The sequence below is a fragment of the Euphorbia lathyris genome, chromosome 2 (genome assembly GCF_963576675.1).
Source record: "Euphorbia lathyris chromosome 2, ddEupLath1.1, whole genome shotgun sequence".
Taxonomy (NCBI): domain Eukaryota; kingdom Viridiplantae; phylum Streptophyta; class Magnoliopsida; order Malpighiales; family Euphorbiaceae; genus Euphorbia; species Euphorbia lathyris.
Window position 1 is genome coordinate 98,585,583 of NC_088911.1, and position 72,089 is coordinate 98,657,671.

Below are 72,089 nucleotides of genomic sequence, written 5' to 3' on the forward strand. Positions count from 1 at the left end.
CATTTCTTAATCCATTAGGTTCTTACTTAACAGTTTATGTTGATTTACAGGAGCAAGTCCAACTCCAAAATTTCTAAGGGCTAACAGAATCACTTTTTTCAAGGTGTAAAAGGAAATTATTGATGAAAATATAAAATTGGGTGCTTTTTTATTTTTTGTATTAGAGCCATGGTAAATCAAGTATCCATTGTCATTGATATGTTTATTCTACATCATAAAAAAGTAAAATTCACATTTTATTTTGTTTGGATGAATGTATGACTTTTTTTACAGGATTTGGTTCTTCTCATTTAAAAGAGTTCTCAAGTTCTGGAAATTGACCTTTTTCCCAATAAGTTGTTGATCCTTCTTATGTACTTTAACACTTTTGTTTAGGATAACATTGAATTAGGGGTCCAATGGTTGTAAAGTGCAATTTATCTAGAAATGTATTTTAGTTATCAACTCAATTTTCAAGTGGTAAATCTTAACAAATTACTCTAATTTTTACAAATTTCAATATGTTAAAATTTGTGAACTTGAAAACTAAATTGATTCTAAAATTTAATTTGGACTAAATTGATATTGATCACTAACTTTAACTGTCAATTTGACCCCATCTGTAAAGCATATTATTAACCCGATTTTCAAGTTGATAAATCTTGATAAATTAATCTAATTTTTTTTTTATAAATTTAAGATATTAAAACTGATGGTGTTTAGATTAATATGTCAAAATTTGTGAACTTAAGAGCTAAATTGGTATCTAAAATTCGTTTTGGACTAAATTAATATTAACCACTAACTTTAACGGTTATTTTGACATCTATACTATATACTAAATGAGTAGAAAGAATGTTGATGTGTCATTTGTTAAGGATGTCTATAGCTGATGTGTTATCTTCTTATAATATCTAACTCATCCTCTTCCTTGCAATTACTTTACTCCTGATACGGTTTGTTTTGGTTTTCCATAATCACGGTGGTAACTGTTTCTAAAAAACTACCCACATTCTCAAACTACCCACACTCTTAAACTACACACACTTCTTTCACTTTTCTTTCTCTGATCTATTTGTCTCCAGATTTTCAAATTCTTCTAGCACTTTTCTTTCACTTTTCTTTCTCGATCGATTCTCTCTCCGGATTCTCAAATTCTTCTAGCACTTTTCTTTCACTTTTCTTTCTGTCTCTGGATTCTCAAATTCTTCTAGCACTTTTCTTTCACTTTTCTTTCTTGATATATTCGCCAGATTCAGAAATGCATTAGTTGAAGACTATTACCTCTGGTCGAACTTCCGTCTCCTCTGATCATGTAAGTTTAAATTATATTCTTCCTTTTATTTTTGTTGGGGCAGATTGGTTTCATCATTGTGAGATTTCCTTTTCTCTATGTAATGGATAATCAAATGTTTTTGGTAATGGATTTCCTTTGTTTTCATCTTCTTTAAGTAACTGTTTGTGGAAATGAGTCTACTTTTTATCCGATTCTCTCATCAGTTACTTTACTAACTACATTCCCCAATTTGGTCTTCAATTTAGATTTCCCTTTACTTTCTTCTTCTTTAATTGAAAATGGAATGCATCAATCAACCAAACTATCCCCAAATGAGTTCCAGTTTTTGAACCATTTCTGAGGACAGTTATTGAGGTAAGATCGTTTCTTTTTCTAAACTTATTTCTTCTCTCGCAACTGTTTACTCTATTTTTGAGTCAATTTTTTGTGCGAATTTTTTTATCCCAAACTGGACTATAAACTGTTTGTGGAAATTCCCCGGTTAGAGTTTTCTGTAGGCAAAAATGAGAGATTTTCCTTTTTGCTTTGGTGAAAACAGAGTGCAAGTTGCTGATTCTTTATCTTCAATTGCAATTTCAATTTGTCACCATGGGAACACAACTTCTATGGTTTTCACTTCAATCTCTATGTGAGCCCCGAGTAGTTATGCTACTGAAAGATGATTTTTAAATTATAAATCTTTTTCATGTTTAATTCGAGGTATTGCTAAGTTTTTTTATAATTGTAAGCATAGTTGTATCTTTAATGTGTCAGAAGTTTGATGTAAGAATGCCCATTTACATTTGACGAATTCTGAATGTAAAAGAAAAGGTAGAGCCAAACATCATACTGGTTTTAATGAACTATTAGAATTTATGTGAAGCATATGTGCCAAATATGATGAGACAAAAGAAAGATGTTGCTATTAAGAATTTTGGAAATTCATTTGAATACATGATTGGTGGTAAGAGAACACTTTGAGATACAATTTATCAATTTACGGTTGCGATCATTGCATTTGATTATGTTAACAAACTGATTCTATTTTAAGGAATTGATTAAATTGTTCATGGTGGGTACAATAGGCTATTTTAGCATGCTAAAGGAGTTGTGGGTTGATGATAGTTCTACTTAGTCGATTTTATTGGAATCATATTGTTTGATATTTTTTTTACCCCTTCAATGGAAACCCACAAGGCTAAAATTAGTTCTACTTATCAAACCATTTTTTTATTGCCTTTATGAAACCCACAAAGCTCTAAGCTAAATTTTTTTTTCTATTAATGTTCATAGATGTTAAATAGTTATCCTCATGAAATGAGTTTTTTCAATTTAATTCTTTTGAGAATGGATTTACCTGTAAAAATAAATTTCAATTGGATATTCCTGTAATAATTTCAAAACCTAAATACATTATAAATTTTTTAAAACAATTTAGCGGTCATTGAATGTTAATTTTTGTTATTTCACATTATTATAAAAGGATATAGTATTTACTATTTATTGTAACAACGAGATGATATCTAATTGTAGGTTTATAAAAAATTTAGGATAGTTTTGTGGGTTTATTTGATATAAGGGAATATCTGTTTTTTCGTAATAATAAAAGGGCAAATATGTATATTAACCCAATAATCAATTAAAAAAACTAACATCAATTGTGTGAACCAAAAATGTCCTCTATTTGATAGGGAGCCCCTTGTTAGACCTTCCCCGGAAAAAATGGTCCATTTGATTGGTTGGAATAGGCCTGAAGAAGGGATTGTGAAGCTGAATACGGATGGCTCCTGCCTTAGTGATGGTAGAATTGCTGCTGGAGGAGTTCTTCGGGATGCTAGTGGCGCTTGGCTGGCTGGGTTTACTCATAACTTGGGGATGGGCTCGTCCTTTTCTGCAGAGCTCTGGGGTATTCTGTCAGGAATTAAACTGGCCACTCGCATGGGTATTAAGAGGCTTTTGGTGGAATATGATAATTTGGTGGCTATCAATAGGATCTCTGATTGCCAGGCCCTTTGCATGAGCAGCCGGAATCTTATCAAAGCTATTTTGAGGCTCCGTCCTGCCTTTGATGTTCTTAGTTTCTCCCATATTTACAGGGAGCAAAACTGCGTGGCGGATCGCTTAGCTGCTGCTGGGCATGGGGGGATGTTAGGTGTTTCTACCCTTTCTGTTCCTCCTTCTTTTCTTTTGTCTACTCTTCTTGAGGATAGGGTTGGGGTCAGCCTTCCTAGACTGATCCCGGGTTAGGTTTCTTGTTTTGTTTTGTTTTCCTTTCCCTTCCTATCAAAAAAAAAGTTATTGCACTCTTTAATTAGTATCTTTTTGGTACTTTTTTACTCTGTTTTAAAAGTTATTAATTTTATTATTTCATTTAAGTAGTATAATTAATAAACAAAAACAAAAAATTGTATATATTGTGCTGTACGGGTTTCATACTAATTATATACATAATCACTTAATTTTGCAACTTCAATTAATAATGCCTTCTATGGTTACTTTGTTTTTAACAAAGTAAAATTTACTTTGTGTGTTTTCACCATTAATCCAATGTTGAAAACACACAAAGTAAATTTTACTTTGTTAAAAACAAAGTAACCATAGCCTTTACCTCAATTAATTATTGGTTTCCAAAATGAAATATCATTTACTAATTAATTTAGTGGGTTACTAAACCCAGCCCCAAATTTATACTTATAGCCCCTGGAATAGACCATACTACCCTTTGCACTAAATTTCAAAAAACCCAAAACCTCTCAAGAACCCTATACGATTTTTGCTCAAATCCGGACAAATTACTGAACCGAATCATGGATGGTGACAGAATTCGTAAAGGAAAAGATAAAATGGTAAGATTTACCACTTTATTTCGTTGATTTGTAGCTCGAAATGAATCTGTTGGTTTATTGAAAAAAATCGCCGAAATCGCAATCGGGCGTATGAACATCACACCCGATCTGCGGTTCGGGCGTATGAGTATCACGCCCGACCAGTGGTGCGGGCGTGATAGCCACATGCCCGAACCAGTGGTAGGGCGTGATACTCATACGCCCGAACCACTGATAGGGCGTGATGCTCATACGCCCGCCCAGTGGTTCGGGCGTGATTCCCTTACGCCCCACGCTGTTTTTTTATAAAAAAAATATTATTTAAAATTTTAGTATTAATTTAGTAGTATTTATTTTAGTATAATGTATTATAATTTTATTAATTTAGTGTAATTTATTATTATAATTAGTATTAATTTAGTATAATTTTATATAAATTGAGTATAACTTTAGTATAATTTAGTATAAATTGAGTACAATTTTAGTATAATTTATTATAATTTTATTAATTTAGTGTAATTTATTATTATCATTTGTATTAATTTAGTAGTATTTTAGCATAATTTTATAGATTTAGTATAATTTACATTATTTACAATTTTATTAATTTAGTGTAATTTTTTTTTTGTAGACGGAGCGGCCTACTAGGGGTGGGAAATCCATCCCGTCATCTGCTCATCGTCTAGATATGGACGACGAGGATGATATACCACGGCATACGAGATTGCGTGGTATAGATATATCTGGTCGTAGACGGAGAGGGGCTGCGACGAAGCAGGTGAGGAGGGGGCCGATTGCGGATCAGCCCGATATTCATGGATCAGAGGGGGCGACTGATTTTGAGGACAGAGAGCCTGATGGCGATTCTTTTCAGGACTACCTGGATGTGGCAGCCCGGGCAGTGCGACAGTCTACAGTTGCACATGATCGCGAGGTTGAGGAGAGCGATGAGCAGCCGACCCCGGGGAGACAGCCGACCCAGCGCGTAGGAGGTCGTTTTGCGAGTACATGTATTTTTTATAATTTTAGTTATATTTATAACTTTAGTAATTTTAGTATATTTATAATTTTAGTATATTTATAATTTTAGTATAACTTTAGTATATTTATAATTTTAGTATAATTTTAGTATATTTATAATTTTAGTATAACTTTAGTATATTTATAACTTTAGTATAATTTTAGTATAACTTTAGTAATTTATAATTTTAGTATATTTATAATTTTAGTATAATTTTAGTATATTTATAATTTTAGTATAATTTTAGTATATTTATAACTTAGTATAATTTTAGTATAACTTTATTATATTTATAACTTTAGTATAACTTTAGTAATTTTAGTATATTTATAACTTTAGTATAACTTTAGTATATTTATAATTTTAGTATAATTATAATTTTAGTATAACTTTAGTATTACTTTAGTAATTTATAATTTTAGTATATTTATAATTTTAGTATAATTTATAATTTTAGTATAATTTTAGTATATTTTAGTACAACTTTAGTATATTTATAGTATATTTAGTATAATTTATAATTTTAGTATAATTTATAATTTTAGTATATTTAGTATATTTTAGTATAATTTTGGTATATTTAGTATAATTTATAATTTATAATTTTAATATAATTTTATAATTTTCAGGGACAAGCAAACGTCCCAAAGCTAGTGAGGACGAGAGCTGGGTAGTTACTGCACCGGTTGATGGTGGTCCCGTTGATGGTTCCGTGATTCCTAGTTTTCTAGGACATGTTGCCTCACGGATGTTGGGAGGAGAGATTCAGTCGTTTCTTACATGCTATAATAGATCAGCAGCATGCAAAGATTTGTGTCAGTGGTTTTCTGATGCGTCACCCGAGGTAAGCATAATATAGTGTGTCAACATTTATTGTAATTTGTATTTTTAACTATAAACATAAAAAATATTCAGTAATTGTATAAATTGTATATGTGTCATTTTACAGCTGAGGGAGATGATCGAGAGGACTGTTTTGTCTCACCTTCCACATGCCATGTTCAAGAACCTCGACACTCCGTTGTTGACTGCGTTCGTGGAGCGGTGTCAGCCTGATACGAACTCCTTCCACATGCCGTTCGGGGAGATGACTATCCAGCTGCATGATGTGTGGCAGATTCTTCGGATCCTGATCGACGGTCCGATGGTGTCCGAGCCTCCCCCTACTGACGGGCTTCATGCCATGTGCATGATGATGTTTGGGGTGAGTCAGACTGAGCTTCTGTTGCCGACCCGACGTTTATGGGGTGGTGGAGGTGTATTTGTTGGGGCTATATAGGGGCTTCTGACCGAGGGTAGGGATGACGCTACTCGGGCCACAGCATGGATGTGGCTTATGCTTGGATCCACTCTTTTTGTTGACAAGAGTGGAGATAGGATTAGGCCGGCCCATCTTGCTGAGGTTTACAGCGGTGTCAGCGGGGCAGCTGGACTATCATGGGGGTCTGCTACACTAGCCATATTGTACCGGCAGCTGGGGATAGCGAGCAGGGGAGACTGTTCAGGTATATGCGGATGTTTGACTCTACTGCAGGCATGGATATACGAGTATTTTCCGGTGTTCCGGCCGCATAGAGGAGCTCACTTGATCCCAGCTGACCATGCCCGTGCACTGAGATGGGAGGTCGGGGTACCAGGCAAGACGACCGCCCGACTAGATACCTTTCGCGGGCAGCTGGATCGTATGACGGCGGCAGAGGTATTTTATAAAATTTTAGAATTTATTTAAGTATTATTTATAGTATATTATTATTTTTTTATTGAGTATTACTTTTTTTCAGGTGACGTGGTTGCCTTGTGGTCCTGTCGCCGATGATGATCGGCTTCGAGTGTCCTACGCCGGTTGGATACGGCGTAGAGACATCGTCGAGCCGTATATGCCCGATCGAGCGCTGCGACAGGTCGGATATATTCAGCCTATCCCAGCTGAGCGTATTAGACCTGATAAAGCAGTACGACCATGGAGATCTATCGCGTATAAGCTCACGCATTCCTTAGTCACAGTTGAGGATACGTGGCAGAGATTTCCATCGGCTCGGGGCATTGATCGGAGGAGATGCCGACCCGTTGGATACGATCCCACTGTTTGTGAGCCTGATTATATGGACTCGTATAGGCGACATTCGCATCCCCATCTCCTTCATGCACCACACGCTGCACCGGTACAACATGCTCGCGCCAACAGCGAATTTGTAAGTTTATTATTATTTAATATTATTATTTAGTATTAGTTTATATGTGTTTAATTGTTAATATTTATTAAGTTTTTTTTTTTTTTTTTGCAGTGGGTTAGCTGGTTGTGGCGTGTCACCCAACTATCGGCTACCCACCGATCTGACGAGGATGTTCCACGCATTAAGAGGGAGATGGATGAGTTTATGGATGCGTGGCGTCGGGCGAGCTGAATTTTTGTTGTAGAAATTCATACATTTTAACACTTTTTGTTGTATATATTATATTTAACTATTTACGTTTATAAGTGTTTATGTTTATTAATATTTATTTTAATTTTTAAGTTTTCTATTTTTATTTGTTACGTACAATTCTGTAGTTACGGGCTTAACGACCTATTTACGGGTTTCACGATCTATTTACGGGTTTAACGAACTATTTACGGGGTTAAAAAGCTATTTTTTCTGCCAATCCGACATGCGGGCGTGTGGATATCACGCCTCACCGCGTGGTCGGATGTGATATACACACGCCTCACCGCGTGGTCGGACGTGATAGCCCCACGTCCGACCTTGCGGTGAAGCGTGGGCTATCACGTCCGACCACGCGGTGAGGCGTGTGTATATCACGTCCGACCACGCGGTGAGGCGTGATATCCACACGCCCGCGTGTCGGATTGGCAAAAAAAATTAGAAATTCCCCTCTCAAATTTCATGAAAAGACATTTTCGTCATTTCACGAGGCTAGAGATAGAATTTGGGACTGGATTTAACAACACCCTTAATTTATCGACTTCCATTAACGCATTTTCAGTTTGATTATGGAAATTGATTTCTTGATGTTTGGGTTATTTTTGTACAGTTCTAATTTAACGGTACCAATCAGAAAGAATAAAAGAATAATTAAAAAAGAAAAACACGAACGATGGCGTTTATTAAAAGCTTTTTTCCCTTCACGGACGAAATAAACGACTGTGTACACTTTGATTGAATTCTAGAACTTTGATTTTTCTCATAAATCAGAACCAATCAAAATTAGACACGCAACCAAATTTCCAAAATGAAAATAGTGTGAGATCGCACAACGTGCTCAAAGGGCAAGAGCTTCGCGGCGTCTCTCCTCTCTTACTCTCTCAAAGGGGAAACCCTACCACTTCTTCGTTCATTCTACAGATTCGCTCTGGTCAAAGACTCTCTGTTCGCTCTTTTTAGGTCAAAATGTAATTCTGCATTTCAATCCCTCTTAATTCATATATTCTAATGTCTGTATTATTATATCATACTTTCTTAAACTGATCCTTATCTGTTCTTTGTTTCATTTATTTTTCTTGCGGTTTTTTCTTGATATATTCTGTTTTCTATGTTTGATATCATTTTCACTTTTTGTTTTGATCGTGAAATCAGAGATCGAAGTGATGATGTTGGGAGTTTTAAGGAGAAGAGTTGCTACTGGAGCCTCCTCATCTTCGGTTAGGATTATTTGTTTATTTGCCGTAGATATCTTCTGTTGATTTCGATTTTCTTCTAATTGGATTTTCTATTTCTGCATATTAGATTCTGAAGCAATCGTTACAGACTATTCGACCTGCGGCATCTACGCCTAGAGTTTCTTCTCTTCCTGAGAAGGAGGTGCTTCACTAATCACTACTTATTCCTTTTCCTTCTCTAAATTTAATTTAATTTTTTCATTTATTTTGTCTTTTCAGTGATCAGGTAGTTGTTTTGTCTTTTTCATAAGCGTCATATTATATGCCTTTTTTTCACCCATCATTTTTTTTTCTGGTAGACAAAGTGGTTGTGCTTTCTCTAATTCCAGATTATAAATTGCAAGCTTATAATTTTACAAGCATCTGGACAGATTTTACTTCATCCAAGAGGTTTTGGGCATGTCCGGAACTTTAGCCACGTCATTTCTTCTGGTAATATGAATAAAGATTTGTGGGAATGCTTATTGTATTAGTCTCTCTCTGACTCTAATGAATCATGACATTGAACCATGTTATTATTACAGGTTCCCCCGCCAGCTCAAGGTCCATGAGGTCAGTCACACCATTTTATGTCTGTGATTTTGATAACTCCCCGCGCCCCCCGCCCCCCCTGCTAGTGCATTTAGTCATGATAAGTATAACTGTTAAGGTTTGAGTGGGAGGGCAACCACAACAGAATTCACAGATATACCGAACTAACAATCATTTAATCCGTTTGCATATTTTAATCACAAACCTGCAACAGTGGAGTAAACTCCCATATCTGTGCCCAACCTGTTTCTTCAAAAGGCACTCAGAGAAAAAACAAGGCTCCAGTGAAGAGGAAATTGTTATTAGATTGTAGATACTAGCAGGCATTCAAAGTTAATATTCTTGCTTTGTCACTTCCCCTTACTGGCAGTCTTAATTTATCAATATGAAGAAAGGTGTGAGCAAATGAATCATGAGAGGCCCAGGTTAACTTTAGCCATGTCTTCCTACCAGTCATATGTATCATAATTGTTCTATGAAGAGAACTCGGAGAAGCTAAGCATGCTGTCATACAAACTCAGCAAAGTTGCTGAATGATTGATGGAGAGCAATAATGTCAATTGAGAATTTTGCTCACAGTCTGGTCATATAACCCTTTTTCCTGAATGGTGAATGCTATATCAGGTGGGTTAATATGGGTAGTCTAATCTTCTCAAGATTACAGTGTCTATCCTTTATCATCTCTCCTAGTGAATTTCTAGATTGTAGATTCAGTGTAGGTTTAATTATATTTGAAATAAAGGATATGGAAAAGATATATTAATTAGTATAATTAAAGTACACTTATCTGTTTGTTACCCTGTTGCTCTATGATGTTCCTTCACTTAGCTTTAATTATATGCAGGGCTGTTGCCAGCATTGATCTCATAACCCCTAAGCAATATAGCAGGGCATTTTCTTCAGATAGTGGTATGATACCAACAAATTTCTTCATTTTTTTGCATACACACGAGAAATATAAATATATGGTCTTACTGTTGTGGATAGGTGGGCTTGCATTGTGTATAATATGTTGTGATGATATAGTTAAATAATTCATTATAGTTCTCAGTTTTTGCGTCTGCTTATGATATAGTCAACTAACCAACCATCGATAATTCAATTCATAATTCGTTGATTTGGAGTTTCTTTATGATGAATATTATTGTTGTAGCATCCAGCGGTGTCAATAAGTCGAGTTTAGTCGGTGCTATTAAGTTTGAGCTTGACTTGGCTCAGTAATTCATGAATATTAAAACAAAATTTTTTAAACTAAAACCTGAATGAAACTTGATATCTTTTATCATATATATTTAGGGTAAAATAATAAATAATATGAATTTCTACCTAAGTGCCCTATAATATTAAAATACATGAAATTAAAATATATGAAATCAATTAAAAATACTTAATTAAGCTCTTTAGATACTTGAGTATTCTGAATTTGGCATCCGTTATTTGTGTTCGAGATTGATTGATAAATAATCTTATTGCATTTGGGTATTTTGGGATTCAAGTTTGAGTGGCTCATAAATAGCTTGACTTTCTTACACCCAGTTTTTACTCGCAGGTGCTTCTAGGTTACCTTGAGGGGACATCCTAGATTATTCTAATTTTAGCACAAGAAATTATTTAACTTCTGGGGATGGTTTAAGTTTTCAATCAAGTGGCTGAATCATTTAATTGTGTTATCATGCTTTTAACTTTTTATTATTATCATTTGTCGCCATCACTGCATTACAGTGGTTAGTTACTTTGGCTAAGCCACCTCTTCGTATGATAATTCCTGGATTTGATTGAGACAGATGTTACTTGTAAAACTCTAAAACATAAGTTTTTACCCTTTCAGTAAGGGGGCAGGGTCTAGTTGTTGAATCAATGATGTAGCTCAGAATTTTCTTTCGATGGATACTGCACCTATTTGCTAGAGCAATAGATTTGTCACAACTGATATGTTTTATTTATTATATCTATTACAGGGGATTTGGTTGATGCTGTTGTCCCTTTTATGGGTGAATCCATAACTGATGGCACTTTGGCAAAATTCCTGAAGCGTATGTATCCTAATTACTTGTTTTATGTGTATGTTAAGCTTATTGATATTTTTTTTTATCATGAATTTATCATTGTATGGATGTCTATCTTTGGGGCAGATCCTGGTGATAGGGTAGAAGTTGATGAGGCAATTGCACAAATTGAGACAGATAAGGTGCTTTTCATCCACCATGCTGCTTCTTTTCCATTGAACTTAAATCAGCTATATGTATCTTATAATTGGTCGGTTCTTCGTTTAGGTGACAATTGATGTGGCTAGTCCTGAAGCAGGTGTGATAAAAGAGGTAATGCTTTGCATTTAGTGTTATCTTTTGATTACCCATTATGTGGGGTTTGCTGACTGTTTAAAGATGAGTACCATAAATGTTGATTCTAGGTTCTGTATTTGTTTGTTCACAGCTTGTAGCTAAGGAAGGAGAAACTGTTGAACCGGGTACCAAGGTTGCTATTATTTCAAAATCTGGTGAAGGTGTAGCTCATGTTGCTCCCTCTGAGAAAGTAACAAGTGAAGCTGCTCCCAGTAAGGCATCTGCTCCTCCAGAGAAGAAAGGTGAAGAGAATAAAAAGCCCAAAGTTGAAGCTACACCTGTAGCAGAGAAGCCTAAAACACCAGCATCTCCACCTCCTAAACGCACAGCAACAGAGCCTCAGCTTCCTCCCAAGGAAAGAGAAAGAAGAGTAAGAGTTTTGCAGCTTGTTATATATACTGTTCCTTAAGAGAGATTCATGTGCTGTAACAACAAAGATCAAGTGTTGTAAACAAAGCGTTCATGAATACAGGTTCCTATGACAAGGCTTCGGAAAAGAGTTGCAACCCGACTGAAGGACTCTCAAAACACATTTGCAATGTTAACAACATTCAATGAAGTTGATATGTGAGTTCAATTTTAAATCAACATGACTAGTGACTTTCATAACTTAAATTCATGCTTGGTTTTCTTTCATTGTAATTAAGCCATTTATAATCTATGGTGCATAACATGTTCCTTATTGTAATCTTGGTTTTATGGCTTATTTTTTTTCCTGGTTAAATCTATTTTTGAATGCCTAGTTAGCCTATTTCTCTCTCTCACCCCTCTTCTCCCCTCCCATCACCCCTGGGTGTTGGGTGGCCAGTTATACTGTTTCATCAAACCAGATTTGTCTTCTCATAATGGTTCTGTTAAATGTCATTACCGTTTATTCGCTGTGTTGCAGGACTAACTTGATGAAACTCCGATCTGAATATAAGGATGCTTTTGTTGAAAAGCATGGAGTTAAGTTGGGCCTTATGTCTGGATTTATAAAGGTATGCAATGTCACTGCCAACGTGGAAGAATATTTGCAGAGGCATTTTTTTTTTCTAACATTTGCATTCTCTTTCTTGTTTTCAAAATTCTCCAGGCAGCTGTAAGTGGGCTTCAGAATCAGCCAATTATAAATGCAGTAATTGATGGAGATGATATTATATACAGAGATTACATAGACATCAGTATTGCTGTTGGCACTCCAAAGGTGTTCCTTTTTCTCTTATATTGCTTGATTAATTTTGGTTGTGTGCTGAAGTTGTGGCATTTTGTTCTTGCATCCTTGGAAACTCATCACTGATGCAATCAGTTTTAATCTAAATAACTTCTGCATTTGGCTAGGGCTTTCATGAACATTATTTAGTATCAAACATATTGTCCACAAAGCACAAACAAAATATTAAATCCTACTGCATTTGTCCATGATCATTTCAAATTCATTTCATGTAATGATATTCTCTTTGTTGGAATTCTTGACATAAAACAGATACTCATTCTGATGCAATCAGTTCTATTCATAGTTATTAGACTCGTACAAGTCGCGAGTCGACTCGTACGAGTCGATACGAGTCAGGTGGATTTCGAGTCGACTCTATGGTCTGACTCGAAATCCACCTGAATCGGCCATGACTCGGCCGAATCGTCGGTGACTCGGCCGAGTCACCCGAGTCGGTCGAGTCATGTCATTAGCTTAAAAAAAAAAATTAAATGGAAAATGTAAAGACAGGTGCTGGAAAGTCTAAATATTTAATGCTGTGCAGGAAATAATAAATGGTATTAATGATTGTTTTGTAAATTGTAATCCATTAATGTCTATCTATATGAATTCATTTGTTATTGTTACAAACAATACAACAAATGAGAAAAACGTACAGTACATGTTTATGTTTTAATTGTTAAACATAAAAAAAATCAAATAAAAGGAATAAGTGAAGAGACTCTTCAAATAATTAGGACTCTTCAAATAATTAGGACTCTTCAACTTTTATTAGGATTGTATTAAATTTTAATTTTAATTTTAATTTAAGTATTTAACTTGATCAATATTTCTATTTGGATATTAATATTTCATTTTTAGACTTATATTTAAAGTTAAATATGATTAATATTTTGTTTTTTTATAATATTTTAAAATTGATCCGTATCTTACGATTCGATACGATTCACGAGTCTCGATTCATAAAATGAGATTTCGAGTCACGAGTCGTATCTCGATTTAACAACTATGGTTCTATTCTAAATAACTTCTGCCTTTGGTTAGGGCTTCCATGAGATTTATTCATAACGAATATATTTTCCACAAAGCACAAGTAAAATATTAAATCCTACGGCATCCGTCCATGATTCATTTCAAATGCATTTGATGGAATAGATATTACCTCCCTGTTCTTGAATTCTTTTGACATGAAACAAGTGCTCATTCTTGTTGTTAATGTTATTCAAACTATCACATGATTTAATTTGCTTATTCAACTTAGTGCCAATTTCAAAATGTTATGCTCCTCGCCCAGTTCAGTACTGATATTTATGATTTGTAACTGACTCTGACTTGAGTATGATTGTTCTCCATTGATTACTCCAAAGAAAAAGAAAAGACTAATTCTTTTTCCCCCTTTTTAATTTCAATGAAGTTGCGTTAAAAGGAAACAATGAGCGCAGCTCTAGTCTTGCATTCCATGCTGGATTTGACTTTCAGTTAAATCATAAAGGATATGAAATGAAAATATATGCTTCGACCAGGTTTTTCTCCCCTATAAACTGAATATTCTCATGCTTTTCCAATCCAGGGTCTTGTAGTTCCTGTTATCCGCAATGCTGCTTCGATGAATTTTGCTGATATTGAGAAGGAGATTAATACCCTTGCAAAGAAGGCAAATGATGGGACCATATCAATCGATGAGATGGCTGGAGGTTCATTTACTATATCCAATGGAGGAGTTTATGGAAGCCTGTTGAGTACACCCATCATCAACCCTCCACAGGTCCGTTGAGAGTAGAACTTCGCTTATCACATAAATTACTTTTCTTTTGAAGCTATAATGTCATGACTTAATTACCGTATTAGAACTGTTGTCCAACTATTTGTGTTAACTATGTTCATATCATTTGTTTTACAATCAGATTGTCGTAATAAAATATTTTGTTGACAGTCTGCTATATTGGGGATGCACTCGATAGTGAGCCGCCCTATGGTTGTTGGAGGCAATGTTGTCCCGAGGCCCATGATGTATATTGCTCTAACATATGACCATAGACTGATTGATGGTAGAGAGGCAGTGTTTTTCTTGCGTCGCATCAAAGATGTGGTGGAGGATCCACGCAGGCTGTTGCTCGACATTTGAAGATGAAGCTGGAAGTTGCTAGTAAATTTCATGAAATTTCTGCTACACCTAGAATGGATATATCATCTTCTTGGACACAAAATAATACTTTGATATCGAAGTTTTGTAGATTTTGTTCTTGATTCACCTCTATGGAAGGGGTTAAATTGCGGCTTGTTACAATTTAATTGATTATGAGAGATGTAACATGCTCTTGTTTATACTGGGTTTTTTTTCTTCTAATTGAAGAAATCATACATTATGGCTGTATGGGCATGTAGCATTAGTATTACCAAATAATATATACTCGGGTTCATTTTAATTCAGTGTATTGATCGGTTTTTATTGCATTTAGTTAGGTTATGCAGAAAGATAAGAGGGTTATAATAATGTTGTACATTAGATTTTTGCTTTTTTTCCATTTATTTGTTAATTCTTTAGAGTCCTACTATCTATACATGTCCTGCTGTTCCTCTTTGATATTTTATTGAGTCTGTTGATTATAGGGTAAATTACAACTGTGGTTGGCAGCTGAACTCCACACTTTGTTATGCCTGTGGCCAGTAGCTATTACTGTTGACTGTGCATTATGACCTTTCACTTCTCTTTTTAATTTGTAATTACTTTATTCTCTCTCCTCTTTTTATCTCTTTTTTTCCCTCTTCCTAAGCTTTCTCTTCCATAATTATAAAGTAATTTCTCTTTTCTTCTTGCTGTAAATATAAATTAGTGTGTTAAGCAGTTGAAACTAATTGACCAGTCTTGATCACATGCACTTTAATGAGCATATAGAATTTGCTCATTCACCGTTAGATCTAGGCTTATTAAAATCCTAAGGTGGAGATTCAAAATAGATATAGGCTTAGATTTAATAAGCTTATATCTAACGGTAAATGAGCAAATTCACTTGCTCATTAAGGTGCATGTGAAAATTCATTCCTGCCAATTGAGTTTGGCACGAAGAACGCATTGCATTGTATAAAGGGTAAACTTCAAATAAAACCTCCGTGGTTTCACTAATTTTCGGATAAAGGACTGTGGTTTACTTTTTGTCAAAACGAGGATTGAGGTTTTCAATTTTAGCAAAATAAGGACTTTTTCAATTGATACTATTAAAATCACCCTTGACGACTTCAAAAATGACATATTTTAAGAACTACTAATATTCTAAACAACTTTAATTTTTTCAACTTTTTTATTTGGCTTAATACATCATTTGCCCCCTGAATTTGTCCAAAATGGTTGATTGGCCTCCTGAACTTTTAAAGTGTCTCGATAGCTCCTTAAACTTGCATAAAATATTCAGTTAGCCCCCTGAACTTGCGTAAAATGTAATCAATTAATCATTCGGTTGTAAAAAAGTAAGTCAAATGCGAAAGATATGTTACACGTGCCTTAAAATGTTATTACATACTTCACAAAATAGATTAAAACATGTTAAAAAAGAATTTCTTACTTATTCAACTATAAAACATTTTCTTCTCTAATATTATAATCGCAATACCCCGATCTTGGTCGTTTTACTTTTTTAATATGTGTGCAACATATCTTCCGCATTTAACTTACCTTTTTACAACCGAGTGATTAATTGATTATATTTTACGCAAGTTCAAGGGGCTAAATGAACATTTTATGCAAGTTCAGGGGGCTATTGAGACCCTTTGAAAGTTCAGGGGGCCAATCAACCATTTTGGACAAGTTCAGGGGCAAATAATGTATTAAGCCTTTTTATTTTGAGATTGTTTAGATGATGTTTGGTAAAGAAAGAGAAAGTTAATGTTTAGAGAGAGAAAGTTCTAAAAAAGATGATTTTCGAAAATCGAAAATGTAGTTTCATACAAAATATGACATTGAACAACTTTAATTCTTAAAAATTTTCATTTTCAGGTCGTTAAAGATGGTTTTAATAGCATTAATTCAAGTGCGAAACCTCAGTAAACCACAGTCCTTTATCTGAAAATTAGTGAAACCACTGGGGTTTTATTTGAAATTTACCCTTGTATAAATCACATATTACTTTGCTCATCACTTCTCCTATTGTCTTCCCCTTTCTGTTTTCTGAATGCCCGGGAAATGGATTTGATGAAACTGTAAATTTTTATTTCTTCCTAGAAAAATTCTTTATTCGGTATTATTTTCTGGGTTTTGATTTCTTGCAAGAAAAATGCTTTTTCTGGTTTCCTTTCTCACTTTCTGGATTTTAATTTAATGGAACCAGGATGATGAGCGGTTACAAGGTTGAGATGGTCAATGATGACATGCAAGAGTTCTAAACCCATTTGGATCACCAATCAACTTAAGCGAGATGCTTTTTTCTTTGACAAATTCCATTGTAGCAAGTATCCTTCGAGAATTGGGTATGGCTTCAGGGTATGAAAAATATAGATGGAGAAAGTGATGAAGTTGTGAAAGAAGAAAGACGGAAATGGTAAAATAGGAGGAGAGAAAATTTAAGGTTGAAAAGAGAGTAAAAGGTAAAAATGTGATCAACAGTAATAATAACTACTGGTGTAAAAAATGTGATTTTTACGTTACATTTTAGTGATCATACCTTACAAATGGGCAAGTTCATAATTTACCTTTTGATTATATCTACAAGATATTGCATGAGTGATTCATTTACTATATTTCTAAAACATCTAAGATATTCAAGTGGTGAAATTCATTTGAATGAGAAAATTTCTACAGTTCTTAATAAAACCATTTTAGCTGAGTCTTGACGATATAAAATCTTATTAGCATTGATAAAAAGATTATTATTGGTATAGTAATTTGAAATCAGCATGTTTGAAAAATTTCTCAAGCAAGCAAGGTTAGCTAAGAGGTAAATTACATTTATTGCCAGGGAATTTACACTTTTTAATATTATGAGCATTAAACTTCAATTAAAGTCTTAAAATTACCGTTGGCAATTTCAAAATAAAAAAATTCAAGAAATAATGATATTTTAAGCAAATTTAATTCATGAAAATTTTCGTTTTGAGATGTGCTGTTTGATTAGGAGAGATAAAACTAAAAAAAATTGTGATTTTAAAAAATAAAAAAAAAAGTGGTTTCATGTTAAATATCGTTCTAAGAAATTTTAATTTTTGAATATCTTTAGTTTGAGGGCGTTAATTAAAGTTTAATTTCCACAATATTAAAAATAATATAAAATAGAATGATTTTTATATTACATTTTGAAATTTAGTGGGACTATCGTAATAATGAGTAAAGTTCAGTGACCATGAGTGTAGTTTACTCATTAGCCATCCAACCTTTCATTATTTAATCTCCATTCAAGCATTACTCATGTATATAATCAGGACCTTCTTTCACTTTCAGCCAAATAGACCCATTTCCTTCTCATTTTGTTAATTTTCTGTTTGGTCCTTTCTTGTTTTTCTTTATGCTTAAAGTCTCTTAATCATCCTTTATTATTTTGACTTATAGGAGTATAAATTCATGTCTTTCAACTTGTTAGTTAACTTTTATCGATCAAATGAATTTTCAAATTTCTCTTTTAAGAACTAGGGACACATCCGAAATTGTGGATTTTTAATCCCTTCCAAGCCAATTTTTAATCCCTTCCAAGTTTACTATATTACATAATAAAAAAAAGGTTAATTACAAATAACTACCCTGTGGTTTGGCCGATTTGCGATGTGGTACCTATGATATTTTTTTTTTACAAACACAATCCTATGGTTGCAAAATTTTACATGTTTTTTTTACTTTGCTAAATTTGTCCGATAACGACTTCGAAATTAAAAAATTCAAGAGCTAAATGATATTTTAAACAACTTTAATTCTTCAACTTTTTAGGTTTAAGGTCATTTAGGTGTTGTTTTTGATGAGAGATAAAGATAATGTTTAGAGAGAGAAAACTCCAAAAATGATGATTTTGAAAAATTAAGAATATGGTTCCATTGTAAATATGATACCAAACAAGTTTAATTCTTGAAAATTTTCATTTCGAAGTCGTTATCTGTCAAATTTGGCAAAGTAAAAAAAACATGTAAAATTTTACAGCCATAGGATTGTGTTTGCAAAAAAAAAAAAATACCACAGGTACCACATCGCAAATTGCCCAAACCACATGGTAGTTATTTGTAATTAATCATAAAAAAAAGTTATTCACAATTTTTTTTTTTGTCAAACTTTCTAAAAAAATTACCATGTTATTAATATAGTTACAAAAAAAACCAACAAACAATATACGAAACTGTTTCAATTTATCGACAGACTTGTTTAAAGGTCCGAAGTGACAATTAAATAATAATCAAACCAATTTTTTCAAATTTTCTATATCGCATGACTAAAATTGATCTTGCTTGGAAACCTTAGCTTTAAATTTGAACCTTATCTATTTTATTTTGTTCTTCATGCATTTTTAAAGCCGGTATGGTTTTGATTTCAAAATTTAGGGCACAACTTAATTCCACAGTCCGAAAATAATATAATTCTCTAGCATGCTCGCACTTTTACAAAAAAAAAAAAAACAGTGATATTTCATAAAACGTAATCAAACACTATTTCATCTAAGTTTTGGAGTGATAAACTAAGAATATCTACAAAAACTAAAACAAACTCACTTTATTTATAATCAATCGTTGTTATATATCCTAGTTAGGTCCTGTTTCTTTTTTTTTACTGAAATTAAGTAAATTGATCTAAATGTTACTGAACTGATAATATTAGACTTTAAAAATAACAATAATTAAAATAAATAAGTTTATAATAATAATAATAATGATGCTAATAACAATAATATTAATAATGATAAATTACTGAACTGAATTGAAATTACTAATACTAAAATTAAGTTAACAAGACTTAGCCTATTTACCTTTTTTTTTTAATTTACATTTTGTTTCCTAATTAAAAAGAAACAAGGATTCTTCCCCCCCCAACCCCCAAAAAAAAAAAAATTTTTTGTATACATAAAAAAAAAAAGTTAAATGCACAATTGATCATTGTATTTATATGGTTATCTTAAAATGATCACTCAATTTTAATTTGTCTCAATAAAATCACTCAATTTAAATTTGTCTTAATTAGCTCACTTTGACGATTTCAATTATTAAAAAACATCATAATAATGACATATGTGACACGTCAGTATGAGTCAACTCATATCTCAGACTGAACACAACACATGACATCCACATATGCACTACCTACCTATCAAGTGTTGGTTATTTTTATGAAAAGAAAACAAAATTTAGTTTATTTCATAAAAATAACCGAGACATGACTGTCATGTTTCGTCTCGATCAGAGATCTAAGTTGACTCTTGTTGACGTGTCACCCACGTCATTATTTCGATGCTTTTTAACCACTGAAATCGGTAGAGTGATCTAATTGAGACATAATTCAAAGTTTAATTATTTTATTTAGACAAATTAAAATTGAAGGATTATTTTAAGACAACCACGTAATTTGAGTGACCAATAGTGTATTTAACCAAGTGAAAAGAAATGGACTAATTCTGTTTGTATTTTTCAAGAAAAGGAATTGAAGAGCGTACGACGCCGTAGGGAAGGTCGATTTTATGTGGTAGGTTCTACTGTGTAGTTCACCCAGAACAAATAGAGAAAAAGTTGCCGAGTTTTGAATAGAAGCAATGGAGGCGGCGTCATTTGCTTCTTCTTCACCTTGTTCATCTTCTAAACTCTCAACAATCCCATCTTTTTCATCTCCTTTCTTTTCTCTTTCTAGAAATGTTTACAAAAATGACTTCCGCCGATCAAAGTTTAAGCCTTCAAGGAATCTCTCAGTCCGTGCCTCCTCTACCACCGATTCCGGTCATCTTTCTTTCTCAATTTCCTGCTAGCTCTTGCACCCTTTCTATTTTCTTTACTGATGGTGTTTTTCCTTATCCTCGCTTGTTTTGCTTCTTTGCAGTAGTCACTCTACTCGATTATGGCGCTGGAAATGTACGCAGTGTGAGAAATGCAATTCGCCATCTCGGCTTTGAAATCAAAGACGTACGTTTTTTTTTTCTTTCTACGGTCTTAACCACATGACTAAGCTTTTTCCTTCTTAATTTTTGAAAATTATAATATTCAGCAACTCGTACTTGACGCAGGTGCAAACTCCAGCTGACATTCTAAATGCAAGCCGCCTTATTTTCCCTGGTGTGGGAGCTTTTGCTCCTGCCATGGATGTCCTTAGTAAGACAGGGTATTTGTTTTATGTAGTTTTTATACATTTCGCATCAATGTTTATTTGATTCTATTTATACATTAGCAAGAAGTGTTGATGTGTTCGATTGTGATGAAAGTATTACATATAGCAGAAGATTCCTGAGTTGGATAATTCTCAAGAGTTCTAACATGGAAACATTTTGACTTATTGGAGTTTATGTTGGCCTTTTGGTATTAGTTATATTATGTGTCATTTGGAGTTTAGGTTCTCATGCTTTCTTGTGTTCAGGATGGGTGAAGCACTGTGTGACTACATTGAGAAGGATCGTCCATTTTTAGGCATTTGCCTTGGGCTTCAGCTTCTTTTCGAGTCTAGTGAGGAGAATGGTCAAGGTAAGTGTTTCATCATGACTCTATATTAGAAGTGGATGACCTTGAATTATTTTTGTTGTAGGAGCATAGGATGACAGTAATACTTGTTTTCTCTGTTCTTTTATTGCACAAATATCAATTTTTGTTTAGCAGATCCTAAAATTTCTTTTTTGAATTTAAGTTTGCATTGCTTTCTTTCACTTTCATCATGATTCGACATTTCCATGTTCATCGTAGTTAATTTCTGCTGAATCATAGCAGAGCATATTTTTTAGTCTTAGACATGCTATGTAGATTGATTTTATTCTCTTCTCTGCTTTCTTTTCTATTTGTACTTCAATTGTCTAACTAGTAGTTCTACATGTGCCTCAGTGGATGGTCTTGGCTTGATCCCTGGTGTGGTGGGCCGTTTTGACTCATCAAATGGTTTCAGAGTGCCCCATATTGGCTGGAACGCATTGCAAATTGCAAAAGACTCTGAAATTTTGGATGATATTGGAAATCGTCATGTTTACTTTGTTCACTCTTATCGTGCCATGCCAGTGTGTTTTTCATCTCTTCATCTTTTCAACCATATTCTCTTATCTATGTATCTTTGGCTTGCATATGACATACATTCTAACTATATTCTTTCTAGTCTCGTGAAAATGAGGAGTGGATTTCCTCTACCTGTAATTATGGTGACAACTTCATAGCATCTATCAGAAGAGGCAATGTGCATGCAGTTCAGTTCCATCCAGAGAAGAGTGGAGGCAAGTTTTAGCCTTGTGTTTCTGTTTCATGTGTTTGTCAAAAGCATTCCTAAATTAGTCATATGCTAAAGATAATCACAAATATTACATCTGTACTTCATCTTTTCTTGGGGAGATACTGTAAAAAAAGTACTCTCCTTTTTTTTGTCGTTTTAGGATGATCAGTTTGTTAGGTGGCGTTTTGTATTACCAATGCACTTTTGACAATTTTTTTTCTCTAATTTTCCCTTATTCATGGTAAGAGAGAGGTTGAGTGCAAACAATTCTAGTTAAGCCATAATAATTAAGAAGAAAGAGAATTTTTACATAGGAAGTCGACTTTTTGAGAGAAGTATTAAGGGTAAATAAGTCATTTTAATAGCCTCGTTAATATTTTATTGGTCTTGCTGAAAAACCTTAAACTGCATATAAAAAACCCGGAGGGAGTATATAATAATTCTTCTTGGATGAGTCTTATGCCAGATATTTTCATCCCTTTAAATGTGAATTTTATTAATGTGAGGCAAATGCCTGCAGGAAAATATCTCTATTTTGGCTTTCTCCCCTTCTCTCCCACTCTATTTTTCCATGATGCGCACATACATGAGTTCAATTATATAGCAACATGCTGTGATAAATATTGTACCATTTGCTAGTGTTAATGACCAATTGAAATGAATGTCGCAGATGTTGGTCTTTCTGTACTAAGAAGATTTTTGTTTCCAAAGTCAACTTTGACTAAGGTAGTCTTTCTATCATTGAAATCCTTGTGGTTGCTGCCTCGCTTGACTTCTATATCTGACCATCTAATGAGATTAAAACTTCATTTAAAGACAGAAGCCTGCTGAAGGGAAGGCATCAAAGCTTGCAAAAAGGGTAATAGTAGCAAAACCTAAATTTTATACGAGTTATTTTCAACATTACTCTTTTTCAAGCTTTTTGTTTAATAAGTTTTCTTGGCCACATACATCAGTTGACCCGATCTACCTTTATGGTTTAATCATTTTTTTCATCTCATTCAGATTTGATTGTTAAAAGATTCTATATTTTGGAATGTTGCTTCTGCTTAGGTAATTGCTTGTCTTGATGTGAGGACAAATGATAAAGGAGACCTTGTTGTAACCAAAGGAGACCAGTATGACGTAAGAGAACAGACCAAAGAAAATGAGGTGTGGCCAACAATATTTCATGTTTGAGCTGTTATAGATTTTAGCATTTTTATCTACCCGTTTACATACACACGTGCTCCTTTTACTTTAATGTTTACCTTGCCTAAGGTCCAAGAATAGAATTTGAATCTAATTTATCTGCGTAAATTTTCTCTATTCAAGATTGCTGCCCATTTTATTCCCGTATATTGTAAATTCTGGTGCAAGAGTATTGCATGTGCATCTAATAGTGATTGGTGTAAAATTTTGCAGGTTAGAAACCTTGGCAAGCCAGTGGAGCTTGCTGAACAATATTACAAAGATGGGGCTGATGAGGTATGCTTGGTACATTTTAGCTCAATAGGAACGTATCTGCCCAAAGAGCAACATTATAATATTAAGCATCTTGACATTGTATTTCAGGTTAGCTTTCTGAATATTACCGGTTTCCGCGACTTTCCTCTTGGCGATTTGCCAATGTTGCAGGTTGGTCTTATAGGAACTAAAACTATTTGCTAAATGAAAATTAGAAAATTAAGTTCTTGTTAACTTCTAGTGGGATATCTTTATTTTATGTCTAACTCTGTTCCTGCTTGTTTTGCTCTTTTGAAGGTTTTGAGAAGCACTTCAGAAAATGTTTTTGTACCATTGACAGTTGGAGGTGGAATAAGAGATTTTACAGATGCAAATGGCAGGTATACATTGGTGTTACACGTTGGATAATTTTCTTGCTTTTTTAGGTGGATGACCTCTGTAAATTATCCTATTTATATTTGTTTTTTTCAATGTCCAATCTTCTTCTTCATTAGGAAGATCAATAAATTATGTTACTTTATTTTTGTGCTCAGGTACTATTCTAGTCTGGAAGTTGCTGCAGAATATTTTAGGTCCGGGGCTGATAAAATTTCAATAGGAAGTGATGCAGTATATGCTGCTGAAGAGTATTTAAGAACTAAAGTATGCCGAGTACATTATTTATCCGTTTAAACATTTTTCAAAGATGCAAATAGTCTCACATGTATTCTTCTAATTGCTCTTGGACCCTTGTAGGTAAAAGCTGGGAAGAGCAGCATAGAACAGATATCAAGAGTTTATGGGAATCAGGTAACTGCTCTCCTGGCTAGTTACAAATCTATACATCTTCATACTTTTTTCTCCTTCTATATTCTCATATTATATTGAAATATTTGAAAGAAGCTGTTCCATTTATTAAGTGTTTCTGCCTTGGTTTCTAATAAACTGATGTTGTTTAGTTTGGTTTCTCTCTGTTTCCTTCCTTTGCCTTCATCTTTTTTAGATGAGTAAAGAAATAAATCTATAGGGCAGTAGACGCTGCAGAAGGGTAGCCCAAATATGTAAAGGAGAAAAATATTGCTAGATAAGATATTAATAAAATCAATTTTAGTACAGAAGTATAAAAGAATTTGTGAATGTGCAGAATATTTGAAGTTCAGAATTCTATGGAAATTTTGTAAAAAAATCAAGAGTTCTCCACTTTCTTTTTGGATGCCTTTACATTTTGTTTCTTTGAACTAACCAATAAATAGATAGTGAGAGAAACTAAACTCAGAGTTTTCTTCCTTCCAAGTCCCACATCTTACTCCCAAGATTTAGCTATAAGACAGACCCAACTTCATTAGCTGAATAAACAGTTGCTGTTCTCTTTAGGTCACTAGAAAAGTGAAACATATTCCAAATCTGCTTTACTTTTGCATTGAGAGTTCACACCCTGGTAAATTGCTCACTAGTACTGTAAAGATAATCAAGATTCAAATTCTTTCAAATCACAAAGTTAAATAGGAAAAAAATTAGTGGAAAAAAGAAGCTATAGTTATAGGTCCATTTGTCAAGTTCACAGTATCTTCCTTAGAATACTGTACCTGTCTTCTTATTGCCTCTAAAGTGATTCAAGCTTATATTGTTTGAGCATTTCAAATGGAGGTGCTCCAAACAACCTTGAAACAATCTCCTTAGGTCTTTATGTGTATATCTGAAATGCATTCAACGTAATGTTGACAATGATATTTATGATTGCTGTTATTTTCCTTTTTGGTTTTGTTATTTTTTTTCATAGTACAACATAACCTGGGGATTAGAATTGCACATTTTCACACATTTATATGATCATGAAGAGATAGAGCCATTTAATAAAAAATTTGGCACTGTCCTCGCTTATAAAAAATGTCCACAGAACAGGATCGCATTATGTTGAAAATTGTGCTTGCAGAATGTTGTAACCTTTCGAAAGCAGAACCATATTTCTCTAGCTTCCTTAACTAATATTCATTGCAGGCAGTGGTTGTAAGTATTGATCCTCGGAGAGTGTACCTCAAGAATCCAACTCATGTTGAGTTTAAGGCTGTAAGAGTAACAAACCCAGGTAAAGACTTTCTTCTTGACAATTTTTTCCATGCTTAGAAATTAATATTTATTTTTCAAAAAAAAGTTGTATTATCAAATCCTTTCATTAAACAATTAAGAGAATGTGATATACCTTACCTTTTATTCATCCAAAGTAATTACAATGCTTCTATAAACAAGATGCCAAACTTGTTTTGTCATTGACATGTATATTTGTGAATTGAAGTTGGTATTCGTTCTTTTATCTTTTTCTTTTTTTATTTACAATTTTATTTCCTCGAAGAATAAATAAATTAATACATACTTTCGTGCGTTTGCATTCATTTTTTTTGGCTGTGTGTGTGCACGTGTGTAGTGCGTGCGTGCATGCGTCAGTGTCTTTATGTATCAGTGAGAGTGTGCACATAGAAATTCTCTATTACACCCGGATGCTATAAGTTGTGTTTATTGGATTATCAACATTGGTTTCAGGTCCAAATGGAGAAGAATATGCCTGGTATCAGTGTACGGTAAGCCTTATTTTTCTTTGATCCATATTTTCCGGTCAATGTCTATAACCAACTGAGAAGCTTGTGTTCAAAAGGATCAGGCCAAGTCCGATTCAGGCTGGCATTTTTTTGACTAGCCCAACCATGGTTGGATAAAGCAGTTATCCGTTTTACATCATTGTTGAAAAAATGAATTAAAAACCTTATATTGGTTAATGAAAACAAGACGTACATGATTCAAAATTTTAATTGACCTTTAACTTGAAAGAGAGGTGGAGTGGAGTCTATTATACAAAGAAAACAAGGTAACATAGGAGGTGCATTGGCCTAGGGCAGCGAATTAGTAGCAGTTGGGATGTGGAAATTTTGGATGTGGAAATTTTGGATGACAGAAGATAATAGACTCCAATAATAACATAAAAGAAGTAAATTATTCATATAGGAGAAATAAGAATCAAGTTCTGATTTTGTAGCTGACATTTTCGATTAAATTTGTGTCTTATAGTTGCATGTGAAAATACGTAGATTAAAAACTTTTAGGGCCCTAAATTAATTATTACCGCCCCCTCTTGGACATTTCCGTCCTTTTCATTATTTGTATCCAAAAACTCAAAATCCTCTCTCCCTTTCTCTCCCGAGCAAAAAGTTGGAATTTTACGAAAATGGACCCGAGCATTCCGGAAGTGGACGATTTCGAACACGAGGTAATATTACGATCCTACAACTAAAAAAATGACCGAAATCTGTAATTTATTTATTTTTTTCGTTGGTTTTTGTCTGAATGGTTACCGCACGCTGCCTGTCCTATGGGCCGAATGGATAAACCATCCGTTCCGGCCTAGGGTGAAACAGGTGGCATGCCCGTTCCGGTCTAGGGTGAAACGGGTGGCATGCCTGTTCCCCTTTAAATAGGGCCGAAACACCATAAAACGTAAATTTTTTCATTTTTTCCGACTTTTTTTAACAGCTGTTATGCATTTTTGGTATATTCAAGAACCGTTAGAAGATTGATATACCGGCGACATTGATTACAGTCCCCGTTTCATAACGGACACCGTTTTCCCTTCGTGTCAAGATGCTGTTGAATGGGCAAAAAAAGTTATTCAGAATGGGTTTGAGCTAATAATATCTTCGTACAAACAAGGAGGAAAGCAGAAGCTGTTGAGATGTTCACGGGGTGAACGCTATAGAGGAGTTGTGAAAAATCCTGAAAAGACTTTAATAAGAAAAAGTAAAACAAAAGCGTGTCGTTGTAAATTTCAGATTAAAGCCTATCAACATGCAGACCTTTCTGGTTGGGGGATACAGACTAAGTCTGGGTCAACTGGTATGCACAACCATACATTACGTGTTTATGCAGAGGGAAGTCGGCAGATGAGCGTACTCAGTACCACATCTAAAGTAATTGTGCGTGATATAAATTCGGCTCAAGCAAAGCCGTGTGCTATATTAGCAGCAGTTAAAGAAAAGAATCCAGCTGACAACCAAACAATTAAATACGTCTACAATTACAGGGATAAGTTGAGGAAGGATGAGTTCGAAGGTAGAGGCTTGGCTAGTCAATTCTACCATATTGCTGTCGAGAACAGATATGTTAATTATACCCTTGCTGATCCTGATTCTAGCGTGATAACGCATGTGTTTATGGCACATCCACACTCAGTGGATATATTCAGGAACTACTACTGGTATATCAGCATTGATTCAACATACAAAATTAACAAGTACAAAATGCCATTTGTTGAAATTGTTGGGATGACGCCATGCAATAACAACTTTAAGATCGCGTATGCCATAATTAAAGATGAGACTGAAAGGAGCTATCGTTGGGTCCTGCAGAGGCTGAGGATTTTGATGGGGTTTGACCTTAACCCGACTGTTATTGTTAGTGATAGGGAGTTGGGGTTGTTGAAGCCGATCCAAGAGGTTTTTCCACATTCAGCACACTTGTTATGCACTTGGCATATAAATAAGGATGTGGAAGATCAGATCTACATACTTATGGGAGATAAGGTACATGCCGCTAAATTCAAGAATGGAAGATGGAGAACAATAATACAATCTTTAACCATTGCTGAATATGAGATAAATTTGAGCAAGATGAGAGATGCGATGTCTAGGTATCAAAATGTCATCTCTTACATTGAGGAGGCGTGGTTGGTGCATAAGGAGAAGTTTGTTGTTGCTTGGACAAAGGATTTCCTACATTTTGGCAACACAACTTCTTGTAGAGTGGAGAGCGAACATGCGAGTCTAAAGTAATGGCTAAATACCGCCACTGACTCCCTCGCTACGGTATGACAGAAGGTTCACAAACAAATAGAATCTCAAGCTACTAATATCAGGTATTAGCATTTGTTCTACTGCAGTTAAGTAATTTGCATTTATGAATATATTTTATAAATGATAGTATATTTATCTTCTTATCATGTACATGCTTGAGCAGTCAAGGCTTCGTAAAGGAGTCATGTACTCCAGATTCCCACTTAACTATCCGGTCTTTAATGTCTCCCACCACTGTATGCAGTTGCTCAGTGATGAGTTAGAGCGCATGAGAGGTTTGAGTTATGAAGTGAACGTGCGTTGCGGTTGTGTATTGAGAACCTCTCATCAGATCTCATGTGCATGCGAGCTCAAACAAGCTTATGATCTTAACAACCCGATCAATATTGAGAGTGTTCATGTGCTCTGGAGAACACTTTTAATTAATTATGGTCACACTGATGAAAATGTAGGGTGTAATAATCAAACGGAGGATTCGATCAGGTCTTTAAAGGCGACCCAGCCTTTGTGGGGAATATTTCATTATTGATCCATGATCAACTGCACCCGGATCAAACGCACTATACTGAACCAGATGTAAAAATTCACGTGCGAGGACGACCTAAGAGGAATAAATCAACAAAACGTACGTCGAGTGCGTGGGAGTACAATGACACTGGCCGTGGACGTGCTCGTTCTTCTAGTTCGTCTCGGAGTCGTGGTAGAAGTGGTAGAAGAAGTTCTTCATTTTCAGTCCATAATGTTGCCTCAATAGGTAATGTTTATTTGATAAACCCAATTTGAGTTATGTAAAATTACAACCAAAATAAGTCTTGCGAGCTTTACAATATCTTATTTCACTCACTGCAGATGGAAAAAACGTTTGACGTTTGTGATTTTGTACATTATGATAAAATAGTCGGCATAATTAAGCCCTATGTCGAATCATATTTTGACGTCATAGGTGATGACAATTGTGGGTTCCGTGTCGTTGCAACCTATATTTTTGGTAGCGAAGAATCGTGGCATGCAGTTAGGCGTAGCATTAGAAATGAAATAATTGCTAACCGTTTCCTGTATGAAAATGTATATGTCGACGGGGTTGATTCATCAATTAGTAGGATTAGTTGGGACAGTGCAGGTTGTACTCGGGACTATTGGATGCTCGTTTGGGATGACTTGTATCCGATTGCTACATTGTATAATGCTGCTGTCATGTTTTTCGCTTTCGGGGGTGGGCAGACATTGATGTTTTGTGGTACTGTCTTAACATTGTATGTCGCCTCTACTGCTACAAGACCATAACGAGAGATATGTATAGCTCATTTAGGGACTAACTACCCACACTATATTCGTTTAAATTTAGCTACGGGTTTTCCGGTACCCCTATACTGTTATGGTGGTTTGAGTTTCGTGATCGAAGCGTTTTAGGGTGGGAGCGCTTCTATGATGTTCGTAGAGCACTGTGGAACAGATTGGTAAACATTAGGGGCATTTAGTTTTATTGTTATTGTGTATTTTGTAGACTTTGTGTGTTGTTATTGAGTTCTGTGTCATCTTTGGCATCCCATCCTTAATGGAAATTGACTTCAGCACTAGTAGGAAAAGGGTAAATAAGAGGTGGATGCTAAGAAGTGAAGTTGGCACATACCGTATAAAAGTCGAATAGTATAGAAAGAATAAGGAAGAAACTAAGCAACCATGCTAGCTCTTCTCTTTGCTCAGAATCTAATTCACACTTGCTTGCTTGAAGTTAATTGTGTACTTTCCCTCTCTTTTCCTTCCCACTTCCTTTTTGTACTTTCGCGCCCCTCCCTATAATGTAATGAATTGAATGAGCCCAGCGGTCTAAGTAAGAGTTGAGACGGAGAAGTTCTGAGAGGAATATGAATCCTCCCTCTTTGGTAGCATCACATGAGCAGCTGTACAGAACTCAATAACAATACACAGTCTACAAAATACACAATAACAATAAAACTAAATGCCCCTAATGTTTACCAATCTGTTCCACTGTGCTCTCCGAACATCATAGAAGCGCTCTCACCCTTCAACGATTTGATCACGAAACTCAAACCACCATAATAGGGTACCGGAAAACCAGTAGCTAAATTTAAACGGATATAGCGTGGTAGTTAATCCCTAAATGAGCTATACATATCTCACGTTTTGGTCTTGTAGCAGTGGAGGCGACATACAATGTTAAGACAGTACCACAAAACATCAATGTCTGCCCACCCTCGAAACCGAAAAACATGACAGCAGCATTATACAATGTAGCAATCGGATACAAGTCGTCCCAAACAAGCATCCAATAGTCCTTTGTACAATCTGCACCGTCCCAACTAATCCTACTAATTGATAAATCAACCCAGTCAACATATACATTTTCATACAGGAAACAATTAGCAATTATTTCATTTCTAATGCTACGCCTAACTGAATGTCACGATTCTTCGCTACCAAAAATATAGGTTGCAACGACACGGAACCCACAATTGTCATCACCAATGACGTCGAAATATGATTCGACGTAGGGCTTAATTATGCCGACTATTTTATCAGAATTTACAAAATCACAAACGTCAAATGTTTTTCAATATGCGGTGAGTGAAATAAGATATTGTAAAGCTTACAGGATTTATTTTGGTTGTAAATGAACTAGATATTGCAAAACATTTGCAGAACTCAAATTGGGTTTATCAAATAAACATTACCTGTTGAGGCAACATTATGGACCGATGATGAAGAGCTTCTTCTACCACGACTTCGAGACAAACTAGAAGAACGAGCACGTCTATGACCAGTGTCATTGTACTCCCACGCACTCAGCATGCATTTTGTTGATTTACTCCCATTAGGTCGTCCTCGCACGTGAATTTTTACATCTGTTTCAGTATAGTGCGCTTGATCCGGGTGCAGTTGATCATGGATCAGTAATGAAATATTCCGCATAAAGGCTAGGTCGCCTTTAGAGACCTGGTCGACTAAGGATTGAAAGTATCTCTGATCCTCTGTTTGATCATTACACCTTACATTTTCATCAGTGTGACCATAATTAATTAAAAGTGTTTTCCAGAACACATGAACACTCTCAATACTGATGGGGTTGTTAAGATCATAAGCTTGTTTGAGCTCGCATGCACATAAGATCTGATAAGAGGTTCTCAATACACAACCGCAATGCACGTTCACTTCATAACTCAAATCTCTCATGCGCTCTAACTCATCACGGAGCAACTGCATATAGTGGTGGGAGACATTAAAGACCGGGTAGTTAAGTGGGAATCCGGAGTACATGACTCCTTTACGAAGCCTTGACTGCTCAAGCATGTACATGATAAGAAGATAAACATACTATCAGTTATAAAATATATTCATAAATGCAAGCAGTAGAACAAATGCTAATACCTGATATTAGTTGATTGAGATTCTATTTGCTTGTGAACCTTCTGCCATACTGTATCGAGAAAGCTAGTGGCGGTATTTAGCCATTGCTTTAGACTCGCATGTTCGCTCTCCACTGTACAAGAAGTTGTGTTGCCAAAATGTAGGAAATCTTTCGTCCAAGCAACAACGAACTTCTCCTTATGCACCAACTACGTCTCCTCAACGTAAGACATAACATTTTGGTACCTAGACATCGCATCCCTCATCTTGCTCAGATTTATCTCATATTCAGCAATGGTTAAGGATTGTATTATTGTTCTCCATCTTCCATTCTTGAATTTAGCGGCATGTACCTTATCTTCCATAAGTCTGTAGATCCGATCTTCTACATCCTTATTTATATGCCAAGTGCATAGCAAGTGTGCTGAATGTGGAAAAACCTCTTGGATCGGCTTCAACAACGCCAACTCCCTATCACTAACAATAACAGTCGGGTTAAGATCAAACCTCCATCAAAATCCTCAGCCTCTGTAGGACCCAACGATAGCTCCTTTCAGTCTCATCTTTAATTATGGCATACACGATCTTAAAGTTGTTATTGCATGACGTCATGCCAACAATTTCAACAAATGATATTTTGTACTTGTTAATTTTGTACGTTGAATCAATGCCGATATACCAGTAGTAGGTCCAATATATCCTCCGAGTCTGGATGTGCCATAAACACATGCGTTATCACGCCAGAATCAGGATCAGTAAGGGTATAATTAACATACATGTTCTCGACAGCAATATGGTAGAATTGACTAGCCAAGTCTCTACCTTCGAACTCATCCTTCCTCAACTTATTCCTGTAATTGTAGACGTATTTAATTGTTTGGTTGTCAGCTGGATGCTTTTCTTTAACTGCTGCTAATATAGCACACGATTTTGCTTCAGCCGAACTCATATCACGCACAATTACTTTAGATGCGGTACTGAGTCCGCTCATTTGTCGACTTCCCTCTGCATATACACGTAATGTATGGTTGTGCATACCAGTTGACCCAAACTCAGTCTCTGTCCCCCAACCAGAAAGGTCTGCATGTTGACAGGCTTTAATCTGAAATTTACGACACGTTTTTGTTTTACTTATTCTTATTAAAGTCTCTTTAGGATTTTTCACAACTCCTCTATAGCGTTCACCCCGTGAACATTTCAACAGCTTCTTCTTTACCCCATGTTTGTGCGAAGATATTATTAGCTCAAACTCATTCTGAATAGCAACCTTTTTTGCCCATCAAACAGCATCTTGACATGAAGAGAAAACGGTGTCCGTTATGAAACGGGGACTGTAATCAATGCCGTCGGTATACCAATCTTCTAACGGTTCCTGAATATACCAAAAATGCATAACAGTTGTTAAAAAAGTCGGAAAAAATGAAAAAATTTACGTTTGATGGTGTTTCGGCCCTTTTTAAAGGGGAACGGGCATGCCACCCGTTTCACACTAAGCCGGAACGGGCGGAGCATGTTGCTTGTCCCATGAGCGGAACGGGTGGCTCGCGCTGCCCACAGGCGGAACGGGTGGTTCATCCATTCGGCCCGTAGGATGGGCAGTGTGCGGTACCCGTTCAGGCAAAAAACCAACGGGAAAAAAAATTACAGTTTTCGGTCATTTTTTTAGTTGTAGGATCGTAATATTACCTCGTGTTCGAGATCGTCCACTTCCGGAATGCTCGGATTCATTTTCGTAAAATTCCAATTTTTTGCTTGGGAGAGAAAAGATTTTGAGTTTTTGAATACAAATAATGAAAAAGGGCGGAAATGTCCAAGAGGGGACGGTAATAAGTAATGTAGAGGCAATAAGTCATTTAGGGGCGATATTTAGCAAAACCCTATTAAGCCCCTGATTTGGAAGTAAAACCTTTTTGACTACAGAGAGTCATTTCCAGAGAGAGAGCAATTTAAAACTGACAACCATTTCAGAAAATTAGAGAAACCTCTGCAGAAAAAATGAAATAAGATAATAAATTAAATACAAAAGATGCAAAGTAACGGTAAATTTCTTGAAACAATGGAAAACTCTATCATCATATTCATAGGCTTGAAATTACATTTCTACGTTGGATGGTGCTTTTCCGACATTACTTATCAACAACAACAAACAACAACAAAGCCTTAGTCCCGAAATGATTCGGGGTCGGCTAACATGAACCATCATATAAAACCGTGAAATCAAGTCGCGTCAGCGATACAAATTCGCTCCCTCCACTCCGTCCTATCCACTACCATATTTTCCTCAATTCCCAGTAAACTCATATCACTCTCGATCACTCTCCTCCAAGTTTGCTTAGGTCTTCCCCTACCCCTCACCACTACATCCCTTTGCCACTCTTCGGTTCTCCTAACCGACGCATCAAGCGCTCTACGTCTCACATGGCCAAACCACCTTAGTCGGTTTTCTCTCATTTTATTCTCAATAGATGTGACCCCTACTTTTGTCCTAATTATTTCATTACTCACCCGATCCTTTCTCGTATGACCACACATCCATCTCAACATACGCATTTCCGCCACCGACATCTTATGGATGTGGCAGTGTTTCACTGCCCAACACTCCGTACCATATAACAATGATGGTCTAATTGCCGTCCGGTAGAATTTTTCCCTTCAATCTATTAGGCATGCCGGGGTCACAAAGGAAACCCGTAGCACTCTTCCACTTCGACCAACCAGCTTTAATCCTATGAGCAACATCTCCATCTACTTCTCCATCCGTTTGGATAATAGATCCTAAATACCGGAAGCAATCCAAAGCCTGAACAACTCTCCCATCTAGGGTGATTGTCCCTGCCTCCCTACTCCTATGGCCGCTAAACTTACACTCCAAATATTATGTCTTACTTCGGCTCAACTTAAAGCCTCTAGATTCTAGAGTTTGTCTCCATAGTTCCAACTTCCTCTCCACTCCTTTCGTTTCATCAACCAACACAATATCATCTGCAAACAGCATGCACCATGGTATACCATCTTGAAGTGAACTTGTTAGTTTATCCATAATGATGGCAAAAAGAAATGAGTTTAGTGCGGAACCTTGATGCACTCCAATCGTAATAGGAAACTCTTCAGTTTTTCCAACACTAGTATGTACACTCGTGCATGCTCCCTCATACATGTCCTTTATGATGTTAATATATTTCCGCGAAATGCCTTTTCTTATCAAGGCCCAAAGTACTTCCCTTGGTACCTTATCATATGCTTTCTCTAAGTCAATGAAAACCATATGCAAGTCTTTCTTCTTATTTCAATAGTGCTCCATTAATTGTCTCATTAGATGGATGGCTTCCATAGTTGATTGTTCCGGCATAAAGCCAAACTGGTTTTCTGAGATCTTCACCGTCCTCCTTAGCCTTTGTTCGATCACTCGCTCCCAAAGTTTCATAGTGTGACTCATTAATTTGATTCCCCGATAATTGGCACAATCTTGGACATCGCATTTGTTCTTATACAAAGGGATTAAGATACTTTTCCTCCATTCTGATGGCATCTTATTGTTTTTCCAAATTTTGTTGAAGAACGTCGTCAACCATTCGATTCCTCTTTCTCCCAAACATCTCCAAATCTCAATAGTGATGCCATCAGGTCCTACTGCTTTCTTCAATTTCATCTTATTTAATGCCATTTTGACTTCACCCTTTTGAATTCTCCGCAGGCATTCATGATTTATCATATCGTGACGGATACTTATATCTCCAACATCTTGTCTGCGATCTCCAACTAGGACATTTTGGTCCACATCCTTCACACATTTAACTTTTCCGAGATCTCGCGTCTTCCTATCTCTCATCCGAGCAATTCTATATATGTCTCTTTCCCCTTCTTTCGTATCCAATCTTGTATACAGATCCCGATTCACCTTTGCTCTAGCATCTCGTAAGACCTTCTTTACTTCCCTTTTAGCCTCTTTGTATTTTTCGTAATTCTCGTCACTCCTACATTTCCCCAATATTTTATAGGATTCTCGCTTACTCTTTACTGCTTGTCGTACTTCTGTCCACCAAGATGTGTCCTTACCCGGTGGCATGCTACCTTTAGATCCCCCTAGAACTTCCTTCGCTACTTCCCTTATACTATGCTCCATCTTAGTCCATATCGAATCTATATCTAAATTCATATTACAAGTCCAAATATCTTTTTTGGTCATCTCATCCACAAATTTTTGTTGATTTTCCCCTTGCAATTTCCACCACTTAATCTTAGTCTTTACTTGTGGTGTTTGTTTTCTTATACATTTCCTACTTCGAAAATCAAGCACCACTACTCTATGTTGGGTTGTCGTACTCTCACCAGGGATCACCTTACAATCAATATAACTCTTTCTCCAAGCACTCCTTACTAAGAAAAAGTCAATTTGGCTCGCATTACCGCCACTCCGATAAGTCACTAAGTGGGATGTTCTCTTCATAAACCATGTGTTCATGATACTCAAGTCATAGGCTGATGCGAATTCCAAAATATCATTTCCTGTTTCATTCTTATCTCCAAAACCATACCCTCCATGAACACTCTCAAACCCATCTCGCCTAGAACCCACATGTCCATTGAGATCATCCCCTAGTACCATTTTTTCATCCTTAGGAACCTGTTGCACCACTTCCTCTAAGTCCTTCCAAAAAGCTTGTCTTATAGAGACATCTAATCCTATTTGTGGCGCATATGCACTAATGACATTCACAACCTCATCCCCTATCACTAGCTTAACACTCATAATTCTATCGCTCTTCCTAGACACCGCTACTACATCATCAATATACTCCCTATCAATAAGAATACCTACTCTATTTCTACCCTTATCCTTTCCTGAGTACCAAAGCTTATAACCCCAAGGAGCTATCTATCTGGCCTTGGCTCCAACCCACTTGGTTTCTTGTAGACACATTATATTTATTCTCCTCTTCTTCATAACATCTACAATTTCAGCTAATCTTCCTGTCAAAGAACCTATGTTCCATGTCCCAAAGCGTAACCTACTACCCTTACCCCTACCCCTACCATTACCGTATACTAGCTTATTTACCCGCAACCCTTGCATATTTGACACCAACCCCGGGTCCTAGGGTGGCGCGCCGCTTCGGGGCGACGACCTAGCAACCCTTGCACATTTATCACTACACCCGGGTCTAGGAAGTGCAGCGCGTCGCTGAGTAGGGAACGCCCCAACAATATTTATATCATGGTTCATGTCATAAGATGTGGCTAAGTTTTACGCTGGCCGCCACAAACCTACCGCAACCCTCCTCCTTTGTCCGGGCTTGGGACCGGCTGTAAAGGCCACCAAGTGACCCTCACAGGCGGAGTTTTCCGACATTACTTATCATATTAACCATATTTCATGTACTGGTGTGATCAAATAACTTGATAAGAAAGAGGGAAAATTGAAAAAAAAACTCACATAAGTGTTTTCTACTGCCTTAATTCCACTGCTGGTGCTGGATTTCTTTGTGGGTTTTGACATATTAAATAACAGATGACTTTTTTTTTTTTTTTTTTCCCTTTCTGAAGGTTAGTGGTGGACGAGAAGGTCGACCAATTGGAGCCTATGAACTTGCAAAAGCAGTTGAAGAGCTAGGAGCTGGAGAAATATTACTGAACTGCATTGATTGTGATGGTGAGGATTCTTTTCTTTGTAGAATTTTCAATCACGGAACTTGGATTTCTGGCATCTGAACTTCAAAGTTAGTTAATTTAACATTATGGCATTATTTTCTCTTACAAAAATGATGGTATTTAGCTTTGGGATTCAAAGATCTAAAAGTTATAAAATAGGTCACTGTGCTTTAAGGTATTTGATTTACCCATGAATACTAACTTCATATTCTCACGCGGGGCGTAATGATATCTCATATATCAGTCCAGTATATTTTAAGGCAGTATTGTCCTCAAAACTGTTGTTAGAACACTCTTACAACTTGTTTAGTTGTTTTCTAATTTTCAGTTTTCATGATTAATGATTTGTTGTTATTCAGGTCAAGGGAAAGGATTCGACATAGATTTAATAAAGTTGATCTCAGATGCTGTGAGCATACCTGTGATTGCAAGTAGCGGCGCAGGTGCTTCTGAACATTTCACCCAGGTCTTCAGAAAAACAAATGCATCTGCTGCTCTTGCTGCCGGTATTTTCCATAGAAAAGAGGTAACAACCTGTGCTTTTCTTGTCCACTGTTAGATTTTATCAACCATTACGATTTGAACTGTCATTTTCTGCACATGAACAAACTATGAATTTGGCTAATCTTAAGGTTATAACGTTAACTTTATCACTTAGAACCATGAAATGGAGTCTGGAATATTTATTATTTGGTTTTATTATATTATGGGATTGCAGGTTCCAATTCAATCTGTAAAAGAGCACTTGGTGAAAGAAGGCATAGAAGTTAGAATCTAAATGGTTATTGCTCTTAGTTCGTTATTTAAAATTCAAACTTATCTGTAACTTCCTCTCTCTTTGTAAGGGAATAAAATTAAAATTTTGCTGGATCTTTTTTTTTTTTCTTTTTTTTCTAATGGAAATTTTTTGCTGTATCTTTGAATTATTGTTGTAGCATGTAAAACGAAAATTTGGAGATATTAGTAATGCCATGTCATGAATGTGAGTGGCTTCCCTTTATAAAATTTGTCATTATGAAGTTCTGCTAATCTATCTTTTGCATGGAAACTCTGTTCCATTTTCATTAGCGTTTCTGCGTTTCCGTTTCTTTTCCGTTTCCATTACTGTTTCCTAGCAAAATTTTCTTAAAAATAACGTTTCCGGTATCTGTTTCAGTTTGCATTTCCGTTTCTGTGCAATATAGCTGCTAATAGGGTCTTCATTAAGTGGAAATATAACTTTGTTTTGTGGTTGTTCGACCATCTGTTTTTGGGATTCTACAATTTTTAGATCGTCACAAGCGTATTGGGATAAGTTGTGGGAATTTAAAAAGGATATGTCTTCTCGGCTGAATTGTCCTATAGGTTCAGGTTCTCAATTTTGTGCTCGTTGTTGATGAAGTCACTTCTTCTCCACCCAACGAGGGGTGAGAGGTGCCTTTCAAGTTCTTGGGTCAAGGGATAGACTCATGCTGGCCTGTGCCTACTGGTAGTTTTCTTTTTATATGTTGAGGATTTTTTGCAGGTTAGAGAATCTGTCGAGATCTGAAGGTCGTGGAATAAGATTCAAGATTGCACCAAATGTTGGGTCTAACTTAAGTCCTCCATGCTTGACTTAATTTAGAAAGATTGACCTGCGTAAGGGTGGGCCTTAGAGTAAACTCTGAAGAGGAAAGGGTCAATTACATGAATATCATATCATATTTAAGTACAAAATTACAATTAAGTCATATCACCAAACTTAATTCTTAATACGTCATTATTTTCTATATATTATGATTTTACACCTTAATTTAAAAATTCTAGACTTCAATTCATGAATCATAAACCCTAGAAAATATATTCTAAACTCCTAATTTATAAATGGGTCAAATACAGGAATATCATAATTAAGTACAAAATTATAATTAAGTCATATCATCAAATTTAATTCTTAATATGTCATTATTTTCTATATATTATGATTTTACACTATAGTTTAAAAATTCTAGACTCTAATTCATAAATAATAAACCCTAGAAAATATATTCTAGACTTCTAATTTATAAATTCTAATCCTTAAAATATATTAAAAGTACTGATTTTACTAGTTTGACATAATCCAAAATTATGACTTGACATAGTTGTAAATAGTTGTTAAAAAATGAATTTCTGTGTAATTTTCCCATTGGGAAAATTACACAGAAATTCATCTTTGAGAACCTATTTACAACTATGTCAAGCTATAACTTTGGATTATATCAAACTAGTAAAATCAGTACTTTTAATATATTTTAAGGATTGGAATTATAAAGGGTCAAATACATAAATATCATAATTAAGTATAAAATTACAACTAAGTCATATCACCAAACTTAATTCTTAATATGTCATTATTCTCTATATATTATGATTTTATATCATAATTTAAGAAATATAGACTCCAATTCATAAATCATAAACCCTATAAAATATATTCTAAACTTCTAATTTATAAATTATAATCCTTAAAATATGTTAAAAGTACTGATTTTACTAGTTTGACGTAATCTAAAATTATGACCTGATATAGTTGTAAATAGTTTTTAGAATATGAATTTCTGTGTAATTTTCCCAAGAGGAAAGTTTACATCTTAATGAAAGAGAAAGTGAGTTGTCTTTTTTTTATAGGCCGAAAGGATGCCATTGGGTTTGGTGATTCGATGACTGGGTGGTTTAGGCCTTTGGGCCTGATTTTTTGGTGGGCTTTTCAGAATGAAATGGGTAGTAGGATGGGAGAGTTGAGTCTGAAACTTATATTAATTTTGTTTCGGTTTCAAATGAATATTTTTACTAAACATAAAATATCAGAAAATATTGATTCAAACCCAACTTAAAAAATATAAAATAATTGAATCAAATTTACTTCACTGTGTGAGGGATCCAATCGATGGTTTCAGCATACTGGTGATTTTAAGACATTTTGTAAATTTTTTTAGTAAGAATGTTATATCTTTTCAAAAATTTCTGTATCTGTCACTGACACCCAATTAATTAATTGATGTCTTTTATATATATTTATTTTTAACATCAATCATTTCCTATAAAGATAGTATGCATCTATCGTTTTATTGGTTAGATATATTAAGGTTTAATACATCATTTGCCCTTTGAATTTGTCCAAAAAGTTTGATTGGTCCGCTGAACTTTTAAAGTGTTGCGCTAACCCCATCAACTTGCATAAAATGTTCAGTTAGTTTTCTGAACTTGCGCAAAATATAATCAATTGGTTGTAAAAAAAGTAAGTTATGAGGAAGATGTATTGTACGCATCTTAAAAAAGTAAAATGACCATAATCGGGTATACGGTTCTAATATTAGAGAAAGACAAGTTTTATAGTTGAACAAGTAATAACTTCATTTTTAATGTATTTTTTAATTATATAATAACATTATAAGATACGTGGAATACATCTTTCACATTTAACTTACTTTTTAGCAGTCGAGTGATTAATTGATTACATTTTACGCAAGTTCAATGGGCTAACTAAACATTTTATGCAAATTGAGGGAGGTATCGAGACATTTTGAAAGTTCAAGAAGACAATCAATCTTTTTGGACAACTTCATATAGGCAAATGATGTATTAAGCCATATATTAATGTAGTAGTACCATAAAACTGCAAATATATAGACTAGAATTTTGCAGTTTACCTTTGTTTTTTACAAATCATAACATGTGAATCCTTATGACTAACACCTAAAACATGGATAAAAAGTAGTTTCAGCTTTTAGAAATGAACCCTTTTATTAAAGTTTCAATTCCTTTTCATTTCTTTGACTTGCACCGCTTTATTTCCCCAAATTAGAGATATTCTTTGTTTCTTCTACCTTTGGAAAGCATATTAATTATTCTTTAACTAAATTATAAGTCAGGAACACCAAATAAAATAAAAACCATCTTCAATGCATCATCTATTTCCATTTTCACACCCAAGAAAATAAAATCATTGAATTTCCAAAAATGATAAGCATATTATTTTCTGTAGTATTTGCTGAAATGGCCACAATTACAACCTTAGTATTTAACAACCCACTAAGAAAGGTTGTAATAATAGGGCTTGACCAATTGAAGAGAGGAAGGGCTCCATTGGTGGCTAAAACTGTGGCAGTAACATTATTTATAGTGTTTGGTGCTCTTTTATATAGTGTAATGCAAATTCAGAAAAGAGTTATGGAATCTGGGATTGTTAATTCTACTGATGAGGTTCTTGTTGCAGAAAGACTCCTTGAAGCTTCTCTAATGGGTACTTATTTTTTTATTTTTTTTTTATAATAAATGATGTTCAATGTTATCAGGCTCGGACCGGACCGGCCGGTTCGACCAGTCAGACCGGAAACCAGCCAGACATCCGGTCCTCACCCCTCCGGTTTGTTGAACTCTAACAAACCAGAAAGATCCGGATTTAAACTGGGACCCAGCAGTTCAGCCAGGAACCGGTGCAACTCCGGGTACACAGCAGTCTCCAAAGTTAAACGGAGGCCACTAAACTAGACTATGTGCCTCATTAATCTAACTCAGCCCAAGTAAGCGTACATAAAGGTTGGCTGAAGCTCCATATTTATAGCATCCTTTCGTGTTTCTAATCTTATAAACAAACGATGTGGGAATTCATTGTAAACATAAAAACTCTCCTCTCCTCCGTCATTTCTTCCTTTCCATTCCAATCTTCATTATTTCTTTTTTTTACTTCTTTTTGGTATTATTTTTTTTTTTTTTGTTGGCTACTTAAATCTATTAGTTATTTTTTCAACCTTCCTTATTTCATTCTTTTACGTTTTTTAGTATTATATTTTTTTTCTTTTGGCTACTTAAATTTTTTAGTTATTTTTTTTATTATTAAAGCTTTTATACAAGTAATAATGTAGTTCATTAAATTAATTTTTTCAGTAAATATATAAGATACCGAGAGATCTCAATTTAACGATTCTAAATTTTATTTATCCATTATATATTTAAACTTCAAGTTGACAAAAAAAATAACAAACGGAAAGTTATTTATAATTTATTTTGGATATATATATATATATATATAATTTATAAAATTAATTATATATATTTAATATATATAAATATTATTTATTTATTACGTCATCCGGTTCGACCAATCCGAACCATCCGATCCGACCAAGTGACCCGTGACCCATTTATAAATCCGGTTTGATGTCGGGTCCGGTTCTGATAACATTGATGATGTTTATTAAAAGAAATTAATTAAATTAGTTTTAATTTGCAGGGTTTTCTCTATTTCTGGCAACGATGACAGATAGACTGCACTACTATATTAAAGAGATTCATCAATTAAGGAAAATGCTGAAAAGATCAAAACAAGACCATGAAAAAGAATAAAGAAGAGTCAGTCAAAGAGACAGAAGTTGTCTCCAAAAGGAAGGAATTGATTTATGGAATTCTGAGCAGCTACAAATTTAAGAAACTTTTCTCTTTTTTTCTTCTGTCTTATAATTGATTAATTTGCAGGGATTAGATATGTTTGTGTTCTGTTAGAATATATATATTTGTACTTTTAAATTGGAGATGTATGGTATGTCAAAACTAATTTGGACATCTGATTCTGCTGATCTAATCATATGGTTTGGCTTTATTAAATACAAAAGTTCTTCCATATTCACTTCAATTCTGCATAATAAAGGTGGGGTTTTGAATCTAATTGAATCATTCTCTTCAATCCTTTATCCCCCAGTTATAAGAAAAAACATTGAATGTAAATTATCGAGTTCATGTCAGTTTTTGGGTTATTGCCAAATTAGTTAATCCCTAAACCCAACCTAATACGTCCGGAGACCACACGCCCTCTCTAGATCGATTGTGTTTTTCTCACGTCCTTTTTCAGCCGCACACGAGCCTCATGGGCTACGCCCTCAACCAGACCTATCTCCATAGAATGCAGATGGTTAAAGAGCTGAAAAAAGAAAGAAGTTAGACAAAAAATGAAAAAAAAGCTAAAGGAGGAAAAATTCTAAAGCCTACGTACCGCCAAGGTCTTTCTCTTGACATATTTCAGATGGCTAGTAGGCGGATACTTCCCCATGTTCATCTGGACAGTTGGAATCTTACGACGAGTTTCGTCCACATCATTGAGTACAACGTCAGATTCCAAGGTCAAAGACTGACTATAGGCAGCTTGCCAGTATTCACCAAGATTTGGCTTCTCCGACTACAAAAATGGACAAAATGTCAAACATAGAAAATGAAGTTAAAAAAGGAAGTGATAATAAAAACACTTACCAGCTTGTAAGAAGAAGGTGCCAACATAGACACCTTTGAAGGCTTAGGAACCAAATCACCCGCCGGTGAAGAACCGCCCGTACCACTGGAGGGGGGTGGATGATAGGGGCGCTTTCTTCCCAATGAATAAAGCCCCAGGGCTGGACTTTTTGGCAGAAGGAGCAACCTCTACGCTAGCCGCTAGACACTTCACCTCTCTCTTATTAGAGGTTGCATTCTGTTGAAACACCTTTCTATATGATTTTAATTTGACAAAATTATTTAATATAATCCCATGATTAAATAATTAAATTTAAGTGTTTTGATTTAATTGTACTAATATGTTTGTTCAATGTTGACTAAGTTAAGTAATAAGAACAGGAATTGAACAATTATAAAAGAAAGCCAAAAGTCAGCAGACGCAAGTCATACAGGAGAAGCTGAGTAAGAATGCAACTCAGCTACAAGAAAAGAAATGTCTTCTTTAGAAAAGCTTGAAGGCGAAACCACTACGACAAGCTGAGTGGTCCTCAGGTCAGCGTCAATGATCCGTCAACTTGGAAAACAAGGTCTGAGCAAAATTCAGAAGACTCATAAATCTATCGGAAGGACCTTTTCGAGAAGCATGGACCATTTGATAAATTACTAAAAGACAAACCTGGCACAAGAAGACAAACCTGGCTCCTGACGAAAACAGAAGTCAGGATTGGCCTGCAGCATTGACTGCTGACCAAGTGATGACGAATGAAGACCGTTTTCCCACAACGACTATGTCGGGATTCAAATCATTGGCGCCTTAAGATCACTATAAAAGGCCAATTCATCACTTGGATCTAATACGCATACAATCACATAAGACAGACAAGCAAAAATCTTCTTCAAGTCAATTCACTTGTAAAATCCAAAATAGAAGCTGTCTGAAAAAGAAAAAAGCAAGCTCTCATACCAACTCCTATTTTTGTGTGAAAGTCTAGAGTGAATTTAGTCATCTAAAGTGTTCTTCACTTAGTGAGAGCAAATCTTGTATCATCTGTAAAAGGTTAGAGAAGCTGAGTACTCGGTTATAGTACTCAGTGGTAGATAGGATTGAGTAGAGGAATAGAGGACGGCACTCTTGCATACTCAGTTGCTATTGTAAAAGGTTTATGCTCTGCCTTTAAAGAGTTCAGTAGAGGATTGAAAAAGCTCAGAAGGATTCCGGGGACTGGACGTAGACGGAGAGGCCGAACCAGGATAAGTCTGCTGAGTAACTTCTAACCCTTTCTCTTGATATATATATATATATATATATATATATGTATGCGCCGCTTACTTAACATTACTCAGTAAAATAATTTGTACACACTAAAGCTGAGTAATCTGAGTACTGAGTTGGAAACTGACTTAAGTGTTACTTCCCAACTCACGATTGAAACAGCTCTAGTCAGTGTCTGTCTAAAGCTGTCTCACATCATACTCAGCCTTGCTGACCTGAAATTGAGTTAAGTCATACAATCTTAAATTAAGTCAGCATTAATTAAGAAAAAGTTGAATTAGTTTCTAACCCCCCCTTTGGAGCTAATACTATCACGTTACACGGGACCAACAAGTGGTATCAGAGCCTAATAGCTCACTAATCAAGATAAAACTATCTTGAGCTGATCCCTGTAATGGTTGAGAACAACACTCGTTTTCTTTCTGGAAACCAAACAACTCAGATACTCCCTGAGGGATTATCCATATCTAGGCCTCCTCTGTTCTTCAGGGCCAACTATACATTTTGGAAAAACATGATGAAAAATTTCATTCAGGCAACAAATATGAGTGCATGGCTAGCTATAGTCCAAGGCCCTTTTATTCCCTATGAAATCATCGATGGTGTAAAAACTGTCAAAAGCGAGGCTAAGTGGTCAAAAGATGACCTTAAGAAATTACAAAATAATGCTTCGGTTATCAATATGCTTCACTGTGCGTTATATGCTGCAGAATACAATAAGATTTCAGGTTGTGAGTCAGCACAAGAAATCTGGAAGAAGCTGGAGGTTACCTATGAAAGAACCAGTAAGGTCAATGAGTCAAAAGTGAATCAACATATGCGACTGAGATGAATGACAATGAATGCATCTCTGAAATGAATGCAAGATTCACTAATATAATCAACGAGCTCAAAAGACTCAGTAAGAACTTCACTGAGGAAGAACAGGTGAAGAAAATTCCGAGGAGTCTCCCCAAAAGTTGGCAAGCAAAGAAAACATTTGTTGAAGAAGCTCAGGACCTAACCACCTACAAATATGATGAGCTCATTGGATCTCTGCTGACCCATGAGATCTCCATGAAGAACTTTGAGGCCAAAGAAAAGACTGAGGATAAGAAGCAAAAATCTCTTGTCATGAAAGCTGACTCAATCGAAGCTGACTCATCAGATGATGAGGAAATGGCCATGTTCACTAGAAAAATGAAGAAGCTGTTTCGGAAAAATGACAAATACAGCAAAAGGCCATTCAAAAGAAGTGACAAATATAAAGCTGAGTCAAGTGACAGCAGACACAAGAAAGACAGCTCAAAGCCCGTTACTTGCTTTGAATGCCATCAAGCTGGCCACATCAAGTCAAGCCGTCCTACCCTGAAGAAAGACAATAAGGCAATTAGAAAAGCAATGGTGGCAACTTGGAGCGACAGTGATGAGTCAACCTCATCAGAAGCTGATGCCACTGAGTCAGCAAATATCTGTTTCATGGCTGATGAATCTGCTGACCTCTGCCATTCTGAGCAAGCTGACCACTCAGGTCCGTCTGACCATGAGGAACACTCTACAGAGGTAATGTCTCTACCTTTACTCAGAAATGAAATGATAAATGCCCTGAGTGATCTCTATACACTCATCAAAAAGTGTAACAAGAAAATACGAGCACTCAACAGGCGATGTGATGAGATTGAGGAGGTCAAGTTGAGTGATCTCCGACATCTTCTCCAGGACAACACCAGGCAAGATGAAAATTTAAAAATCATGCATAGGTTTGTCTCTGAAGTCCAATCAGATTCTAAGAAACTGAGAAAGGACATCACATCCATACAGAACCAGCTGAGTTCATCAGCAAAGAAAAGGTTCTATCCAAAAGCTGAGTACTCAAGTACTAATCAACGAAAACGGAATACTCAGCAGTCTAGTCAATATGACTATTGTGGAATGAAAGGACACACCACAAAGGTGTGTTGGTATGCTCAGCACCAACGTGCTGACAAAAAATGGAGATACCCGCAAAGGGAAGTATATTGTGACTTTTGTGGGAAAAATAGCCACACTATAAATGTATGCCGTCACAAAATTAAATATGATGCATCACCTGTTGACTCTAACAAACGAGGACCCTGTTGTAGCCTGAACTAAACAATAAATTTGTATAATGTGAGATTAATGTTGAACTTCGGAAGTAAGGCGGTCCTTCCAATCAGGATGATGACGGTCGACGTTCCTCGAGGATTGAACCTCCTTGATGAAGGTTGAACGTCCCTGGATGAAGGTTGAACATCCCTGGACGAAGGTTGAACGTCCCTGGACGAAGGTTGAATGTCTCTGGATGAAGGTTGAACGTTTCTGGATGAAGGTTGAACGTCTCTAGATGAAGGTTGATCTTCCTTGAGGATTAACCTGTTACAGTGTGGGAAGTGGTCTTCCCACAAACGCTCCGATGCTTAAGTCAGATACCGTAAAATATAGTATTCTTTTCTCTCTCCAAAAGCCAACCCCCTCCTCTTCAGCTTTCAACCCATTTATAGGAATCAAGGAGGAAGTTACCTGTGAGCTATCGGTAAAAGATCGTGCTGAACGTGGGTACAATTATCTAGGACGGTAATGGAGTACGTGGGTAGTGGTTATATCAATTGCTCCCCACTGTTATTTTCGGATTATTTTCCAAAATAAGAGTGAGAAAAATAAATATCCATAACCGCTCCAGAAATGATTTTAAAAGTGGCAGCACGAATTTCCCAGTTAGGATTACCAATCTTGTGAGATAAATTAGAATTATAACGAACATCAGAATCCTCTCCATCTGCGATTCTACATGATAATCTAGAGTATTAGTAGGAAGTAAAATCCCCTTCTGTTTTGGATTAGGATATATAGTAATAAATATAAGAATCCTATTCTGTTTCGGGTTAGGATAAATAATAATAATAATAATAAATATAGGAATCCTATTCCGTTTAGGATTCCATAAGACATCCCTAGTATTTAAGGATGTTAGCATATGATTTCTTTTTTTACCTCAAGTGCACCGATTTTCTCTCCTCTGTGCTTAGTCTTGGACTCCTTTGGCTTTGGGAAAACACTCTGTTTTCAGGTTAGCTTCTTCCTCGATTCCGAAGTTTTATATCTGTTGAATGAAAAATTATGTTATATCGGTTAAAGGAATAGGAGAAAAACGTTTAACCAATCTGTAACTTAGATAATTGACTGTGCGTTTTTTTCTTTTTTGCGATGAGACTCCGTTTCTGCGATTTTTCTGTTTTGAATAAGTCCGAACCTATAACGTTTTTTTTTCGACTTTTGTTTTTTCAAACAGTCGAATCCGCAAACATCCCTTTTTTTTATCGAACAACCTCAAACCCCTGACGTTTTCGTGTTTTTGAATGAAAAACGAGCCTCTACCGCTTTTTCGTTTTAAATGAAAACGATCGTCAATGCTTCCAAACGAGACTCGAGCTTCTACCGCTTTTTCATTTTGAAAAACGATCCTTAATCGCCTTTTGCAATTTTAAACAGAACTCGAGCCTTCACCATTTTTTCGTTTTGGGATAAAAACGATCCTCAACCGCTTTTTCGTTTCAATTAAAAAACGATCCTCAACCGCTTTTTCGTAAAAAACGATTCTCAATTTTTTCAAACGACACGCGACTCTAACGTTTTCTCATTTTTTACAAAATTAATTCTCCACGTCTTTTGCGATTTAAAACAGAAACCGACCCTCTAATGGTTTTTCGTTTTTAACGAAATTGACCCTTCGCGATTTTAAACAGAAAACTAACATCTAATGGTTTTTAACCAAATTGACCCTTCACGATTTTAAACAGAAACCGAACCTCTAATGGTTTTTCGTTTCTAGCGAAATTGATCTTCCACGTTTCGACGAAGCTCAAACCTTTAACGTGTTTGTGTTTCTAATTGCTTTTGAGCTTTTTCTTCTACAGGTGGTTTATTTTGTCTGAAGATCTTCATCATGGTTCGTACTAAGAAAACATCAAGATATGTATTTGAAGCCTTGGGGCCACGTTCCTTGGATGTATTAGCCTTGTGTGTTCCTACTTGTCTATCTCAAGATGATGTTCGTATTTTCAAGACAACGTTCTCGTTTCCGTCTGATTGGGAGGTCTGCCTCCCTTTAAACTCGAAGACTTCTTTTGCTTTCGTGCCTTCAGAATTGTTTTCCATTCATGAGGCTCTGTTGGGAATGGGAGTCCGATTTCCTTTACCTTCTTTCTTCATGGAATTTTTGAAAAGCAACAAATTATCTCCGTCTCAGCTTCATCCTCAAGGATAGAGATTGCTTCTGGCGTTTTATGCACTTTACAACGAAAAAGGAGTTGTTCCAGCTGTCAACCTTTTTCATCTTTTCTACCTTCTTAGATCTCTCAAGGATAAATCTGGGCGATTTTCTCTTCAGAGGATCGATATGTGTGAGGAGGGATTATTCATCGGTGATCTTCCTCCCATTGAAAAGTAGGAAGATAGATGGATTGTTGTTTTTCCTCCTGAAAGGACATGGAATATTCCTCTTCCCTAGGGCTGGAGTTGGATTAGGCGAGGCGTCTCACGTCCATCGCATTCCAAGCTTTTAGATAGATATTCATTAGAGATTCTTATTCTTCAGTATGCGAAGAATCCTCTTAGTCACTTTTTAAAGGCTTTTCGTCGTATCACGATTGGTTGGGAGATCGTTCCCTCCTTGACATCTACGAATGAAGGCAAGAGTTTTTGTTCTTCATCGAAAAAGACAACCACGGTCCCTGGTCTTACAGATACGAAATCCGCATCTGATTTTGTTGATAGCCCATCCTTGTTTGAGCAACAATTTGATGTTCCTTTGACGTCTGAATTGTTGAAAGATTCTCCACAGTTCATACCTGAGCTTTGTGAATGATTTAAACAGATTATGTTTAAAGATATGGTTCCTTTGTTAACTCTAAACGCTTTTTTGCTCCTCTCTAGGTATGACTTCCACGGCTGGAAAATTTGCACTTATTGCCCTGAAGACAGGTAACCAAAAGCGAAGTAGAGGAGATGCTCAGGATTCAGTAAATTCAAGAGATGAAACTTCTAAAAAGGTTAAAGCTGCTGATGTGCCTGCCGATATAGATCCTTGTAAGGAAGCTGAAGCAGACTCATCAAAGATGGGAGATCCCAAACCTGCTTTTGAGAGTGGAGTTGAGAAAGATATTCCCAGTTTTCGTGCAAGCACCTTCCACGCTGACAAGAGTAGCCCAGATCTTTCACATCCCAAGACTCCTCGCATTTCGAGGAGGACACTTCGATCAGAGTCCCTAAATGATCTTCGTCCTTCTTTCCCCTTGTTGGACAGACCTAAATCATTCTGGAAGCTATAGCGAGATGATCCTACCATGTCTCGTTCTTTAAATGGCGATGATTTCAGAGTGTATCCTGGGTTGCTTGATACAGATTCTGTTTTTCTTCCTAGGGTAGCTTCGAGGTTAATGTATTCTTCCATTCTACCTCGAGACGAAGAAACTTACTTTAAAGATATCCAACAAAGCATGGATTTAGCCGAGCGTCAGATCGTTGAGGTAATAGGCGTATACCTTTTTTCCTTTCTTAATCAGAAATTTGAAAGCAAAAACATGTTTCTTCATACATTTCCTTATTATTGCAGGGAGCTCAGCGTGCTTCTCTTGCTTTTGGGTTCGCGAGAATATGGAAGAAAAAACTCGACGACTGTCTTGCTCGTAATGAGAAAATGGATCAGACCATTAGGGATCTTCAAGAGCGGAACCACAAGCTAGAGAATTATCTTACTCATCAAGAAAAAATGGAACAGACCATTAGAGATCTTCGAGACCATAACAAAAAGCTACAGTCTGAGTGTGACCGCTTTAAGGAGGATGCTTCCAAATATTCAGCCATGGTTGATGATAATAAGAAGTTGGGAGAGAAAACTTGCAAGCTTCTTAACGACGTCACTTTACGCCAAAACGAGCTGACTGCTGAGCGTGAGACGATTCACAGGCTAACCGGAGAACTTAAATCGATCCCCACTTCCAACGTTCAATCATATAGAGAATCTTTTGATTGCTACCAAAAGAAATGTGTTATAGGGTTCTCATTTAGCAAGACATGCTTTTATCTGGCTCGCTAGATTCTTGAGGAGGAACATGGGCGTGTGTATCCCGAGTTAGTGTTCTCAAAAACTGCGACAGTTTCTGACTCTCGTCCATGGCAAAGTTTCGACCCTGACAAAGAGGATGTCTCTGCTTCTTTTAATAAGGGCTTCTATGATGATTTGGAGAACCTCAGTGGGCCTTGGACCTTTCATGGGATGAATGGGATTGCAGGAGATGAAAAAATAGATGTCTTGCAGAACTTGGATGAGGAGGATCTTAATGATGATGATGATGATGATGTTTCTGCTACCCCCATTCCTTAGAGATAGATTTCCCTTTTATATGTATTCAAGCTTTCCTGCTCCCCAATCACTTGAAATTCAATCTGAATTGAATGTGATTTTGATGAACTTTATTGACATTGCTTTAATAGAAATAACTGCGTGCACTTTGGTGAAAGCATTTAGTTTTTTTTTCTACACCATGCGTCTTAACAGCCTTGATAACTGCGTGCACTGTGGTGAAAGCGTTTATGTTTTTTCTACACCAGGCATCCTAACAACCTTGATAACTGCGTGCACTATGGTAAAAGCGTTTTTGCTTTTTTCTACACCAGGCGTCTTAACAGCCTTGATAACTGCGTGCACCATGGTGAAAGCGTTTTTGCTTTTTTCTACACCAGGCATCTTAAAAGTCTTGATAACTGCGTGCACCATGGTGAAAGCGTTTTTGCTTTTTTCTACACCAGGAATCTTAACAGCCTTGATAACTGCGTGCACCGTGGTGAAAGCGTTTTTGCTTTTTTTTACACCAGGTGTCTTAACAGCCTTGATAACTGCGTGCACTGTGGTGAAAGCGTTTTTGCTTTTTTCTACACCAGGCGTCTTAACAGCCTTGATAACTGCGTGCACCGTGGTGAAAGTGTTTTTTCTTTTTTCTACACCAGGCGTCTTAACAGCGTTGATAACTGCGTGCACCATAGTGAAAGCGCTTTTGCTTTTTTCTACACCATGTGTCTTAATAGCCTTGATAACTGCGTGCACCTTGGTGAAAGCGTTTTTGCTTTTTTCTACACCAGGCGTCTTAACAGCCTTGATAACTGCGTGCACTGTGGTGAAAGCGCTTTTGCTTTTTTCTACACCATATGTCTTAACAGCCTTGATCCGCGTGCATTCATGGTCTCTTACACCCATATGTCTTAACAGTTTTGATAACTACATGCACCAAGGTGAAAGCGTTTCACTTTTTTCTACACCGGGTGTCTTAACAGCCTTGATAACTGCGTGCACCGTGGTGAAAGCATTTATGCTTTTTTCTACACCAGGCATCTTAACAGCCTTGATCCGCGTGCATTCATGGTCTGTTACACCCATATGTCTTAACGGTTTTGATAACTGCGTGCACCAAGGTGAAAGCGTTTCGCTTTTTTCTACACCGGGTGTCTTAATAGCCTTTATCTGCGTGCATTCATGGTCCATTACACCCAAATGTCTTAACGGTTTTGATAACTGCGTGCACCAAGGTGAAAGCGTTTCGCTTTTCCTCCATATTATATATATATAAAAAAAATTCAGGAGTATGTATCATAAATAAGGTAAGATGAGAGGTCAATCGGTGAATTCCTGAAGGAAGGCAGGCCTTCCAATCCGAATAAGGACGAAGGTCGAGTTCCTTGAGGATTGAACCTCCTTGAGGACGGTTGACGTTCCTCTAGGATTGAACATCCTTGATGAAGGTCGAGTTCTTTGAGGGTCAAACCTCTTTGAGCATCGAACCTCCTTGATGATCGAACCTTCTTGATGATCGAACCTTCTTGAGGATTGAACTCCTGAAGGAAGGTGGACCTTCCAACCAGAATGATGACGAAGGTCGAGTTCTTTGAGGATTGAACCTCCTTGAGGATCCAACCTCCTTGATGAAGGTCGAAGGTCCCTTGATGAAGACGAAGGTTCCTCGATGACGGTTGACCTTCCTTTATTCATAATGAGCGTTGTACAATGCAATTGCTTTGAGCTTCAAGTAATTTGCATTCCATGTCTTGTGGATCTTACGCGTTGAACTTCTTTAATGGACGTAGGAGCCTTCATTTCTGAAATGGCTTGGATTTTCTCTAGACTTGCCTCAATTTTCCTTCCAGTTCTCAAGTAACCAAATAAATTTTCTTTCTTGCTTTTGATGATCCTGTCGTCTACGCAAGTTCCTATGGTATTACCCAACAAAGATTTTAAGACTTTGTTAACCATCATCGGATACGTGGCTCTTGCATTTTTAAGCCCACAAGGCATAACTTTGTAGTAGTAGGTTCCTCTTTCAGTGATAAGTACAGTTTTCTCTTCATTGGGAGGGTTCATCTTTACTTGATGATACCCCATGTATGCGTCGATAAAGCTCAACAGCTTATAGCTAGATGTTTCATCCACCATCTTGTAAGTTTGGGGCAACAGATATGAATCTTTCGGACAAGCTTTGTTCAGATCAGTGAAATCTATGCATACTCTCTACTTTCCGTTGGGTTCCTTCACCATCACAATGTTTGCAAACCAATATGGGTAATAAACTTCTCGAATAAAGTTTGCCTTAAGCAACTTGTCAACTTCTTCTTTTAAAGCCTTTTGCCTTTCTTGAGCTATTCTTCTTTTCTTTTGCTTGATTGGCTTGACGCTTGGATCAACATTCAAGTGGTGGGAAGCTACCCTCAAGCTTATACCAGGCATAACCGTAGGAACCCAAGCACACACGTCCGTGTTCCTCTTAAGGCATGCGATTACTTCACCCTTCACTTCTTCTGCCATTTTACTTCCAATATATGTTATTTTTGCTGGATCATTTTCTGTTAGCGGTATCGCTTCAACTTCTTCAACTGGCTTTGGTTTTGGCTTATTGTCAGATTCTTCAGAAATCACCATCGTCTCTGCACTTGCACCATGCTTTTCCTTTAATGGAAGAAACGTAGCGGTTGTGAGCTTTCTTTTGCTCTCTTCTCACTTGCCTTATACTGTTTGGTGTAGGAAACTTCATTAATAAGTCTTCTGGCGATATCATGGCTCCCCTACCAATAATTAATGGTCTTCCTAGTATCACATTGTAGGCTAGAGATACAGATTTTACTACCATAAAATTCACCATCCTTGTAACCTTACAAGGCTCATCGCCCAACGTGATTGGTAATTGGACAGACCCTGCCACTTGGACGGCTTCCCCCGAGAAGCCAAAGAGTGGGGCCAACACCTTCTTCAATCTATCCAGAGATAAATTCATCTTCTTGAAACAATTCCAATAGAGGAGGTTGACTGAACTCCCACTGTCAATGAGAATTCTTTCCACTGGGAACTTCATTATGGTAGCAGAAACCATCATTGCATCATCATGGGGTATCACTACATTTCCTTGATCTGCAGGGGTAAAAGTTATGGACTCTTCTTCTTGGGCTTTCATCACATTGTTGACCATATAAGCTTGTCTAGCATAAGCCTTCTTTGATGAAGAGGATCCATCTGCCGGTTTGTTGTTAAGAGCTGGAGCTTTATCTTTTTTTCTTTTTATCATCTTTTGCTTTCGGGTACCTTCGACCATCACTTTCCTGGTTCTCCATGTACCTTTCTCCTTTTGGGTTTCGTGGTTTTCCTCCTCTCCAACTTTCTGCATAAATGAAATTTTTAGCTTACCTTGTCGTACTAGTGATTTGATTTCATTCATCAATTGCTTGCATCAATCAGTTGAGTGATCTTGAGTCTTATGGAATAGGCGTCTGTAAACTTTTCCCTCACTCTGTCGGCTTTGGGAGGGAATGTAAGAGGCCTTGATCTCTCAATAGCTGCTAGGATGTTAGAATGAGGTTGGAGTAAAGGCATGAAACCCTCGCATCTTGATTTAGGATATGTCTTGATTCATTTCTTCTTCCAACTTCATCTCTTTCTTTTCCTATCTTGATTTTCCTCGCCCCTATGTTCTTCATCACATCCTCGGAAAGGATGAACTTATTAGCCCGGCTGAACAAATCTCCCAAGGTTGAGGGTTGATCATAAGAAAGAGATTTTTGGAGATCTCGCGATCTCGTTCCCTGGAGTATTCCTGCAACTTCCATTCTAGCTTGGAGATCCTGAATCTCCAGAGTTGCAACGCGAAACCTTTTTATGTAGTCCTTCAAACTTTCTTTTTCATCTTGATTTATTGTGAGGAGATACGTCGCATCCTTCTTCCTTCTGGTGTTGATGATGAATGCTTTTATGAATTCTCTTCTCAATTGATCAAAGTTAGAGATGGAGCTTTCCTTTAAGCTATTGAACCACGTGCGAGCATGATCTGATAGAGTGAGGGAGAAAGCTCGACACATTATGGCATCTTCCCATCCATGTAATAGCATTACCACTTCATAACTCTGCATATGATCATAGGGATCACCCTTTCCGGAATAAGTGGCGAGTTGGGGCATCTTGAATTTTTGAGGGAGAGGTTTATTAATGATCTCTCCCGAAAAAGGAATTTTCCTTGCTGCTTGTTCGTCATTGCTCGAAACTAACTTCTTTTGTTCTAGCACCTTTTCAATCATCTTCTTAAGGTCTACTGTCTCTTTCGCATTGAACATAGATTCTTCTCCGGCTTTCTCATGTGCTCTCAAATTTTCTTTGCAAGAACTTTCCATAACTTCATGGATCTTTAAGTTGTTTCCCTTGTGCTTCCCTCCTTCCCATGGTTCTGAGATCTCATCATGTAGTAACTCGACCTCAGGATGTTTTTCGTTGTTTCGAAACTATTTGTCCCGCATCTCTTCTTGGACAAAAAGCATTAATTCTTGGAGTTGATTATTGTTTTCTCCAAATTTTTTCTTCAACTCTTCATAGTCTGCTAAGGGAACGGTGGGTGGATTAACTCTTGATGGGTCGTGTTGGTCTTCAACGTGTTTAACATGTTCTTCTTTGTTGGTTGGATGTGCATCGTGTTCGTCCGGAATATGGGATGCTTGAGAAGGTGGAACTTGAGATTTTTTGGGAGGCATCTTTTTATTATTATGAAAAGTAGATGATGTAGAATAGATGACTTTTTGTTCTTTTCCCACAGACGGCGCCAATTGTTGTAGCCTGAACTAAACAATAAATTTGTATAATGTGAGATTAATGTTGAACTTCAAAAGTAAGGCGGTCCTTCCAATCAGGATGATGACGGTCGACGTTCCTCGAGAATTGAACCTCTTTGATGAAGGTTGAACGTCCCTGGATGAAGGTTTAACGTCCCTGGATGAAGGTTGAACATCCCTGGACGAAGGTTGAACGTCTCTGGATGAAGGTTGAACGTTTCTGGATGAAGGTTGAACATCTCTAGATGAAGGTTGATCTTTCTTGAGGATTAACCTGTTACAGTGTGGGAAGTGGTCTTCCCACAAACGCTCTGATGCTTAAGTCAGATACCGTAAAATATAGTATTCTTTTCTCTCTCCAAAAGCCAACCCCCTCCTATGCAGCTTTCAACCCATTTATAGGAATCAAGGAGGAAGTTACCTGTGAGCTATCGGTAAAAGATCGTGCTGAACGTGGGTACAATTATCTAGGACGGTAATGGAGTACGTGGGTAGTGGTTATATCAGACCCAAAAAGACTTGGGTACCTAAAAACAACTAGTTACATTGCAGGTGAGCCTGAGGTGTGCTGAGAAGTCAAAACTATGGTACATTGACAGTGCATGCTCAAGGCATATGACTGGTGATGAAAGTCAGTTCATCACACTTGTGCATAAACGAGGTGGAAATGTAAGTTTTGGAGACAACAAAAAGGGTAAGATAGTAGGGTCATGTACTGTTGGAGGAAATCATACTATTGAGTCAGTCTCCCTAGTCAGAGGACTTGAATATAACCTACTGAGAGTAGCTCAGCTGTATGACAGCGGTAGAAAGGTTGTATTCGATGCCACTGAGTGTAAAATACTTGAGGGGAAAACAAATAAGTTGATTTTAACTGCACCTCGTGTTGACAACATTTTCATGCCAAACCTAGAGAAGAAGTTTTCAAAGAATATATGCTTAGTGCCAAAGGAAGATAATTCCTGGCTATGGCATAGGAGACTTGGTCATGTAAGCATGAACCTCCTGGCCAAATTAGCAAGAAAGCAATTAGTTGAGGGATTGCCCAAAACTCAGGTTTGAAAAGGATCAATTATGCAATGCTTGTCAGCAAGGAAAACAAACTAAAAAATCTTTTCAAAGTAAAAATGTAGTCTCAACCAAGCGACCATTAGAGTTACTACACTTGGACCTTTTCGGACCAGTCCAGCCGCTGAGCTTGGGTGGTAAGAAATTTTCCCTGGTCATTGTAGATGACTTTTCTCGGTACACTTGGGTCATCCTGCTGAGTAGTAAGGATGAAGCTTTTGAGATGTTCTCAACATTGGTTAGAAAACTTGAAAATGATAAAGACTTAAAATTAGCTCACATCCGAAGTGATAATGGCGAAGAATTCAAAAATCAACAATTTGATGAATTCTGTGAAGTCAGCGGCATTGAGCACAATTTTTCTGCTCCTAGAACTCCTCAACAAAATGGGGTAGTTGAAAGGAAGAACAGAATCTTAGTTGAAATAGCTAGGACAATGTTGAGTGAGAATAGGCTTCCAAAGTATTTCTGGGGTGAAGCTGTCAACACAGCTTGCTATATACTAAATAGGGCTCTAGTCAGACCTATACTTAAGAAAACCCCCTATGAGCTTTGGAAAGGATGAAAACCCAACATTGGATATTTTCGTGCATTTGGTTGCAAATGCTTTATTCTAAATATCAAAGACAACCTTGCTAAGTTTGATTCAAAAGCTCACGAAGCTATATTCTTAGGGTACTTAACGAACAGTAAAGCATATAGGGTGTTCAATAAACGAACTCAGGTCTTAGAAGAATCTGTACATGTTGAGTTCGATGAAACTAACCCTGCAGGGAAGATAAATCAGCCTCCCGAAGATGACACATGCTCAACTTCCACTAACCAAAATAGAGCCGTTGAGTCACTACCTCAAGGGCTGACCAAAGGTAAAAACGAACCTCAAATTATCTTTGCTGACCAATATAATCCTGCAGAGATTGTTGAAACACCTACCCCTGAGGACACTACACTGCCAAAAGAGATCAAGGTTCCAAGAGGACACTCTGAAAGTAGCATTCTAGATGCCGCTGAGAACACCCTGATGACCAGAAATCAACTCATGAGATATCTCAGCAACATAGCTTTCGTGTCAGTTCTTGAACCAAGAAACTTCTCAGAAGCTGAGAACGATGAATTCTGGATAAACACGATGCAAGAGGAACTCGACCAATTCAAAAGAAACGAAGTATGGGATTTAGTGCCTAAACCAAGGAATCAAAAGACCATAGGAACAAAATGGGTATTTCGAAATAAGCTAGATGAACAAGGAAACGTAGTTAGGAACAAAGCCAGACTTGTAGCTCAAGGTTACAGTCAGCAGGAAGGTATTAACTACGGTGAGACCTTTGCCCCTGTAGCTAGATTAGAAGCTATAAGAATATTGTGTGCATATGCTAGCTTTATGAATTTTAAATTGTTCCAAATGGATGTCAAAAGTGCATTTCTTAATGGAGTTATAAATGAAGAGGTTTATGTTAGTCAGCCTCCAGGGTTTGAGGATCCAAAGTTCCCAAACCATGTTTATAAACTCAAAAAGGTTGTTGTACGGCCTGAAGCAAGCACCACGTGCTTGGTATGAAAGGTTGACCAGCTTCCTGCTGACCAGAAACTATGTCAGAGGAAAAGCTGACACAACCTTATTCATTAAGAAAAAGGGTAAATATACCATGCTGGCACAAATATACGTTGACGATATCATTTTTGGTGCTACTAATGAGTCAATGTGCCAGGAATTTAGCAAGCAGATGCAAACTGAGTTTGAGATGTCTATGATGGGAGAACTCAACTTCTTCCTTGGACTTCAAATTAAACAAGGTAAGAATGACATCTTGATAGGGGTCAAAAACCCCTATATTTGGGTACGGTTTTAGGACGGGTTTTAGCATTATTTAGTTAATAAGCGAGCAATTCTCGCATTTAAATGCTTTTGTGTGAGTTAGTTAGAAATTGGAAACGTTTTATTTACTTTTCGTTGTTTAGGCTCGTTTTATGATCAATTTAGGCAAATACGGCCAAAATGGCATGCATATTATAATTCCGTTATTTTTTGAAGCTAATTGATCCGTCAAAAGTCGCACCAAACGAAGCGTTTGCTCAAATAAGCGATTGGCGGGTCAATTTAGCCCTTGGACTAATGTTGTTTGGAGTTTATGTGCGTGTGCAGGTTAAAACATGATCAATTTCAGGCAAAAATCGTGTCTCGGGGACCCCCGGCAGTCGCTCGGCGAATTGAGCATCGGCGCGCAGCCCGAGCGCTGCTCGGCGAGCAGCCCAGGCATCGCCCAGGCACTGCCCAGGCACCGCCCAGGCACCGCCCAGCAGGCCTCTAGTGGCCTGCTCGGCGAGCAGGCATCCTGCTCGCCCGAGCAGGCACAGTGCCTGGGCAGTGCCTGGGCACCGCTCAGGCACCGCCCAGGCACCGTGCCTGCTCGGGCGAGCAGGATGCCTGCTCGCCGAGCAGGCCGCCAGAGGCCTGCTTGCCGAGCAGGGCGCTGCTCGTCGCGAGTATCGCCTGCTCGGCGAGCAGACCTGCGGGAATTGGTCAAAAAGACCAATTCCGCCCCCACGATGCCACGACGGACCCCACGACTTCCTACCTGCATAAAGACACGAAAATAGGTCAAAAAGAGGGCCGAGCCACGTCTATAAATAGAGTTTTTCCAATGTAAATTAGGATCTTTCATTTTAGTAAATTATCTTAGCTTTCCCCTTGTAATTCCTCTCCATCTCCTCCATCTTCTTCAAACTTCCATTGAAGCTCCTTCAAAGCTTTTCTCGAGGAATTATCAAGGTTCGTCCTTAAGATTAGGTCGCCGGATGCAGAGTAAACAGGTTCCCTGAAAGGGATTTTTGTATCTCCTTTTATCTTTCCTTGTTTGTACTCTTTGATACAGTTACCGAACTTAACTTATTGTATCTTGTGACATTTATCTTCGCCTTTAATAATAATTTAGCTCTTGTTTTGTTCTATGATTATTTGTTTAATCTCTGTCTTACGCTTTATTCAATTGGTTTAACTCATTCAAAAGCCCCAAAATCTAGTAGGCACATATTGTGAGCTGAATCTGACCTAGTCAGAGCCTAGGAGATTGACGACCTCTTAGTTGATTAAGCGCCAATTTACTGAGCCTTAGACCTAGTTTCGGCCTTAGGGAATCACGCGCTAGGAACTTCAGGAGGGTAAGTAGGGTTAATCGCCTTGAATACAAGTGACTCAGATTAGGTTTTTATTCAATAGACCTAATAATCTATCTTTATTATTATCGTTCATACCATGTTCCTTCGGATAATTGCATTAGTGAAAGATCAATTAGGAGTAGTTTAACTTAATTAGGGGTAGAGTAACTTAATTAGGCGTAGAATAACTTAGTTAGAATCAGATAACTTAGCTAGGAATAGTATAAATTCAACCTAGGAGTAGATTAACTTAGAAAAACCAACTCAAAACCCCCTAAGCCTAGATAACACCTGAAACCAAGTAACTCGATACTTGCAGAAATAAATCCTATGGACGATAACCTGGACTTAACCAGAAATTTATTACTTGATAACGACGGGGTACACTTATCCCTTAGTGAGTCTTCATCCCAACTTAGGTGAGGGCGCATCAAGTTTTTGGCGCCGTTGCCGGGGATTTATTTCTTCTGCAATATCGAACCAAAGGTCGATTTGTTAGTTTAGGCATTCCTTTGTAAATATCTTTGTTTATATCGTCTATACTTGTTAATATATAATTTCTTTATACTTTTCTATACTTGTTCATATCTGTATACTATTACTTATCAACTTTTGTGCTAGAACTTCACTTTTTCTCAGCATTCTCTGGTCAATGAATTGGCAAGAAAAAGTCGAGTGGCAAGCTCAAAAGTTTACTATCCCATCAAGACAATACATTCATGCCCTGGAGAATGAGGCTCCCAATCCCTCCATGGCCGACTTAAATGAGAAAATGGATATCTTGATGGCGAAACTGAGCCTCAACACTAATGAAAGTGTAAGTTTTGTGGGTAATCACCAAAGGTATAATTCTAACCCCAATTCTTACAGCTTTTATGGTAGTGATTGGAGGAGACCTCAACACTCAAATCTGTCCTACGGGAACCCTAACATGTTGAGGCCTCCAAATAGGTTTGTTAATGAGCACAGGGAAAATGAATTGGGAATGTTCCCTTACGAACAAGCAATCCAAGTTCCTCCACAACCCTCTAGCTCACGAGATGAGGTGCTGTCCCTTTTGAAAGGAATATCAGCCCGACTTACAATCAACGAGGAGGTTTGTAAGGACTTGAGCAACCAATTGGCTCAAATAAACCATGAGATGCAAGAGCAATCCCGAGATGCTCTCCCAGGCATAAAGGAAAACATAGAAATCCCACAAAGGGAATCAGCTCAAGCCATCTCCTTGAGGAATGACAAAAAGGTAGAACCAAGTCCACTATCACATGCATCACTCGAGGTAAGTGAGGAACCGGAAGAGGTAAGCAACCCCGGTTCAAAATCTGAAATTCTAAATCATGTGATAGAAATAAATGATCAAATCGAAGCTTGTGTATATCAACTACCTTTTCCTCAAAAGTTCGAAAAGTTTGGATTTACTCCTTGTTCAGAAGTTTTCATTCTCTTCGACCTACCAAGAGAATCCAAAAGGGAGCAAACCAAACTTTTTCGTAATATGTTTAAATTCGGCCTCCTACTTTCATTAAACTTATTTGAGGCTCTTAATCCGTTTTGCAGGTACAGATTATTTATTCAGGAATTTGAATTCCTAACGCGAATGTCAGCATACACCTAGGCGGGAATTCTATGTCGAGCTCACCGACTATAACGTAGCGCTTCTTGGGAGGCAACCCAAGTTTTAATAAAACTTTTCAGGTTTATTTTATTTAGATTATACATTGATCTTTTAGTTTAGTCTTTTTAGTTTTCTTTTACGTTTTTTTTAAAGTGTTCGTTTAAAAAAAAATAAAAAAAAAATAAAGAAAAAAAATATATAAATAAATTTTTTTTAAGTTGTTTAGTTTTCTTTTATTTTATTTTAGTTTATTTTTATTTTTATTTATTTTTTTTGTGTGTTCAGGTTTAAAATAAAATAAAAAAAAAAAATTTGGCCCCAGGAGGCCCAGCTCGCCGAGCTGGGCACTCCAGCTCGGGCGAGCTGGGCATTGCCGCCCAGCCCGCTGCTTATCCGAGATAAGCAACGGTTCAGGATTTTTTCCCGAACGAAGCTGAAATAAATAAATAAATAATAATAATAAAAAAATAATAATAAAAAAAATAAATAAATGAATTGTCGCGTTGTTTTATTGTAATTTGTTTTATTTTGTTATAATCCCAAGAATTGTACACTCTATCCGAAGTTAAGGTTTCGTTATTTGTCCTTGAGGGCTGAAAATTGGCATCGCAAATCATCAAATTTTTGGCGATTGCGATAAAATCAGTAAGTTGTCTTCTCCACCCTAACTTTTTGCACTTGTACTTTATGGTTTGTAATGCAATGTTGGAATTTATTGCATATTTTTAGTGTGAGGAGGAGGGGTAGACAAACTTACAAAAATTGTATAATTTTTTATTTTTGTTGCGTCGTGTCTAGTTTAGTTTCACGTTTTTCGGGTTTTATTTATGTTTTGCATGTTTAGGACCTAAAACCGTGAACCTCCTTCGAATCTAAACTTCGTTATTTGTCCTTGAGAGCTGAGAACCGAATCTAAGATTGCATGACAACTAGTTTAGGTGTAGGACACAATCCTTGTATCTGTAAAAGCATGAGCTAAAGTTTGCATTTAGACCCTACTTTTGAAGAAATGCTAAAATCATTACTTAGGTAGATAACTTAAGAATTGAAGGCATGTGATGTTAAACTTGAGTTTGGGGAGAACTAGTAAACACAAAATTGAAACCCAAAGAATTGTGATTTGAATTTGAGCCCAAGAGCGAACATCAAGAAGCTCTTTTTCTTGACATTTTTGTGTGAATGCTTTGACTTGTGGAAAGATTACAGATTTTGCACCTAATACTGTGTTGAACCTACATGCAATGATTTGAGATGGTAGACGATGAAATCAGCCTCATTAGAATTAACCCTTTTCTTTACCTTATTTTCTCGTTTTCATCCACTCTAGGAAGCCCCTTTGAGCCTATATTTTTGTAGTTTATAGATTTTTCTTTCGTTCTAACCCAATTTTTGCAAACCATCACTTGGTTTGTTACTTAACCCTAAGTTTTTGCAAAGCTCACATCGAGCCTTTGTTTTCCTCTAGCGCTTTGTCTTTGTTTATGGCATCATAGTAGCAAGCCAAAAGGCTAAGAAGTGATTGAGCATCACTATCCAAAAAGAAAAAAAAAGGAGAAAAATAGAAAAAGAAAAGAAAAGAGACAAACAAAAAGGAGAATTTCATTCCTCAGTTCTTAAAATCAAAATGTCTCAAGAAAAAAAAAGGAAAAAAAAAATAAATAAAAAGCTCAGTCACTTCACATTTGCTAAAGCCATTTTAACTTTGTTTTTCTAGCGCTAGAACTATTAACCCTTGTTGTACCTTTAACCCTTTAACCACATTACAACCCCAATTCGAGACTGTTTTTGATATCATCGGAGTCATATAGCATAGTAGAGGAACTCGGATGAACGTGCAAAATCAACGTAATCCTAAGCAAGAACATAAGCCGAGAGTAAACACTTTAGCCACTAAAATTGTGTGAAATGAGTGAACTACCTATGGTGAGGTGTTTTACTTAGCGACCCCCTCAAGCTCGTTTAATTGAACATGTGTCCTTTTTCTTAAAACATATGACCTATGATAATTGAAATGCGGCTTTTGGATATCGTGTCTCTACTTTGTATTTCCGAATGCATGTAATTACAGATGCTCGAAATTGTGTCAAGCACCTAGTCAAACCGAGAGGTTTTCTAGCTTGCTTGTGATTGCGGGTTTAGTTTTTTTTAGTTTACTTGGGGACAAGTAAAGTTTTAAGTGCGAGGAGGTTTGATAGGGGTCAAAAACCCCTATATTTGGGTACGGTTTTAGGACGGGTTTTAGCGTTATTTAGTTAATAAGCGAGCAATTCTCGCATTTAAATGCTTTTGTGTGAGTTAGTTAGAAATTGGAAACGTTTTATTTACTTTTCGTTGTTTAGGCTCGTTTTATGATCAATTTAGGCAAATACGGCCAAAATGGCATGCATATTATAATTTCGTTATCTTTTGAAGCTAATTGATCCGTCAAAAGTCACACCAAACGAAGCGTTTGCTCAAATAAGCGATTGGCGGGTCAATTTAGCCCTTGGACTAATGTTGTTTGGAGTTTATGTGCGTGTGCAGGTTAAAACATGATCAATTTCAGGCAAAAATCGTGTCTCGGGGACCCCCGGCAGTCGCTCGGCGAATTGAGCATCGGCGCGCAGCCCGGGCGCTGCTCGGCGAGCAGCCCAGGCACTGCCTAGGCACTGTGCCTGCTCGGGCGAGCATGATGCCTACTCGCCGAGCAAGCCGCCAGAGGCCTGCTCGCCGAGCAGGGCGCTGCTCGTCGCGAGTAGCGCCTGCTCGCCGAGCAGCTCGCCCTGCTCGGCGAGCAGACCTGCGGGAATTGGTCAAAAAGACCAATTCCGCCCCCACGATGCCACGACGGACCCCACGACTTCCTACCTGCATAAGGACACGAAAATAGGTCAAAAAGAGGGCCGAGCCACGTCTATAAATAGAGTTTTTCCAATGTAAATTAGGATCTTTCATTTTTGTAAATTATCTTAGCTTTCCCCTTGTAATTCCTCTCCATCTCCTCCATCTTCTTCAAACATCCATTGAAGCTCCTTCAAAGCTTTTCTCGAGGAATTATCAAGGTTCGTCCTTAAGATTAGGTCGCCGGCTGCAGAGTAAACAGGTTCCCTGAAAGGGATTTTTGTATCTCCTTTTATCTTTCCTTGTTTGTACTCTTTGATACAGTTGCCGAACTTAACTTATTGTATCTTGTGACATTTATCTTCGCCTTTAATAATAATTTAGCTCTTGTTTTGTTCTATGATTATTTGTCTAATCTCTATCTTACGCTTTATTCAATTGGTTTAACTCATTCAAAAGCCCCAAAATCTAGTAGGCACATATTGTGAGCTGAATCTGACCTAGTCAGAGCCTAGGAGATTGACGACCTCTTAGTTGATTAAGCGCCAATTTACTGAGCCTTAGACCTAGTTTCGGCCTTAGGGAATCACGCGCTAGGAACTTCAGGAGGGTAAGTAGGGTTAATCGCCTTGAATACAAGTGACTCAGATTAGGTTTTTATTCAATAGACCTAATAATCTATCTTTATTATTATCGTTCATACCATGTTCCTTCGGATAATTGCATTAGTGAAAGATCAATTAGGAGTAGTTTAACTTAATTAGGGGTAGAGTAACTTAATTAGGCGTAGAATAACTTAGTTAGAATCAGATAACTTAGCTAGGAATAGTATAAATTCAACCTAGGAGTAGATTAACTTAGAAAAACCAACTCAAAACCCCCTAAGCCTAGATAACACCTGAAACCAAGTAACTCGATACTTGCAGAAATAAATCCTGTGGACGATAACCTGGACTTAACCAGAAATTTATTACTTGATAATGACGGGGTACACTTATCCCTTAGTGAGTCTTCATCCCAACTTAGGTGAGGGCGCATCACATCTTTATCAGCCAGACTAAGTATGCCAAGGAGATATTGAAGAAATTTGATATGGAAAACTGTAAGCCAATATCTACTCCAATGGGTACTGACACTGTACTTTGTGCTGACGAAAAAGGTAAGTCAGTAGACAATAAGTTGTATCGAGGTATGATAGGCTCTCTACTCTATCTAACGGCAAGTAGGCCAAATATACAATATTCAGTATGTTATTGTGCAAGATATCAAGCTGACCCTAAGGAATCTCACTACATAGCTGTAAAAAGAATCCTTAGATATTTGCAAAGCTCAGTGAATGCAGGTTTATGGTATCCTAATACAAATGATTTCACACTCATTGGATATACTGATGCTGACTATGGACGAGACAAGATTGAACGGAAAAGCACTTCTGGAGGATGTCATTTTCTTGGAAGCAGTCTAGTGTCTTGGTTCAGTAAGAAGCAGTCGTCACTTGCCCTGTCAACAACTGAAGCTGAGTACATTGTTGCTGGAAGCTGTGTTGCCCAAGTCCTATGGATCAAGCAACAACTGGATGATTATGGAGTTCAAACTAAAACAATTGAAGTCAAATGTGACAACAAAAGTGCCATTGACTTATCAAAAAATCCAATCCAACACAGCAGGATGAAACATGTCAGCATTAGGCATCACTTCATCAGAGATCATGTACTCAAAGGTGAGATCAAGCTGACCTATGTTCCAACAGATGAACAGCTTGCAGACATCTTTACGAAGCCATTGGCTCACGAGCAATTTAGCATACTAAGGGAAGCTATCGGCATGTCTAATCCTCTTCAATAAACTTCTGAGTAAAATGAATGTTGAGTGATTATAATATGCCGAGTAACTGTCATATGCTGAGTAAATGTGAATGCTATGAAATCACTATATGCTGAATTGTTAAATACATTGAGTGATTGCTAAAAGCTAAGTTACTATGCATGCTGAGTACCCCTTCTATGTTAAACTATACGCTCAAAACTTCAAAAGTTTAGTATCTTAGATGCTGATTAAAACAACTTGCGTAATTAATGCTTGCATGCGAATTCGAGTAGCCAACTAAGATGACGTAAGTGTAATCATTAGAAAACCATGCGCCGAATGTGTCATTAATGTCAGAATTAAATGCCGTTGAATGCTTCAAGAACCCACCGCCATTCTGACCTATCAGATCAACACGCTCCGGCTATAAATAGTGAAGGATTTCTCACTAATCCCCTCTTACGCTTGATAATTTCGCACTCGATCTGTCTCTCAAATCCTCAAATCCTCTACATCTCGTAAGAACTTCCTAAGAACACCATGTCTGACGATTCCCAGAACTGCTCAAACAACCAATACGATGACAACCGCTCAGATATAAATCCTCCCTCTCCAGCTGAGCAGGAATATCAAGGGACTTCCTCAGAGTCTCAAGAACAAACCCATGGCCAGTTTGACCAACCTATGGACGAGATCAGCATCCTCGGTGAGAACCCCCGAACTGACTGATCTACTCCATCGAAGAAGAAGAAGAAAGAGAAGAAGAACAGGAAACCCAAGGAAAGGAAATTCTTTCCAGTCTTAAGCAGTACCAAGAACCTCGACGTCTTCCACTCCCGATGGTTCTCTAAAAGCTTTGTCGAAGCTGAGAAACCTTTCTGCGAGTGGATCTCAAAGAATGGATGGACTACCCTCTTCTCTCTCCCTGGAATAACCTACCCACAACTACTGAAGGAATTCTACGCAAACCTGAAAGTAGCTGACGATGACGACGACTATATGATAACTCAGGTTAAGAACAAGGAGATCACCATCACCCCTTCTTATCTCGCTATACTGCTAGATCTAAAAGAAGAAGGTGCAGAACTACGATGCACAAATGATTACAAGCGGGTTGACTACGACGCTGAGTTCTGTAAACCCAAGAAACACGTTGGTGAAGTCTCTAGTACTAATTTGAGTCAGCCCCAAAGACAAGCACACTACCTCCTGACCAACTATCTTTTTCCTAAGGTCAACTCCTCCTCCTCAGCCTCAAACTTTGAGAAATGCTTCATATGGCATATGCTCAAATTCCAACCACTCAACATGCCCGTCTTCCTCATTGGGGCTTTCCAACGCAGCACCGGGATTCTGAGGATGGGTTCTCTCATCACCAAAATTCTTCAGGATCACAAGGTCAGCTTAAAAGGGGAAATCGATGTAGAGGGCACTGAAATCACCTCAGGAATCCAGTTCGGGTTAGTTCACAGCCTTCCTTTCAAATCTAAGAAAGGAAAGGAAACTATGGTTGAAGAAGCACCTGCTGAGCTACCTAAGAAAGGAAAGAAAACCATGGTTGAAGAAGCACCTGCTGAACAACCTAGGAAGAACAAGAAGAGGAAAACTGACCCATCCTCAACATCGACAGCCAAAGATATTAATCAAACTGTGAAGAAGATCAGGCTGGCGGTTAGAGAGAAGAAAGCTGCTCCTGCTGAGCCAGCTCAAAAGAAACCAGAGTCAGCTGAAAGATAGAAGAAGCGAGCTAACCCTGAGGAAGAAAGTGAGGAGACACTTAAGCAACCTCTAAAGAGGAAGAAATCCTCTGGGATGACGCCGTTGGATGCTGCTCCACTCGATTTCGTCATCTCAAAGGATTCACATTTCCTGCGAAGTCAGGAAATCGACTTAGAAAAGACTCCTTGCAGTCAGGAGGAAGAGAACGGTTGCACTGAGGAACAGCCTGAAGCTAATGAGACGCAACCTGCTGAGCCAAGTAACACAGCTGCTGCTGAGCACGCTGGTGAACAAGGAGCTGAGTCTCCAGTGAAGAACAAGGTTGAGGACCTTTATGCTGACTTTGGACTCAACTCCTCTCTTGAGTCCCCTGAACCTATCTCTACTGTCCCTTCTCCTCCAACCAAAAATCATAAGGGAAGCATGAAAAACGGTTCAAGCGGAAGGCACATAAGCCTAACCTCATAGACATCTTGGATGATGCTCCACTAAGGGACCCCATCACTGACCTGACTGGGCTTGAATTCAACTTCTTCACCAACATCTCTGAGCCCACTCCAAGTCAAGTGAAGGAAAAGCAAGCCTCTGTTTCTCAAACTGAGGAACAAGCCGACCCAACAATTCCTAAGGGTCAAGTTTCTGCCGACACCTCTGCTCCATCTTCCACTGAGCAAGTGATCAAAGTTCCTGCTGCTCAACACAACGAGTTAGCAAAGGAAAATCCTCATGCTCAAGCCAACTCTAAACTGACTCCACTGACTATTCCTATTCAGCCTCAAGTTGACTCTGAGCATGTAAATACTACTGCTGGGCAAACCACTCCAAATCCTACTGAGCAGTTAGTAAGTCAGTCAGCTCCTGCTGCTGGCCTAAATAATGAGCACGCCGTTCCTAACCAAGGTGACACCTCGACTTCTGGACAGCACCCAAATCCTCCAACATCTGGTGCTGACAAAGAAACGGCCCTTGAGACTTCGTAGAACCACTCTGAAAATGATGCATACAACTTTCTCAACGCCTCTGAGTCAGGACGTCGAATCATCAATTCAACCCATATGCTTCTACAAGCAATTGATCAGTCTCAAGCCGATGCTGCTGGGTCCGCACCTGCTGAGTCTACTCAACTCTCATCCATTACGCAACTTCTGACCGAACTCAAAGGTCTCAAGGAGCTGATGAATGTTATGACTTCCTTAGTCTCTCAGCAGCCCAAGTAGGAATTCATGGTCAAGCTGGCGGAACTTCAGGTGATGATGGTAAATCACATAGACTCAATTGAACGGAAAATCAATGCCCTATCTACTGTGAACTCATCATCCGCAACTTCTGCTGAAGTCACTCAGCATTTCACCGAGCTGACCGCTAAGCTAACCGGAGCTCGTGAACTTATCTCTTCCACTTCTCAATGCTCCATTGAAAAAATTGGTGAGGCTATACACATACTCAACCTGAGCAAAGAAGAAATGGAAACTGGCCAGGTGAAGACCAACGACATCCTATTCTGCACTAAAACGACTCTTGACCATGTCCGACATCTGAATGCTCAGCGTCATATCTATGATGCTTCCATGCTTAGGATGTATCATCAGTCATATGCACGGATGACCGACTCCATTACTTGGATTGGGAAGTCACTTGAGTTTTTACTCAGTATGCTCAGCGCCCATATTAAGATCCCCGCATCCAGTATGGCAGATGGTATGCATGTCTTCAGTGGTCTCAAAGAAAGTACGAGTAACATGAAACAATATTCAACTATTTTGACTCGTGCTGTTCAGAGGGGTCAGTTCTATTCTTCTGCCCCTCAGCCTAGAGATGCTGGCAAAACGGGGGAGAAAGATAAGCAGCCAGCTCAAGGAACTCAAAATCTGCCTCAGCAGAAGCCTCCTAGCTCAACTTCTGCTAATCCGGGCAACCAAACTCAGCAACAAAGAACAGCCAAGCCTAGCCAGCAGACCAAACCCAAAGCTAACCAAGTTCAAGTCAACATCAAGAAATAGCAATAGTCTTAGCTTGTAACTTGTGTTTCTATATATGGCATATTTCTTGTTGGACTAAGTATATATATATAAAAGCATCCTTGTTCATACTATCTCTTATATATATACATATGATGTTTTATATGCTGACATAACTACTCATTAAACAAAATGAACTTGCGAACATAAAAATTAAACAAGTACTTGGCCACTGAGTAAAACCACTCAGTCCCAATCAATATGCTCAACTCACCTTTACTTTGATACCTGAACTTAACTAAGCATTAAAACTGAGTAAAGAAAAAATGTTCCAAGTATTGACCTACTTCTGAAGACTGACATTAGACTCATTTTGATTAAATCTTAGAAGGTTAAGAATTGAACTAAGTCAGTGGATTCAAGCCTTAGTTTCACTCGATTAGATCTTAGAAGGTTTAGAGTTGAACTAAGTCAGTAGATCCAACCCTTACGGGAGAGTATTTTTAGAAGAATAGAAAAGGTCAACTATCATGGGGGAGCTCAACACTGAGTTCCTTACTAAATACTTTTGCCAACATCAAAATGGGGGAGTTTGTTGAAACACCTTTCTACATGATTTTGATTTGACAAAATTATTTAATATAATCCCATGATTAAACAATTAAATTTAAGTGCTTTGATTTAATTGTACTAATGTGTTTGTTCAATGTTGAGTAAGTTAAGTAATAAGAACAGGAATTGAAAAATTATAAAAGAAAGCCAAAAGTCAGCAGACGCAAGTCACACAGCAGAAGCTGAGTAAGAATGCAACTCAGCTACAAGAAAAGAAATGTCTTCTTTAGAAAAGCTTGAAGGCGAAACCACTACGACAAGCTGAGTGGTTGTTGTTGGAGTTTAGTGTCCTAAAGACAATCATTTTAGGATATTAATATTAATGAATAAATTTTTTATTTGATCATTTGATTAATCAGATATATAGCATTAAAATGAAACTATATATAAAGGCAAGAATCTTTTATAAAGAAAGTAACCCTAAGTTTATTTAATTAGTTATAAAGTGTTCATACAAGCATGAAGTGAGACTGTACTTTATAATAGACCAATAGACTTAAAGTAAACCCAAGTCAAGTGATATGTTATAGGGGTTGGCATATTACTGTTGAGACTTGCATGTAACAGTGTTTTCTGTCGAGACAGAAAGCTGATCTTACAAGCTTTAGATATTCGGATATCTAGACAGTTACATGGATCCGGTGAAGGAGTTCATTAGGATTGGGACCTGACTTGAGATAACAGAATGGATTGATTTATCTGATGTGGCAACTGTTCATCTCATTGGTATTAGTAGGTATAACTAATCCTCAGACTCAAACATTCGTTAATTAGTGATTCTGGATTATGGAGTCTGATACTTTGATTCTGTGCGAGCATGATCTAATAGGTGAGAGCCTAGGGTGTGTGAGAGTAGGGTTGGGTATCACACAAAGTAATTGCAGAACAGTTAATGTCAAATTGAGCATTCGTCACTCCCGGTAAGTGGGAGATATATCCAAATGGCCGCTTGTGGTGAATTGACTGAAATTCTTTCAAGGTGATACAGTTAAGAGTAGAAATGAACATTTCACTTAACTTATCTTTTCAGAGTGAATTCAACTTGTACAAGTAAAACCGGATTCTTCGTTATATGTAACCTTGACACATTCCATGGTTATAAGGAATTGACCGACAGGATATAGTTGATAAAGGATCGTATTATACTGTACCTAATACAGAAAGGTTAACGTCAGTTATCAACCTGACTTCTTAATTGCTCTAGGGGAATATCATAGGTTCTGCTAGTAACAGCTCGCGACGGTATTCCGTTATATATATGTTGAAAT

General features: G+C 37.2%; 3 protein-coding genes across 4 annotated transcripts; all 3 read left to right on the top strand.

Moving 5' to 3' along the window:
• The first annotated feature begins 8,333 nt into the window (after positions 1-8,333).
• Positions 8,334-15,253, top strand: LOC136219101 (dihydrolipoyllysine-residue succinyltransferase component of 2-oxoglutarate dehydrogenase complex 2, mitochondrial). 2 transcript variants are annotated; one of them, XM_066006346.1, is made up of 15 exons: positions 8,334-8,492; positions 8,677-8,741; positions 8,827-8,901; positions 9,131-9,191; positions 9,284-9,311; positions 10,135-10,199; positions 11,249-11,323; positions 11,423-11,478; positions 11,564-11,608; positions 11,724-12,002; positions 12,105-12,199; positions 12,522-12,612; positions 12,708-12,818; positions 14,398-14,592; positions 14,761-15,253. In XM_066006346.1, the coding sequence occupies exons 2-15, from the start codon at positions 8,688-8,690 to the stop codon at positions 14,950-14,952; spliced, it is 1,422 nt and encodes a 473-aa protein (XP_065862418.1). In that variant the 5' UTR covers positions 8,334-8,492; positions 8,677-8,687; the 3' UTR covers positions 14,953-15,253. The 2 variants fall into 2 exon arrangements, with proteins under 2 accessions (XP_065862418.1, XP_065862419.1); XM_066006347.1 differs by having other exon boundaries at positions 8,341-8,484.
• A 5,234-nt stretch (positions 15,254-20,487) lies between these two features.
• Positions 20,488-38,481, top strand: LOC136219102 (imidazole glycerol phosphate synthase hisHF, chloroplastic). Its single transcript, XM_066006348.1, has 19 exons — positions 20,488-20,717; positions 20,818-20,900; positions 21,002-21,096; positions 21,349-21,452; positions 21,804-21,973; positions 22,069-22,183; positions 22,850-22,905; positions 23,000-23,038; positions 23,233-23,331; positions 23,584-23,646; positions 23,734-23,796; positions 23,923-24,005; positions 24,159-24,267; positions 24,361-24,414; positions 25,603-25,690; positions 26,143-26,180; positions 37,353-37,458; positions 37,817-37,983; positions 38,176-38,481. The coding sequence occupies exons 1-19, from the start codon at positions 20,537-20,539 to the stop codon at positions 38,233-38,235; spliced, it is 1,773 nt and encodes a 590-aa protein (XP_065862420.1). The 5' UTR covers positions 20,488-20,536; the 3' UTR covers positions 38,236-38,481.
• A 2,914-nt stretch (positions 38,482-41,395) lies between these two features.
• LOC136220764 (uncharacterized) lies at positions 41,396-43,013 on the top strand. The gene is made up of 2 exons (XM_066008549.1): positions 41,396-41,700; positions 42,691-43,013. Exons 1-2 carry the CDS (start codon positions 41,418-41,420, stop codon positions 42,801-42,803), a joined length of 396 nt encoding a protein of 131 aa, XP_065864621.1. The 5' UTR covers positions 41,396-41,417; the 3' UTR covers positions 42,804-43,013.
• Positions 43,014-72,089: the final 29,076 nt, after the last annotated feature.

Coding starts and splice junctions, on each gene's coding strand:
- LOC136219101 (XM_066006346.1), top strand. CDS start 8,688: ATGATGTTGGGAGTTTTAAGGAGAAGAGTTGCTACTGGAGCCTCCTCA. Junction 8,742..8,826: donor CTGGAGCCTCCTCATCTTCG/GTTAGGATTATT, acceptor TCTGCATATTAG/ATTCTGAAGCAATCGTTACA. Junction 11,324..11,422: donor TTTGGCAAAATTCCTGAAGC/GTATGTATCCTA, acceptor TCTTTGGGGCAG/ATCCTGGTGATAGGGTAGAA.
- LOC136219102 (XM_066006348.1), top strand. CDS start 20,537: ATGGAGGCGGCGTCATTTGCTTCTTCTTCACCTTGTTCATCTTCTAAA. Junction 20,901..21,001: donor TCGGCTTTGAAATCAAAGAC/GTACGTTTTTTT, acceptor TACTTGACGCAG/GTGCAAACTCCAGCTGACAT. Junction 21,453..21,803: donor TAGTGAGGAGAATGGTCAAG/GTAAGTGTTTCA, acceptor CATGTGCCTCAG/TGGATGGTCTTGGCTTGATC.
- LOC136220764 (XM_066008549.1), top strand. CDS start 41,418: ATGATAAGCATATTATTTTCTGTAGTATTTGCTGAAATGGCCACAATT. Junction 41,701..42,690: donor CCTTGAAGCTTCTCTAATGG/GTACTTATTTTT, acceptor TTTAATTTGCAG/GGTTTTCTCTATTTCTGGCA.